Genomic DNA, 64,519 nt, shown 5'->3' with positions numbered 1-64,519 from the left:
GAGATGGAAGACGGTGACATGACCCGGGATGATTAAAATGCGCAGATCGGGATGATTAAAATGCGCAGATCGCGGAGGACTGCGGGGTGGCTGTGTCTGAGGGTAGCATCCCCAGCTCAGAGAGAGCAAAAACAAAACCTCCCTCCTCTGGGCGCGGCCTCAGGCCTCAGCTGCCGAGTCCCCAGCTCACACCTTCCCTGCCCCGGAAGGTAATCGAATACTCAAGTTTAAGAGGAAAGTGCGTCTTTTTAAGCCGGAACACACATGCTGGGTTGTAAGCAGCTTTTAGTGACATTATCATCTACTCTGAAGACCTAACAAAGGAGGTACTCGTGCAGTTGAAAGTAGAATTTGGCGCAAAAAAGTCGCAATTTGAATTCATTTTCACTCTTAAGCCCAGCCAACCTTTTCTGTCTTAAAAGAAAAAAAATTCGCCAGGGTCGTTGCTGGCTCTGACTTCAGGCACGTGAATTCCCGGTTGGCTGTGAGTTTTGGTTTAAGTGGAAGGTTGAGAATGAAGAAAAGGCATCTAGTTCTTTTGTCGTCGGGAGAAAACCCTGTTGGAAAATGCCTTCGTGGCCTTGGCTGGTGGCGGGTAACTGGCGTGTCTGTCCCTGCAGGATTGAGGTGAGGAGCACAGACGTGGAAACCCTGAAGACGGCGCACATCGAACGGATAGCCTCCTCCCTGGGTAAGAGTGCGTCTCTACTTCACAAGGAGACCCGGGGGGGGGGGGAAGACCCTGGTCCCAGGTTACCCTGAGCTGAAGGAGAGGAAGAAAAGGGGTCTCTGTTGTTAACCCTTCTAGAATTTGCCCCAGAGCCGGTCCTGTTCTTGAGTCCCGGCACAGCCAGCCACAAGCGCTGGGGTCCCCGGCCTCCAGGGTGCGTTTGCCTCCATGAGGGGATGGGGAGCCGGTTCCTTCCCCGCCACCCCACAACGGGTTTTGGAGCAGGGCTCATGGGTTTAAATTCTACAGCTGAGCCCTGGGGAAGGACCGTGTGACCAGTATCGATGTTGGTGCCTCCGGCCTGCGGGGGGGGCTCCGCCAGCCTATAAAGACGGGGTTTCTGCCGCCTCAGCCCGGGGTGCACACCCCCTGTCCCGAGCGCTGGGAGGGTCCTGGAGAGACGGACTGGGAGCCCTTCCGGTGGTGTGTATAACACGGTCCGTTTTCCTCTGCGTTCGGAAAGACCGCTTTTGTTCCAAGCAGCATCCGCCCGGCGCACCCCAGGCAGCCTCCGCCTCCGCCTCCAAGACACTCCTCTGGGTTCGCTCGGGTTGTGCGAGGGCTGGGGGCATGGGAGGGTCTGATCGAGAAGCCCGGCAGGAGGCTGTGGAGGGCGTGTGCCCAACATCTCGTCCCCATAAACTGTGCTGCACGTGCGGGGCGGGGGGCGTCGGTGCATCCGTAGCGGCCCTTGCCGCTCCAGGCCCTGGTGCTCCTCTCTGGCCTGGAAGCGCCCTCCCGCAGGAGTACGGACAGTCCACCAGCCCCCAGTGGGCCCCTTCCATCGGCCGGCCCCCATACGCTCTGCCCGCTCTGCCCGAGAACACGCTGCCAGGTCAGGTCATCACGGAGCCGGCAAGGGTTTGAGCCCGACTGAAGTTGGAACTGCGAGGCTGGGAGGACTTGGGAGGCGTCGGGTCCGTTGGCTGCCGTGTCTTCCTGTGACCTGGGGCAGTTTATCCTGGAACGCAGTCCGGTTGGGGTCCGTCGGTTTGTTTTTGGAAAGCAGGACCGGCGGCCTGAACAGAGAACAATAGCCGTGGTTCTGTGGCCTCGTCCCGCCCCGGGAGGACCGGGAGCCGAAAAGGGTCGGTCCTCCCTTCAGGTGTGATAGGCCGCGTCATCCCTAGGCGGCCACGGTGTGGCGGCCGTGCCAGCGCCCGCCTGTCCCCAGGCTCTGTGTGCTTTTCGTCCTGCAGCCTCCCAGGATGCGGTTCGTGCCGAGCCCCTGGAGGAGCTGGCCTACAGACGCTCGCTTCGAGTGGCTCTGGACGTCCTCAACCAGAGAGCCGCGTTGCCTCGAGAGAGCTCTTCGAGAGAAGGAAGAACGGCTCTGTCCTCCGGAGGGAAGTCTGCGGATCTGGCCTCTTCTCTCTGTGACCCCGGCTCTTCGGGTCTCCAGGAAGCCGTGCCGAGCAGTTCCGGACTTCAGAGGCGGGAACGCGCACATCCAAGGCTGGTGGCTGCACCCACTTGTAGGCAGGACTCCAGGCGCCAAGTGACCCACAAGGAGGAGCTCGGGAAAAGTGAGAGTCTGCGCGCAGCGGCTGCCCCATCGGCCAGAGCTGCCTCTCGGCAGGGCGGTGGATCGAGAACGCGCTGCAGAAGGCGGACAGCCCCGAGGCCACGGGGGAGGAAGTTAGCACCAGAGCCTCGCCTGGGTGAGGGAGCACGTGCGCTCTCGGAGGGAGATGGTGGGAAAGAGAGCAGCCCGCCGGCCGCCCGCTCACCTCCCGGCGTCAGGGAGGAGGGTCTTTGGGCCAAAGGGCGAGACCCGGGTTTGCCTTTGCACAGCCCTGATGGGCTCCCGACCCTGGAGCGCCCCGCCAAGCGGCTATGCCCAGATGGTAGCCAGAGGCTGCCCGCCCAGCAGCTGGAGCGGGGGGCAGTGCCCAGGCAGGGGCCCAGGGGCTGCACAAGTCTGCGCAGCGCTGGCGAACTCGGCCTGCCGGCCCCCCGTGCTGCTGCAGAGGAGCCGAGAGATCTTCGCATCCTGGTGGAGGAAGGTAAAGGTCTGCGGCCCGGATGTGCTTCTGCTGGCGGAGGGCGGATCTGGCTTCTCCCGGGGCTGGTGCGGGTCAGGCACTCGTGGGATATATTTTTTTAAGGTTTTACTTATTTATTTGACAGACACACAGCGAGAGGGAACACAAGCAGGGGGAGTGGGAGAGGGAGAAGCAGGCTTCCCGCTGAGCAGGGAGCCCGATGCGGGGCTCAGTCCCAGGACCCTGGGATCATGAGCTGAGCTGAAGGCAGAGCCTTAACGACTGAGCCCCCAGGAGTCCCCACTCGCGTGATTTTTCAGCTGATGTTCACGAGGTCGTGTCAAAATAGAGGCTGGGCGCAGGTTGCCCAGTCCCTTTCTGTCTCTCTGCCACGGGATTGTGATTAGGACTAGTCTCAAATCCTTGGGTTTTTTTGGTTCTGAATGGGCTGGGGCAGGGGGCACTGGAGGCTCTCCTGGGGGGCTGGGCTCTGGCCGCCTCGAGGTCCGCTCCCTCTGATGGGGCAGGAATCTCAGAAGTGACGGACTCGCTTGTGAGCGGACTTAGACGCAGAGCAGTCCGAGTCCCCGGCTGCGCCTGCAGAGGCGCTGGTGTGCGGCGGCCGGCGGCGCGCAGGGGTTCCCTCCGTCTGAGCGTGGCGGGGTCCCTCGTGTCTTCGCGCTGCTGAGAACCGCCCGTCTCTCGGCTTCCGTGCCTCCAGGCCCACTGGCTACACGTGCTCGGGTTTAAATGTGTGTTTACACTCATCCCCGCACGTCCGGAGGCGCAGGGAGATGAGCCACAGCCTGCCCCCCCCCCCCCGCCCCGCGTTGCCCCGGCCCTGCCCTCGCTCTGCCTCGACTGCCGCCTGTGCGCCCGCCCCTTACGGAGACGCGGCGGCCTCCCCCGGCCCTCTTCGACTCCGGTGTGTTTCTCCTGGAAGCGCAGCTGGGTCGGGGGCGGCCCGCTCGCATCGCGGTGCAGGAGTCTGTGACGTGCGATCTTTTCTGTTCGCGTGGATGGTCGCGTGTGGCGAAATGTGTTTCTTGGGCTGGGTCCCTGAGACGGGGACGGTGAAGGTTGCATCTGGCCCCGTTGGCAGACCGTCAGTCTTCGGGAGAGTCCGTGGAGTTGAATCCCGTTGGCTCCGTCCTGGAGGAAGATGAGGACGACGAGGAGCCGCCCAGGATCCTCCTTTACCACGGTAAGGGCGGAGCAGCCGTGCGCCGGCTCGGGGCTCCCCTGGGCCGAGCCTGTTCTGCCGCCACAGCCTCAGACGTGTGGCTTCTCCGGCCTCCGTCGTAAGGGGAAGCGCTGAGGGGGAAGAGAGTCTCCCCAGGAGGAGACCGACCAGCCCTCCCTGCCGGCTGCTCCCTGCACATGTCGTCGTGTCTCCTGGGGGGGGGACGGCCGAGCGGAGTGCGGGGTCCAGTTCGCATGTGGCCTGGCGCTGCCTCCAGACCTTTGGGGGTGTCAGGTGCGTGTCTGTCCAGAGACGCAGGGTCTCCGGCCTGAGGCAGCGGGGCCCCGGCACCCCCTCCCACACGCACGCGCTGTCCGCACCGGAGCCCACGTGCGCCAGTGCGCTCCCCCGGCCCTCTTTGTGGAAGGACCGGAGATGAAGACCCAAGATCCCGAACCAGCGACCGACCACAACTAGTGTCTTTCGTGGAGTGGATGAGTTGGAATGAGTTCGTTTTCAGACTCGCCCACCGTTTGTCTCGACACAGTCTGGAGTGTTTTAGCCTGTCGTTACGGGATGATTACGGACCTGTGAGGTGTTCCAAAATAACACGTGCGAGCTGGGGGACCTCTCCTCGAGGGGAGACCGGAGGGCAGGGCGCGCCCTTGTGCCTCGGCTCCCATGGCCCACACTGCGTCCGCCCCTGGTCCTGCGCTGACGCGCGTGCGTTTCCTTACCGTCCCTGAGGGTAACTTGACACGCGGCGCGCTGGCCTGTGGTCTTCTGATTACTCTTGGCGGCCAACGCTTGTCCCTCCCCGAGCACCCCCCCCAGTGTCGGGGGAGCTAGACGCTTCCACGCCTGCCGGGCTCTGCCGGCTCAGCTCCCCGGAGCGGGACTAACTCGGCCAGAGAAGGGACACGGCGCCTTCTTCCACGGTGAGAGGCCAGGTCACCACAGCCCCGAGAAACCCCCGCTTTCTGCTTCCATTTGATTTCGTCTTGTCCCCATGCCCCTGGCAGCCTGACCTCTGTCTGGGTGTTCCCATGACCTGTTTGTGTTCGTGGGGCCCTGACGCTTCTCTTAAAAACCAGACGTTTCTCACCAGACAGATGACAGCCCTTTGCACGTTAGCCGCGCGCTCACCCGTCTGCTGACCTTGCCGGCGGCTGGGGCACCGCGGGAACGGGGCTCAGCTGGTCTCCGCCTGGACAAGTAGCCTCGTGTCTGCTTTTGCTACCTCGTTGCTCAACATTCAGATTATCCGTTCCGGAGTTTTGCGTTTGGTTGGAAGTCTTGTTAAGTTTTGTTCGGTTGTAATTGGCTGGTCACTGGGTGATGATTTTGGGAATTCGCTTTTTTTTTCTCTTTTTGAAATAAGAGATAATTTTTGAAATAATTTTATCTCTGACGAGCTTCCTAGGAATTTGCCTCCCCCTCCCCCCGACTTTATTTATTTGACACAATGCACGGGCAGGGGAGGGTTCAGAGGGCGAGGAAGAAGCAGGCTCCCCACTGAGCAGGGACAGTCTCTCTCTCACACACACACACACACACACACACACACACGCAGGGACACGCACGCGCGCGCGCGCGCACACACATACACACCCACACCCCACCCGGTGCAGGCTCCATTCCAGGACCCTGGGATCACCGGAGCCAAAGGCAGCTGCTTCACTGACTGAGCCTCCAGGTGCCCTGGAATTTGCTTCTTTTGTTGGGGTTTATGTGCTTTGCTCCTTTTAAAAAAACGGACCTGGAACAATCTGCGATGGTAGAGTAGTGGCCAAGGCGGTGCAGAGTTGACCCTGGTTGTCCCCGCTCAGCCGCGCGCGTCCGCACACTCAGGCGCCAGCGTTGTCGTGAGACGGCCTTGCAACCGGGGACTCTGACCAGGCTTAGAGCGTCCGGTCTAAGCAGGCTCTTACTGTGTTCCTTATTTGTTGCACTCAGTGAGTGATCCGGATCTGACTGTTCATGTTTGTGTCCTTTTAAATCGCAGAGCCACGCTCCTTTGAAGTGGGAATGCTAGTCTGGCTTAAGCACCAGAAGTACCCCTTCTGGCCAGCAGTGGTAAGCTCCGGCGGCCTCGGGCACCCGCTCAGCTCCCCGTGCGCCCGCTCTCTCGCCCCCTTCATGTCAGCTGGACCCCGGGGGAGTTCTTTCTTGGGAGACACCGACAGCCTCGTGATTCTAAGCAGGGCCTTTGCAGACGGGGACCTGAGTAAGGGGAGTTCGATCGTTTGGGCACAGTTGAGCGTGAGGGTCCTAGAGCCGACCTAGACCGAGCAGCTCAGGAAACTGCCTAAAAACTGTCTGCTGCAACTTGCTGGTGTCTGACCGTGTGCCTGAGGCCGCGTCCCGTGCGGGCTTCTCCCGCGGGAGCTTGGAAGCTGCCCCGACTGCGGGCTGGGGATCGGTGGCGCGGCCGCAGGTGGGCCTCTGCGCGGTGGGCTTTTCCAGCTCTGCTTTCTCCGTGCGCCCGGCCAGGGCAGGCTGTCCGGACACCGAGCCAAGGCAGCGTGCCGGCTTCCCACCCTTCGTGTGGTGTCCGACCCCGACGGCTCCTGCTCTTGGGCTTTAATTTGCAGTGAGAGACGGGGACGTTGAACTTGGAGAGCTGTTTCCGGGAGCCCCTGCCGTTGCCGTGGGGCTGACCTCCGCTGGGCAGCGTGGCCCCCTCGGGTGGGGCCGACTGGCTGTAGTGACCCAGGCTTGGCGTCCGCGCCTCGTTCGCTGGGCAGAAGGGCAGCTTCAGCCGATGTGCAGATGCAGTGGGGGTCTGTGCAGCGTCTCTGCACCATGGTGGGGGTCATTGATCGGGGTCCCCCGGCCTCCCTTCAGCTTGCTTCATGGCCCATGCTCCTGGCCCCCCGCGGCTGGCACACTCTTCCTAGACCTCTCCTCCTCCGTTTCACCGGTTCCCTGGGGACCTGCTGGGGAACGGATCTCCAAAGTCCCAGGTTCCTGGGGCCCGCTCTCTCCCGCTAAGCTGGGGACGCGGGGGCCCTGGGCCGGAGGCTGGGCTGAGTCCGGCACGGCTGCCTCCGTGTCCTTGGTGGGTCCTACCTGCCTGAGCTCACTTGGCTCATCCCACAAACCGGACTGAGCCCGTTCTGCTGAGTCAGGAGACCGTCGCGTGGTCGAGTGCGAGACGGCAGGCGGCACGGGGTTGGGTCTTTCTGTTACCAGAGGGAGCAGAGCCTAGTGCCGCCTGGTTCTGCCGTGTGCGGCACTGAGTGTGCCTGTGGCAGGAGGGGCACCGTCTGAGCCTCCGACCCTGGGGGCTTGGCCTTGGGGTCGTCCCGTGTCGTTGCCCTCCCCACCCCCACCCCGGCCAGCCATGTGCCAGCCTGTGCAGTGGAGAAAGGTCAGGAAGATGGCTCACAGCCCTGGCCTCTTCTGGGTTCCTGATGCTTTGTTTTCTTGGGGTTCCCGACAGGTCAAGAGCGTCCGACGAAGAGAGAAGAAAGCCAGTGTGCTCTTCATCGAGGGGCACATGGACCCGAAAGGGAGAGGGTAATCCAGCTGTCTGCGCGCTCGGGAAACGCTTGGCGGGTGAAGTCCTGCCAGCTTGGGGGCGCCGGGGTGGTGGGGAGGGGCCTGGGCCCAGGGCCGGGATGGTCTCACGTGCCCCCTGCGATCCAGCTGTCCTGGAAGAGGAAGCCAGAGGCTGTGTTGAAGGGGACTGCTCAGTCCAGTTTCCCAAGCTTTATTTGCCTCGCTCGACGCTCGGCGGCCCGCACCCCTTCCCCGCAGACTGTGCTCCAGCCCGGTTGTGCCGGGTGCCGTGAGCCGCCGCCGGTTCTGTTTGCGTAGCTGTCTGCTCGCTCGCCGCCGGGCCGTAACGCTTGGGTGGAAATGCCCGTCTGCTCAGGCGGCACTTTGCAAACACGTTTTGGACCCTCTGCGCCCCGGGTGCCGCCTCCGTCTCCCACGGGCGGCCAGGGTGTGCGTGTCCCTTGTGGCGCCCCAGCCCGGTCCCGTGGGGCCTGTCTCCGGGCCTTCCTCGGGCTGCTGGCTGCCGGCAGAGGCCCCCACGGGTCCCACTGGTTCCGTCGGAGGAAACCTCCTGACTCACGAGATCGAGTCCCCGTTAACCTTCGCCTCCCTCTGCCCAGTATCACGGTGTCTCTCAGGAGGCTGAAGCACTTCGACTGCAAAGAGAAACAGGCTCTTCTGGTACGTGCGCTGCCCCGGGACGGGTCTGCTGGCCCGGCTCCGGGCGTTCCTGGTGGGGACCCCCCGGCCCTGACTAGGCGCAGAGGACGGGGTGCTTGGGGGCAAGGCTGGTGTCTTGATGTGGGTGATCGTTCAGAGGGTGTCCCTGCGCGGTGCCGGGGACACGGCGGGCCTGCACGGGGGGCGGAGTGCTTGGTGGACACCCCACAGGGCGCTTCCTGGGCTGGCCGGTCGCCGAGCCCCCTGAGGTGCTCTCGTCCGCTCTTGATCTTACGCCGAGCCCGTAAGCCATGAGGCGCTTGTCCGTTCCACACGCTGTCTGCAGCCTTGAGGTGCTGTGTGTGACGCCGGCTTTCCGGCACGGACCCAGCCGCGGGGAGGGGTCCGTTAGCCTCCCGCACCCCGCCATGCAGGTCTTGTCCCCGCCCAGTGAGTGGGTTCCTGGCTTCGCGTCACTGTCTTCTGTGTACGTGGGCTGCCCGGGAGCTCAAGGGCGGAGGCCCTCCGGGAAGCCTTCTGCCCAGCGGCCGTCTCCCTGAGCGCAGCAGGCACGGGCTGTGGCGTGGGCAGGGGCCGGGAAGGTTGGCGCCCACACCGGGCCCCAGCCTTGTCTTCCACTGATGTGCGTGCCCCGTGACGTGGTCCTGCGTCCGTCCGTCCGTGGTGAGAGCGTTCAGTGCCGCTTGTGAGCCGCAGCCTGCGCTGGGTGCCCAGTGTGCCCAGCGGCATGTTCTGGAAGACGGCCGGTTATGGCCTCCGGCGCTTGCGTGCTCCCTGAAGCGTAAGCCCACAAGCGTGGGGAGCTGGTCACCCAACCTTCCAGGCCGGGGCGTCCCCAACCCCACGGCCACTCGGGGATCTAGATAGCTTTCCCAAAGTGGGGGGGCTGTCAGAGGGGACAGCAGGAATCTGGCTTTAAGGTCTGTACGTCCCAAAGTCAGAGCTGTGAGCTGTGACAAAGATGACGTGTGGCCTCACGTAGTCCAGGTGCTGAGGTGGTGCCTGTCGCCTGTCCTGTTTCCTGAGAAAAGCCAGGCCCCCGGGAAGTGGGACGCACGGGCCCCCTGGGGGGCTGTGGCTGTGGCAGGAGCACTGCCTCCTGGAGCCACGGGGTCGTCCCAGGCTGTGTTGACGGACCGGCCCTGGTGTCACGGTCACGGATTTGAACCCTGCTTTCCCGAGCACAGAGCAGCACCCCCTGCTGTCCCCGTCCCACGCCTACCACGGAGGTGGCCACATCGGAAGGGGATCTCGGCTAGTGGGACGCTGTCCCAGCTCAGGGGTCCCCGCAGTGGGTGGGGAGGGGGCGTAGTCCTTGGTTTGCAGATGCGGACCTTGAGGTCTAGGTGGGCACCCCCACAGGGCACAGCTCAGCCAACACCGTTCTAATCCAGGGGCATAGGCACGACTCTTGGAAGAATCTGTTTTGTAGGACTTCCGGGTCTCGTTTGGGGATGTCAGCCGCACATGGGGTGCCGGGCTCCTTCCTCTGCTCCAGAGGCCCAGCTCTCCTGTTCCAGAGCTCTCTGTTCCCCAGGACCCAGTGTGTGAGCAGCCCTGGCCCCAGAGTCGGGCCTCCGCGCATTCCCCGTGTGTCCTCAGCAGCCCCGCACGGGGTCACCTGCCAGCGCTGTGGTCTGGACGCAGGGGCTGAGGTTGCCGGCAGGATGGGAGGAGCCCGTGGCCCCTTGCCGACAGCTGCTGTCTCGCTCTTGGTGCAGAACGAGGCCAAGGAGGACTTCGACCAGGCCATCGGCTGGTGTGTCTCCCTGATCACGGACTACAGGGTCCGGCTCGGTACGTGGCCCTGCGTGCCCTCGGACAAAGGGACCGGGCTGGGGGCGGAGCGCAGGCCTGTTTCCCTTGGCCTCCAGGCCTGGGCCCGTGGTGGTCTTGTCCCCGACGGGGCAGGTGGGCTGGCACCCGGGCACAGACGGAGGTACTGGGTGTGAATGGAGGCGGAGTTCGCTTTGAGTCAGGGCTGGCTTCCGTCTGCCCCAAGTCCAGCCGTCGGGAATCTTCCGACGGATTTTTGGGCGCCCTGGGGGTGGGTGGCACCCCGACGGCCGTGTTGGTGTCCCGTCGGCCCTCTCGGGAAGGGGTCCAGATGGGGCTGACGTGAGGCCGGCACGCCAGGCCCGCGTCCCTTGGGCCGTTCTCGAGCGCCGCCTCTGATGGTGGGACGCGGCTCTCCTCTCCTGCCTTCCCGCAGGCTGCGGTTCCTTCGCCGGCTCCTTCCTGGAGTACTACGCGGCCGACATAAGTAAGTCCGCGGGCTCCTTTGCGGTGTGCGGCGGCTGCTTTCTGAGTCGGAGGTTCGGAAGGGGAGGCGTAGGGGTGAGGCTGGGCCCTGTCCCGAGCCTGACTGCTGCCTGCCCCCCCGGCCCAGCGGGCACCCGGCCTCTTCTCCAAGACGTGTGTGCGGCGGCGGTCTGCGGCTGCCGTCCCTGCTGCCCGGGTTGTGGTCGAACGGATAGTCCGCCGCCCGCCGCCGTCCCCGGTCACCCGGGGTGGAGGTGGAGGGGCCTGTGCTTCCTCGGGGGGCTGCACTGGGGTGAGGCTGAGCTGGGGACCGACGTGGGCCCTCAGAGGAGGAGCCCTCAGGACCCTGGCGGTTGTGCGTGCGGGCGGGGGGCGGCCCTCCCACAGAGCCCCCAGGCGGCGCGGCGAAGGGAAGAGGGAGCCTCCCACACGGGCCCCGGGCTCACGGCCGTGTCGCTCGTCTGCAGGCTATCCTGTCCGCAAGTCCATCCAGCAGGACGTCTTGGGGACCAGGTTTCCACAGCTGAGCCAGGGGGACCCCGAGGAGCCTGTGGCGGGGAGCCCCCAGGGGAGGAGGCGGCCCTATAGGAAGGTCCTCCCCGACCGGTCCCGGGCCGCCCGGGACCGTGCCAACCAGAAGCTGGTGGAGTACATCGTGAAAGCCAGGGGCGCCGAGGGCCACCTGCGGGCCATCCTGAAGAACCGGAAGCCGTCCCGGTGGCTGAAGACGTTCCTGACGTCGGGTCAGTACGTGACGTGCGTGGAGACGTACCTGGAGGACGAGCAGCAGCTGGACGTGGTGGTGAAGTACCTGCAGGGCCTGTACCAGGAGGCGGGCGGCCGGGCGCCGGCGCGGGCCAGCGGCGACAGGATCCGCTTCATCCTGGACGTTCTTCTGCCGGAAGTGAGTGTGCGGCGGGGCTGTGGCGTGGGGCCGGCTGGGGGTTGGCGGCCGGGGCCCCGGGGGCTGGGATTGGCGCTGGGCTGGTGTCTTCCCGACGTTGGCCCAGGAAGCCGCGGCCGCGCCAAGCGCGGTGCCCGCCCGGGCCGCTCCGTGGGCAGGGGGACAGGGCCCGGCTGTGTAGACGCTGTGGCCAGTGCGGGGGGCGAGAGGTGCACGCGGACACGTTTCCGGCGGAGATGCTGCTGCGGAAAGGGAGCCGCGGTTCTCCCGCATGCGCCCGCCGGCGTTCGGCCGGGCAGCGGCACACACGGCACTCCCCTGGTGGTTTGGGGCCTTTTTTGTTTTCTTTTATCCCCCTGGTGGTTTTGAAGGTCAGAGGGGGCTCTGCTGGGCACTGTGAGCGTGTGGGGGGGAAGTTACCCGTCACCTTCATAACCGAAAGCTTTCGAAGACGTTCCGGCGGAAGCTGTGGCAGGAGCCTGCGTGCCACCCCCCGCTGGAAGAGCGGCCTCGCCCCGCTTGTCGCCCCGGCTGCCCCCCTCCCCGTCTTTCTTACGTCTGAGTCCTCCGGAGCGTGTCTTAAAGGAAGGGATGGTTCTGCCCCAGGGACACCGGGCCGTGTGTGGGGACGGCTGAGGTTCTCACTGGGTGGGGGGCAAGATGCCGCCGAGCCCCACAGTGCTTGGGACACCCCGCCTGGGAGTGACCTGCCCTGTGTCAGCAGTGCCCAGAGCAGACGGAGTGCCGTGTTCTAGACCAGAACGGCTCGGATTGATTTTTAAGATTTTATTCTTAAGTGATCTGTACGCTCCATGTGGGGCCAGAGCCGTCCACCCTGGGACCGAGAGTCGCAGGACCCCCCCCCCCCCGAGCCGCCACACGCCCCACACAGGCTCTTCAGAAACGCTGTGCGGAGGGCCTGGGGGCTCAGTCATGGGACGTCTGTCTCCGGCTCAGGTCAGGATCCCGGGGTCCTGGGGTGGAGCCCTGCGGCGGGCTCCCTGCTCGGTGGGAGCCTGCTTCTCCCTCTCCCGCTCCCCCTGGCTGTGCTCCCTCGCTCGCTGTGTTTCTCTGTCAGATAAATAAATAAAATCTTTTTTTAAAAAAATCACGTTTTTAGTAACCAGAGTTTTTCTATTTTTTCTGAGGACACGAGGATTTTCAGCGTCAGACTTGCCGTGTGCAGGGGTGACCGCTGTTCTGTTTTTCTTGCTGTTTGGGCAGTAAACTTCGAGACTGTCACAAATGGGCTTGTTGGTTTTGGTCCTGCCTCGTTCTCTGCTTTCAGTGACGTGAGCTCTCGTGTCTTGTCTCTGAGGGCGTCTTTCATGCCACACGGAGGTGTCCCTGCACACAGACACCTCCCGGACCCGCATCTGTGGAGGCCGCTCGGACGCTGCGCCGGGCCCCACACGCGTCCCTCGAGCGCCTCGGGCAGCACGGCCCCGCTGGCCGCCGCTGAGCGCCCTCTGCTCTCTTGCAGGCCATCATCTGCGCCATCGCGGCGGTGGACGCTGTGGATTACAAGACGGCTGAGGAGAAGTACCTCAGAGGACCGTCCCTCGGCTACCGGTAGGCTGCTCGGGGCGCCGCTGCCAAACCAGCGGCAATGTGTCCAGAAGGGCTCGCGATCCCTGTGCCGGGCGCCGGGGCGCGGGGACCCTGTGGCCGACACGCCGTCCAGGTGCCCCGGCCGGACGAACCGCCCACGGCTGAACATGCGCGGAAGCCCTCGGCCAGGAGCTGCCAGAGGGACCCAGGGAAGCCAGCGTTCAGGTGCGCCGTCCTCGGGCACATCCGCGAGCTGCTCAGAGCAGGCGGAGCTGGACCCCAGCCGGGCCCACGCCACGGCCCGCAGGCAGTCCTCCAGGGCCGCTCCCTGGGCGTGTGCCGGGCCTGCTGTGCCTAATCCCGTTTTGCAGGGGCTCCTGTTAGCATTCCGGGCTTTCTCCGCCTTGCCCAGGGTCCTGGCCATTTGAGCAAACACAGACCACACGGCCGCAGTCCCCCCAGGCCGCTCCTAGCTGGTCAGAAGAATGCCCTGATCAAGATGTTTCTCTTCCGCCGGAGGGGTTAGCCGCCCTGGGATTTTTGGCCCCCAGAGCCCCTAATCCCATCTCTGGGCTCGCTGCCAGGCCTCGCTGAGCGCAGGCGGAGGACTCAGCCGGAGTGACAGGCCAGGGCCTCTGTCCAAAGCCAACCGGGCCCACCGCCGCGGCTGGCGGGCAGCAAAGGCAGCTCCCGGGACGCCACGCTCTTTCCCGGGGAGGGCCCTGCTGCGTGCCGTGGGCCACAGCGCCCGGTGGGTGGGGAGGCTCGGGCGGGGCCGACCTGGAGGAACCCATGTGTGCGGGAATGATGACCTGGCAAGTCGGGAACACGAGGACCCCGGGCTGCAGGGAGACCCGGTGGTCTGGCACAGGCCATCGACTCCCAGATGCAGAACCGTGTTCTTGGGGGAGCAGGGTCGGAGCCCACACACGCTCCCTGGCGCAGTGCCCTCCTCCTCCTCGTCCGAGGGACTGGCTGTAGTGCCTGTGAGGAGGGCTGTCCATCTGCACGCCCCACCACTGCCCTTGACCTGCCGTGGGCCGTGCTGATGATGGCAAAGGCTCCCTTCTCCAGATTCCGGGGACGTGGCCTCCAGTTGCGGGTGGTCGGCCGCTCCCGCCCCACAGCCGTCCGGCTCCTTCCCCCTCAGCTTGTGGTGATGCACGGGGGGTGCCCCCCGGGCCTCGTGTTCTGCCCGAGCCGCACAGTCACGTGGACTTGCCCACTGTCAGAATCCATGTGCTTTGTGGTGGTCGCTGGTCCCGGCCTGGGGGTGCCCCAAACACCTGTTAGTGTCGTTCTTACCGGGGAGTTGACGAGGACTGTTGGATAGCTCACACTCCTTAAAAAGTTCTTTTTTTTTTTTTTACGATTTTATTTTTTTGACAGAGACACAGCGAGAGAGGGAGCACAAGCAGGGGGAGAGGGAAAGGGAGAAGCAGGGTCCCGCTGAGCAGGGAGCCCGACACGGGGGTCGCTCGCAGGACCCCGGGCTCATGACCCGAGCCACAGAGCCACCCAGGCGCCTCTAAAATATTCTTTTTTAAATTGTTAAACGCGGGGTGCCTGGGTGGCTCAGTGGGTTAAGCCGCTGCCTTCGGCTCAGGTCATGATCTCAGGGTCCTGGGATCGAGCCCCGCATCGGGCTCTCTGCTCAGCGGGGAGCCTGCTTCCTCCTCTCTCTGCCTGCCTCTCTGCCTGCTTGTGATCTCTGTCAAATAAATAAATAAAATCTTTAAAAAAAAAAAAAATTGCTAAACGCACGTGATGTCAAACGTCTCATCATAACCATTTCCAAGGGCACAGCGCAGCGGCCTGAAGCCTCCCCGCCATCATGCAAACACCCCCACCTCGGTCTCCAGAACGTGGCATCGCCCCCGACTGGAGACTCTGTCCCCCTGAAGCTCGGATTCATCTGCTTCATATTCGGAGACAAGATAAATTATTAAAATGAGGTTCTCTCCTTTTATTTTCTGAAGGGAAAAAGAAATATTTGATAACCAGCTTCTAGAAGAAAGGAGTCAGCGGTGCTGACGCTGGAGGGCGGCCGCAGGTCCCGTGGCCGGGGCGCGAGCGGAGTCTGCCGGCCGGGGGCCCGGGCTGTGCTCGCTGCTCGTCCGTGGGTGTGCTTTTCCTGGCTTTCTTGGAAGGTAGAGTTTTTTGAAAGGTGTTTAGAACAAAAATGTTTTATTTTACTGGATGCCAGTACTTCCGACTGTACTGTTTAACGTGAGGTGCACATCTGGTTTTTTTATGTTAAAAAGCACTGTATCCAATATTAAAGAGGAGTTTTAAGAAAGAGCCTGATAACGAATGATTCCTTGAGAACGCGTGCCTTTCCGAGTTTCCCTCCTCTCGAGGCAGGAGACGCGGCGGCCCCCCCCCCCGCCCCGTCCCGTGTGGGCCCTGAGCACAGTGCGAGCCCCCCCCACCGGCCCTGCCCCGTCCATGCGGATTTTCCCGTGTGGCCGCTTCTGGTCCAGCTCTCCCAGCCAGGCCCTGGCATCCACGTCCCGAGGCCTAGGACCTCCCGAGCGCAGCGGTCGCGGTCCATGTGTGTGTGGCCGGGGTCACGGTGCGGGAGGGTCTGTGCCCACGGCTCCTGCAGAAGCAAGGCCTTTGTCTGGAGGCCAGGCTCATGTTCCTGCCCAGGCCCCGAAAAGGGGGCAGCTGGTGGGTCACCCCGGTCCCCGAGGATCCCCAGCCCAGGCCCTGGCCTGCAGAGACCTGCGTGGCCTGTCCTCACACAGTCACAGAAGCTCTGTGACCTGTCGCTCAAATGAACTCTATTTGAAGCTGCTGGGAGACAGCACAGTCAGCACATGGTGCGGGGTTTCCTGGGGAGACCCCCGGCTGGCGGCAGCACCCCAGCCGGTGATGGGCTGCTGTGTCTGAACATGGCAGACTCCCCTCCTCTCTGCCCCCCAGGGCCCCTCTCCCCACAGCAGCCACTTAGAGCAGGGGCTTGCCCTCCGAGCCTGGGGGGGGTGCAGGTGTGCTTGGCCCGAGAAGGTGCCCTCTGAGCCCGCAAGCCGCGCAGAGAACCCCAGGCCAGCTGGGCAGGGGGAGAGGCTGCAGCTCAGGAACCCTCCCAGGTGTGGCAGGGAAGTCTGGCCTGGGAGGGCGGGGTTGGGGGGCACGTGTCCTCCAGGGTCCCTGGGCCACCCTGCCCCAATCTGGGAGTGGGGAGACCCACAGAGGCTGGATGGTTCCTATCTACCACGGAGCCCGAAGCCAGGCTGCTTGGTCGCTCCCTCTCTCCACAGGCGCTGCCCACCATTGTCTCCAAAGTGGGCCTCGCCCCTTTCCGGGAGAGCCTGGCGGCTCGGTCCCTGTGCTCTGTGCTGCGCTCCTGGACCCGGGGCTCCGTGGTGGTAGGGGCTGGCGGCTGTCGTGGGCCGTCGCCGCAGGTGCAGTCTGCCCATGGGCCCCCCGCGTTACATGCCTTCCGCAGCCCTGTTGGGGACCCTGAGGGTGCTCGTCCTAAGGCCGCTGGGGTCGGCACCGCCTAGCGGCTGGTGGCCTAATGGGGACCCCTGGAGAAGCAGGCACAGCTGGGACGGACTTCCTGCAGGCAGCCAACGCCTGGCCCCTGGCTCCTCCTGCTGCACCGTTCGCTCAGTGCCGGGAGCGAGCCTCACCACAAACCGGGTGGCCTTGCCTCCCTCCCCCCTCCCGCCCCGCCCCCTTCCCGCACCTGCCCCTTCCCCCTGCGCTCCCGCTTACTGGCCTCTGTGTGGCCCCCTGCCTCCCCCTCCTCCTGCCCATCCCTTCTCTGAACTGCTTCCCATCTGGACCCCAAGGCCCTGCAGAAGCTCCTGCTAAAGCCGTCACTGCAGCCGGCGGTCCCGGCCCGCGCACCCGTGGTCACTCCCGCTTCCTGAGACGGGAATTGTCATTGCACATACCTTGGCCCTTCTTCAAGTCTATTTATTGTTTTATCTAAAAACTGATTTTTAAAAGGTCACTGGGGTGCGGTGGGGGGGCGTGCCTGGCTGGCTCAGCTGGTGGAGTGTTTGACTCTTGATCTTGGGGTTGTAATTTAGAGCCCAGTGTTGGGCACAGAATTCCTTAAAATCTTTAGGGGCGCCTGGGTGGCTCAGTCAGTGAAGCATCTACCTTTGGCTTTGGTCATGATGCCAGGGTCCTGGGATCGAGTCCCGTGTCGGGTACTTGTGTGCCCTCGCTTGCTCTCTGTCAAATAAAATCTTTTTTTTTTTTTTTTAAATATGAACTCCCAACACCAGCCCCTGCCTGCCAGCTCAGAATGTCTGAGAGGAGGATCGGAACTCAGGGTTGTTGTTTCTTTTTTTTAAGATTTTATTTATTTGACAGAAGGAGATCACAGGCAGGCAGAAAGAGGAGGAAGCAGGCTCCCTGCTGAGCAGAGGGTCCGATGCGGAGCTCGATCCCAGGACCCTGAGATCATGACCTGAGCCAGAGGCAGAGGCAGAGGCAGAGGCTTTAACCCACTGAGCCACCCAGGCACCTCTGCCAAATAAAATCTTTAAAGAGTAAAGTCTTTAGGGGCGCCTGGGTGGCTCAGTGGGTTGAGCCTCTGCCTTTCGCTCAGGTCATGATCCTAGGGTCCTGGGATTGAGCCCCATATTGGGTTCTCTGCTCAGTGGGGAGCCTGCTTCCCCCTCTCTCTCTGCCTCTCTGCCTACTTGGGATCTCTGTCTGTCAAATAAATAAAGCCTTTAAATTAAAAAAAAAAAGAGCAACCGAAGGGGAAAAAGTAAGATCTTTAAAGAAAAAAACAACTAATTCACAGGATGCGTGGGTTACTCGGTTGGGCATCTGCCTTCGGCTCAGGTCATGATCTTGGGGTTTGGGGATGGAGTCCACACTCAGGCTCCCTGCTCAGTGTGGAATCTGCTTCTCCCTCTGCGGCCCCCACCCCTGCTCATACCCACACACGAGTGCTCTCTCTCTCTCAAATCTGAAAAAAAACTATTCACTATTCAGGGTAAGAATCCGAAACCTCAGGGAGGCACAGTGGCACAAGAAATAGTCTGTCCCTGATTCAGGGGCCCTCCTGCCCATGTTCCCGGCCCCTGGCCCCTGGTGTGTGCTGTCCCTTCTTGGGGTCTCTGCTCCCTTCCCCAGACCCTCGCCCTCTTGCCTGCTCACCCAGCTCACTCCCCAGCAGGCCTCCCATGTCAGGGCCCACCCCCCAAGCCTGGCTCTGACCTCCCTGTCCACCTCACTGCCTCCCTCAAGCAGCCTTGACCACCCCCACGGCCCCCAGCAGCTGGCAAAGACTCCACCTTGGTTCCTGTGGGATTGGCAACTCACCGAGGCGACTCTCAGGTCTCTTGAGGTGAAGTTCAGCTGGGGCTGGGGGCTCTGGCCCCAGGGCTCCTCCCTCATGGGGCAAGGATGTTGTGGGAAAACAAAACTTGCAGAAAGCTCGGACTTCAGTGACATGCACTTTGGTTCATGAATTGCAGCAAATGTGTCTGGCGGTGTCAGCGGCTAACAACGGGGGACTGGGTGTTGGGTGCACAGGAACCCCACTCCGGGGCAACTTTTCTGTGACTCGAAGGAGCCTAAAATGCAAAGTTTATGTAAGTTGGGAAGTCCAGCTCCATGGGCTAGCCGGGCACAGGAGGGAGAGGGGCGCAGGTCCCTCACCTCCCTCCTGGGACTTGGAGCTCCCCGGCAATCGAGACCAGGTGGGCTGTGCAGGGGTTCGTGGGCCTGGAAGGCTCCTGCCGCGAGGCCTGCCTGCCACTGGCCTGCGCTTGCCTGTGGGAGCCTCAGTTTCCCCCAAGTGTAAAATCCAGCAGGATCGCAAGAATTTCACCGATTTGGGTGTTCGCGAAAAGAAGCGCCTTTTATTCCTACCCTTTAAGGAGTATTGGGAATTGGGGTGGAGTCCACGTTTGGGCTGGAATCAAGGTCTTGAGGGCGGAGACAGGGGTTTGGCGGCCCTGTTCCGTCCCCCCGTGGGCCGGGGCCAGCGGCCCTGCCCCTCATCTGCAGAATGGGTTCCATTCTGGGGTAGGAAAGCCAAGAGCCGCGGCGCCAAAACAGCTGCCGAAACCCGGGATCGAACCAGGGACCTTTAGATCTTCAGTCTAACGCTCTCCCAACTGAGCTATTTCGGCTGAGCGGCAGGGGTCGCCGTGGCTCGGAGTCCGGCTCGCGCCGCGCCGCCCGCGCGCCGACCCCGCCCGCGCACGGCCTCCCGGGAGTGCGCGCCTCATAGACGTCCAGGGGGCGGCGGGCGGCAGCGCCGTCTCTGTGGCGCAATCGGTTAGCGCGTTCGGCTGTTAACCGAAAGGTTGGTGGTTCGAGCCCACCCAGGGACGCGGTCTTCGCCTTTTGTTCCCGACGGGAGGAGGAGGCGAGCGACCCGCCCGCTTTTGCCGCGACGTCCCCCGCGCCCCCGCGCCCCCGCCGGGCCCGCGCGTCCCGGGTGGGCTTCCGGGGCGCGCGGCGAGGGACCGTCCGCGGAGGCGGAACGTGCTGGCGCCCGGGCCCGGCTTCCGCGCAGCAGCCGAGCCGCTTTGGCAGGCGGCCCCGGGGACCCGGAGCGCCGGCGCGGACGGACCGCAGAGGTTGTTTGAAGGCCGCGGCGGACATGGCGGCTCTGGCGGGTGAGCGGGTCGGGGCCGCGGGGCCGCGGGGCCGCGGGGCTGCGGCGGCCGCGCGCTCGGGAGCTGCGGGAGCTGCGGCCTGGGGCGCCCGGCGCGGCCTGCACGGGCACAGGGGCCGGGGTTGCGCGGCCGGCGGTGGTCCGCGTCCCGGGGGCGCGATCCCGCGGGCCCCGAGGGGACGCCGCTGCCCGCGCCGCGAGCGCATCCCCGGCCCTGAGTCTGCGCCCGAGGCCGCTGGGGCCCCGGAGCGCCGCTGGGCGGCTCGGTCGTCAGGCCCGGCCGGAGGACCCAGCGGACCCCGGGGAGGCCCCGGCGTCCTGGCAGAGAGCCAGGCGCCCCACAACACACATGGGGGTAGAACAGGGCCCCGATCGACCCCGGGGGACGGTAGGGCCCGAAACCCGCCCGTTAGGAAGGGCCGGCGTGTGTCCGCCTGGGGCAGGGAGCTCCAAGCGGAGGGACCGGCCAGTGCAAAGGCCCTGAGGCAGGACCGACACTGACGTGCGGAGGAACGGGAGGCTGGCTGGCCCGGGTGTGAGGTGGCCTTTTTGTCCGGGCAGGGGAGGGTCACTGTGTGGGTCCCATGTGCAAAGGCCCCTCTTTACCGAGCGTGTGCTATGTGGAGTTTAGATAGACCAAGGGTAAGAGGAAGGGCGTGCCAGGCGTGGGGCTCCTGTGCAACCTCCTGGAGGCCGCGGGTGTTTGCTGCTGCCTCCCCCTCACTGCCTGCCCCGCGTGGTTCTTTCCGCAGCTCCCCGCCTGCTCCGCCCGATCCTGGCTCTGCGGTGAGTGTCTGCGTCTCTCCAGCCAGAAGGCCCTGCCGGGGCAGGCTCAGTGTGGGGGGCGTGGGCTGGGAGGGCCCTCCAGCAGCATCAGGCGGCCAGGGGGGCCGAGTGGTGCCCACCTCCTGAAGGTCCTGTGGTGAGTCAGGCAGCAACGGGGACCGGCAGTGGACTGGCAGTCTTCTCCAGCAGGTGGTGGTCAGGCCCCTCCATGGGGACAGTCCAGGTGGTGGCAAAGCCTGCATTCACACCCACATCCACTCACGGCGCACCTGTTTCCTATCGCAGGAAGGCGTTTGGTGCTTCTGCTCAGGTGGCAGCCTCCCCTAGGCCTCCTCAGGTCAGGGAGGCAGGCAGTCCCGGGCCCTTTCTCCATGGACAGAGCCCAGAAATGGAATCTCCGGCGCCCTGGGGCAGGGACATGGCAGATCTTGGGAGAGGCTCTCCTGATGGGGGGAGGTGGGAGGCTTCAAGGAGCATGTGGCTTTGGGCTGACTTTGCCTTGTTTCCATAAGAGCATTTTTCTAGGAATCACTTGCGTTCACTGTAAAATAAAGGAGAAAATGAGAGAAGTAGGAAATGGGAAACAGACCCCTTTTGGACAGGCTCAGCAGACTTTCCATGAAGGGCCAGATGGGCTCTGTGCAGACTGCTCCGCTCTGCCTTTGTGAAAACAGATCCGACAGGCAGAGATGGGTGGATGTGGTTGTGTGTCAATAAAACTTTATTGACAAAAACAGGCAGAGGCCAGATTTGGCCCCCTGGGAGAAGTGTCCCCATCCCTGCTCCAGCACAGCCCCTGTCATAGCGCTTCGGGGCACCCCAGGCTCCTCTTCATGTGCACCCCCTTTCCCTGCAGCTCCAGTGTGGGCGTGGCTACGCAGGTGCGTGGGGTCCACTCGAGTGTGGCCGCTGACAGCCCCAGCAGGTAAGGCCAGGCTTTCTGGGACCTGCACACACTAAAGCCCTCGCAGCAGCCCTTGCAGCAGGGCCCTCCCTCCACCATCAGGGTGAGGCAGCATGGAGCCCTGCCCTCTGAGCCCTGCCCGGCCCCGTCCTGCACATCCGAGACAATGGCTGTACGACCCCAGACCAGCAGGGCCCTTGATAGTGTGTCAGCAGAGCTCAGGGACACCAAGTTCCCCTGGGGACACAGGCCCACGGGGGCCATAGCTGGCAGCCGTCATTCATGCGGTCATTCAGCATGTGCGTCCTGCCCTGGGCCAGAGTGCCGGACCCTGGCGGACCCCTCCCGCTGGAGCCAGCCCAGACCAGGCCATGGTGCCGGCTTGCTGCTGCCCCCCGAGGATCTGCTCCAGGCCCGACCAAGGTGTGGGGTGTTGGGGTGCCTGCCTAGCTAATGTCCACCCCCGGCATGTGTTCCCATCCAGCACCCAGCCCGCTGCATCCACGGCTAGAGCTGTGCTCCCCAAATCTGCCGCCCTTCCCAGCAGCCGCGGCGAGTACGTGGTGGCCAAGCTCGATGACCTGGTCAACTGGGCCCGCCGGGTGAGCCCCGACCCCCCGTGCCCCCCGGCCTCCTGCCGCCTGCTCCCACATGCTCCCCCTGCACACTGCGCCTGTCCTCTGCGGGTCCTGCTGTCCCCTTTGTGCCCCTGCCCCGTGTGGTCTCTCGCTCCGCCCCAGGGAACACGACCGCCTCCCTTCTGCAGATTTCCTGTTTCTGTTTCTTCTTCCTTCTCTTTCAATGTAGACGATATTTTAACTGGGAAACCAGAGCGCGTCTAGAACAGGGGTTCCTTCCTGGGAAAAACCTGAGAACAGCCTGTCCCCAGGCCCCAGTACTCAGCCTGGACAGTCTGCGTGTTGTGTGCACATCTTTGTCTCCCTCTGACTCATAGGAGCGCCTCTCGCTCTGCTGGGGGTGCCTGGGGTCCGTTCCTGCGTGCGTGTGTCCCTGCGTCCTGCCAGGGTCTGTGGCTCCAGCATGGATGTGGCCGCTGCAGTGTTGTCCTAAGTGTGCACACCTGAGTGCTGTCCAGGGCGCCTTCTTGTGTAGCCCGGGCGCCCGCGTTAACAGAGTGAGGCGGGCAGGACCCCGTGCAGGTCCCCGACGAGGCAGGGACGGCAGGGAAGGCTCAAGCAGAGAAGTACAGCAGGAGAGAGGCAGGCACCGAATGGATGGAGGAAGTGGTCAGAGGGCAGCCAAGGGCAGCCAGGAGGCCTTCCTGGAGGAATAGGCATTTGGAGTCCTTGAACCCTAGGACGTGTTACAAATGAGTCAGTGGCAGGGGCTTAGCCCCAGGGTCTCGACTGTGCGAGGTACGGCTTTCCCGGCACTCAGAGCCCGGCGTGCTGTGCTGAAAGCGCGGATCGAGGACGTGCTGGGCCTGAACCACCGGTTACCACTCCTTTCACCTGGGCTCGGGTTCTGCTTCGGGAACGTGGCCGCCGGAAGGTGCCGGCCCACAGATGTGGCTTGTTTTCCCTTCCTGGTACCGCCCTGGGCCGGTGACCCTTCGGGGCCTGGCGGTGCCGTGGCGGTGCCGTGGCGGCCGTGGGCAGGCCTGGTGGCCGGGCCCCGAGCTGGGGCAGGCCGGCGGCACCGGGCCCCAGCTGAGCGCCCTGCCCCCGCAGAGCTCCCTGTGGCCCATGACCTTCGGCCTGGCCTGCTGTGCGGTGGAGATGATGCACATGGCCGCGCCGCGCTACGACATGGACCGCTTCGGCGTGGTCTTCCGCGCCAGCCCACGCCAGTCCGACGTGATGATTGTGGCCGGCACGCTCACCAACAAGATGGCCCCCGCGCTCCGCAAGGTAGGCCCGGCCCCGAGGCCCGCCGCCTGCGCCCCGGCCTCGAGCCGCGGCCAGACCCCGCCGTCTCTTCCAGGTGTACGACCAGATGCCCGAGCCGCGCTACGTCGTGTCCATGGGGAGGTGAGTGCCCGCCGCCGCCGCGCCCCTGCCTGTCTCCACTCCCTCTGCCGCGGCCTCTCCCCAGGGGCCCCTCCTGTGCTGCTCGGGGTCGCCCGTTCTGGCCTTGGCCCTGGCCCTGCGGCACGGCCGTAAATGGCGCCGCTCGGTGGGCCATCTGCGCGCCCCTGGCCCTGCTGCCCGCCGCCCTCCCCGGTCCCTTCCCCGCCCCGCCAGCGGCTCCTTCCTCACCTCACTGTTCCGGGAGGTCGAGCTAGGGCCGTGCAGTGCCCTGTCCAAGTGCACAGCTCCGACGGGCCATGGATTCACGGGGCTGTCCACTGTAGCCCCTGTTTCCAGAACATTCCATCATCCTTCAAGGAAATGTTCCCGTCATCCCCCCGACCCCTCTCCTGGACCCCAGCCCCCGCGAGTCCCCTCCCCATCTGTGGGCGTGTCACACGTGTGGACTCACACCCCGTGGGGCCTCCTGTGTCTGGTCCCCTCCCTGCGGCCGTCCATTTGCTTCAGTCTCCCTGGTTCCACCGAAGGCCTCGGGTGGCCGTTCCTCTCTTCAGGGACTGCGCGTCCCCGTCCTGCCCATTCCTGGTTCCTCTCTGCACCAGGAGGCAGGTGGGGGGCAGGGCCGGCGGCCAGCATGCCGCTCACCGTGCCGCTCCCTCCAGCTGTGCCAACGGAGGAGGCTACTACCACTACTCATACTCCGTGGTGAGGGGCTGTGACCGCATCGTGCCCGTGGACATCTACGTCCCAGGTGAGCCTGCCCCGTCCGTGTCCCCGGCTCGCCACACCCCTGCAGGGGCTGCGGGCTCCCGCCCTTCCCAGGCAAACCGCTGTAGGCCCAAGCAGAAGAGTGAAGCCCCAGCCGCCTCCTCCCTGTGCCCTGAAGGTCTCCCCAGCTGCAGAGTCTTGGTCTTACCCAGCCGGGGGCCCAGGCCGGTGCGGGAGGAAGCCTGCGCCTGCGCCGCGTGAGGACGGCTCCTCGGCCGTCTGCGGACCCACTTTGCGTGGTTCCACGTGGCGGACACAAGCCAGAGAGACGCAGTTAGAAAACAGAACGGTTGCCGACGTCAGGGCCGGGGCGCATGGGGTCTCGTTCTCATGAAGGAGGGCGCGGCTCCCTTGGAGCCCAGGTCGCCGGGGTGGCCGGACGGCACAGATGGAAACGCCCGACGCAGTCACGTGCGTCGGGAAAGCGAGGAGCGTCTGCGATCCGTGTCCCTGGAAAAGGACCGCGTGTCTGCGTGAAGCCTGTGTCTGGCCGCGCTTGGGCCCGGGGCCTCTGCCCTCCCTGTGTCAGAGGTCAGGGTTCAGCCGGTGGTGCTCAGCCTGCAGACGGAGACCCGTGTTCCTGGGTTCGCAGTGCCCCCACAGGAAGCCCAGCTTGAGCCCCGGCAAGGCGAGTGGAGTAGAGGCCACTGGAGGCCCCGACTCCAGGCTGCCCGGGAAGGTTTAGGTCACGACACTCTGGTGCCCTTCAGAGGGATGGTGGTTGGTGGTGATTAGCGTTCTGGAGACATTTGCTGAGGGCCTTGGCCACGCCAGCCCCCGGGGTGTTCCCCATTGTGGGGTGCTGGGGCCCGTCTGGGGGGGTGGGCACAGGAGAATCCATCCTGCGGATAGAGGCCAGGCCCTGCCCAGCTGCCCCGTTGCCTGTGTGACCGAGGGCAGGTCTCCCCTCGGAGCCCAGCCCCCTCCACCAGGTGGGCTCTGGGGACAGCACTGCCGGATTCTGGGCTGAGGACCAGCTGTGCCTGTGGTTGTCCTTCCGGGCCGCTCCCCCTGGGAGGTGACCTGTCCCTCTGCTTCTGGTGGGGTGGTGGGGATGGGGGCCCCAGGGCTTCCTCTCCTGTGGACCGTGTGGGCCTCCCTGCCCGGCCTGGCTGTCCTGCCCCCAGACTCCCCCATCCCTCCCTGCTTTCCAAGGGCGCACTACCACCAGGGGCTAGCGTGGCCCAGGGTCAGCGGGCTACCTGTGCTTGTCCTCCCAGAGGCCCCAGGCCAGGTCATCGGGCTAGTGGACAGGGCAGCTGGGCCCAGAACGGGCAGCCCAATCGTCCTCACTGCCCTTGGCTTGACTACCAGAGTCAGAAACTCAGTGGCTCCTTCCCTGTGATGGGTCGAATCCCCAGCCTGGACAGTACAGGCTAGAGGCGGTGCTGGAGACCGTGCCCTGGCCCCCTCAGACCCCTCCCTGCACATGGCTCTGCTGCCCCCTTCTGGTCCCAGGGCCCATGTGGCCTCCAGCTGCTGTGCCCAGCCTCCCCTTTGACCATCCCCATGGAGGCGCACTTTGCCAAGCAGCAGGGGTCTGTCAGTGCCCCGGCGGGCGGTGGCGGCCGCAGGGGGACACAGTTCCCAGCATGCCAGCACCGGTTGGGGCGGGGAAGGGGGCGCAGGGCGGGATCTGGCCACCCGCGGTGGGCAAGGAGACTGAGGCAGGGCCCATCCCGCAGGCTGCCCGCCCACGGCCGAGGCGCTGCTGTACGGCATCCTGCAGCTGCAGAGGAAGATCAAGCGAGAGAAGAAGCTGAGGATTTGGTACCGCAGGTAGCGCGGCCCGGCCCTGGCCCCGCTCCGGCTCCCGTGGCTCCTGCCGCCTATCCCCCCAACCCCGCTCTGGTCAATAAACAGACAGAACTCTGCGCGTCCCCCTCCCTGTGTGACAGGTGGCTGTGGGCGCGCTGGGAGTGGGAGAGGGGGGCGCTGTGCCAGGCAGGCCTAGTCCTGTGCACGGAGCCACTGAGGCCCTGCAAGAGGGCGGTGGACGGGCCGAGAGCCTGGGATGCAAGAGCAGGTAGCCCCGGGGGCAGCGGTAGGCACGCTCGGTGCCTGTGGAGGGGTGAGGCGAGGGCCCTGGGGTTAAAGGTTTTGCTTTGTTTAAGGCCCTCCCCCTGACCTGATGGGGTGGGACCGGGGACTCGGTGGCTGCGTAGCCCCGATGCTCGCCACCCGCTCTCTGCTTCGGTGGCCGGCTGGGGCACGGGCTGACAAGTGTCCATCCACTATGCCCCAGTGGTCCTATAGGTCTGTCGAGGGCACAGGGAAGCTCACGTGCTGGGGCAGAGTACCTCCCCCGCCCCCGTCTCCCCGGAGGTCGGTTCAACAGATGACGATGTTCTATACGTGTACTGTTTGGAGGGGCAGGAGAAGTCACCACAAGCACATGTTTGCGCCGTCCTGCCCGTCAGGGCTGGCGTTTATTGGGTCCTTGAGGACATGGACAGGGAAGGTCAGGGAAGCTTGTCCCACTGCTGGTGTGTCTGGACTCGAACCCAGGACTGAGAGCCCAGAGCCTGCACTCCTGGCTATGAAGGCACTGAGTGGGGGCACCGGGACAGGACTGAAGCCCCCCCGGAGGCCGAGCCCGAGGCCGGCAGGCTCAGTGCTTACGGACCAGGGGCGCGATCATCTGCGGGAAGGCGTAGTAGCGGCACTCGGCCGGTGGGGTCAGCTCCACCAGCTCCACGCCGATGTTCTCCCGCCTGAAGCCCGCCTCCAGTAAGGTGGGCACCTGCGTCTCCTGGTGGGGGGGTGGGGGGGTCACTTGCGGGGCCATGGGACCCACTCTTCCCAGGACGGCAGTACAGTTGCCGAGGCCCCTGGGAGTCGGGCTCGGCAGCCTGGCCACTGGCCCACAGAACCAGGAGAGCCCACGGCTGCGAGGGCCCCCTCCAGGCGTCTAAGCTCAGGGAGCAGTGCCCCACCGTGGAGCGTCAGCAGGCTGGCCTCCGCACGTCGCCCACACAGCAGGGACAGCCTGTAAGGTCCTGGTGGCTGGCTGGAGGGGGCCAGAGTGAGGGGCGGTGCAGGGACCCCTCCCCCGCAGCAGAGCTCCCAGGCTGCCGCACCTCAAACATGGTGACGATGTCGGAGTACCGGGACTTCATCAGCTCCCCCCAGGAGGTGAGGTTGCAGTAGGTCAGGAGGCCCCCGGGCTTCAGCAAGCGAAAGGCATGGTCCTGGGCAGGGGACAGGGGTCAGGAGGGAGGTCGGAGGTGTGGACAGAAGCCACTTCCCTGGGGGCCTCCCACCTCCCGGCCGGTCAGAGAAGCAGGGAGAAGGTGTGAATGCCCCACCCGCACTCGCCCCTGGGGTGACTGTCCCCCCCATGCAGGCCCTACCCTGATGAACTTGAACTGGTGTGTGTGCCAGGTCTCCTCAGACAGCGGGTAGGTGTCATACAGGATCCCTACACAGGCAGTGGGGGCCAGAGCTCAGGGCTGGGCAGTGGCCCCAGCAGGGGTGTGTGCACAGAGGGCCCGGCTGTGCCCCGAACTCTCGGTCTGCTGCCACCCCCGGGGACCTTGTCTCCTGCAGCAGTTCTGGCATCCGCCACGCACCCCCCCAGGCAACACTACCCTGCGCGGTCTTGACAAGGCCCGTCCTCGGGCCACGGAGGGGGACTGTGGGTGGAAATTCGGGCAGCACCCCCAGACCCCTCCCCCCTTACCATCAAAGTGGCCGTCGGGCAGGGCAGGGGCGACATCCTCCCACAGGCCTTTCAAGGGAACCACCTGGGGCCGGGGGGACAAAAAGAGAAGATGGAGGGTCTCTGGTGTCCGGCCTTCACCACCACCACCCCGCCCCCGGCCGTAAGGGCGAGGGCAGGGGAGTTCCCAGGTGAGAATGCCACTTCCTCCATCCACAGGGACCTGGGCCCCCACGCCCTCCGGGGCAGGCAGGCGTGGGCACCTTGTGTGGCTGCCGCTGGGCCCAGTCCTGGAGCCGTTGGAAGACGCCCTCGTTGCACTCGATGATCCAGTGCTCCTCAATGGGGGCCTCCTGCACCTTGGAAGCTGCGATGGCCATGCCGAAGCCAACCTCCAGCACCCGTCCCCCTGGTCACACAAAGAGCCCAGTATCACTTGCCAGGCGGGGGCTGGGCAGCTGCCTGGAGGAGGGGGCACAAGGCCAGGAGGGCACAAGTGGGCCGGAGGTTTGGAACACAGTAGCCCTGAGCGGGAACGGTGTGGCCTCTGGCCAGGGGCCAGGGAGGTGTGGGCAGCGGAGTTTAGGCATGGCCTGGGGGGTGGGGGCGGTGAGGGGGTCAGGCCCTGGACTTTGAGCCCCACTGGCCCTTATCTCTCCAGTTGGTTACTTTTCTCCACCTCCTACCCTTGCTTGCTACGATAAGGGGGTGCAGGTTTGAGGGCTCAGACCTGCAACAACTGGGGAGGAGATGGGTCCCCACTGGCCCAAAGACGGACCTGGGAACACCCCAGCTAGGCAGGGACGCTGGGTGTGCTCATTCTCCAGGCAGAAGCACAGGTGCCAGAGGACCCATGCCCTGCCCCTGGGGACCCCTCAGACCTCCCCCCGGGCACAGGGCCACCCCTGCAGCTGCTTTCCCGATCCCCACCCCCAGCCATTCTTAGCACGGGCGGGGCTTCTGGGGACTCCGGGGCGGCACATTCCCCGCGGATGCCTGGGCAGCACGCCCGCCCCGCCCGACCTCCACAGACCCCCCACCCCCACCACACGCGGGGAACACAACTGAGCTCCAGCCGAGGAGGTCGTTGTCGTCGGGCCATTCTCCCGACCCAGCCTGTCCCTGTCTGCGGGGTGGGGGCCCATCACCCCGGGATAGGAGGTTCCGGTACTTAGGAGGCGCCTGCTGTGTGCAAGCCCGTGCCCAGCACCCCCTTTACTTCCCCGTTGCCCCCCGCTAGTCTCATTTTGCGGGCGGGAAAACGGGGACACCGAGGGGCTCGATTGCACCTCAGCGGGAGAGCAGGCTGGACCCCGGATCTGGGCGGCCTTCGGCCTCAGTTTACCCCTGCGCGCCCGGCTACCTTTGGAGGTGGCGGCGGCCGCCAGCGCGTGCATGTAGGGGGTCTCCCAGCGCTCCATCACCGGCTTGCCGAGGATCTGCAGCTGCGTGTCCGCCGCGTCGTAGGCCGCGGGCGCCGCCTGCCACGCGGGGCTGCAGTTCTCGCCGGGGGCGAAGATGCGGGGCGCGGCGGGGGCGCTCATGCTGGCGGCGGGGCGCGCAGCCGGAGTCGGCTCGGGACGCGCGGGCCTGGTCGCGCCGAGGCCTTGCGGGGCGGGGAGGGGGCGGGGAAGGGGCGGGGCCGCACGCGGGGGCGGGGCCGGGCGCCTTCTGCGCGGTGGACACGCGGGCCTGGGGCGGCCACCGCGCGGAAGGCGCCCTGGGCCTGCCCCGTGACCAGGCGGCGCGCTCGCTAAGTGTCGCGGAGTTGAAGCGATGGCCCGGAACGCCCTGCCTGAGACAGAAGGCCGCTCGGACCGGCTAGCCGTGGCTGTGGAATAGGTTGCCCCGGACATGGCCGCTTCCAGCGGCGCCCGTTTATCATCCCTTAGCTGGGTCCCCTGTCCCTCACCCTGTCGGAATGCTGCGGGCAGGGGTCAGCCAGTTGTGGGGGCGCCCCCGAGGCCGCCTCTAGGGAAGGGCCCGCTTCCAAGCCTGGGCACTGGCTGTGGGTGGCGGGAGGGCCTCAGTCCACGGCTGCGTGGGCGCCCGCAGGCTGGCCACGTGCTTCATGAGAGCCAGCAGGAGAATCTGCAACGTCAGAGCTGCCCGGAGTCTAATCACAGAAGTGACCCCGTCCTCCTGGCCCGGCACAGGAGGGTAGGGATCACACAGGCCCCGGAAGAGCAGGAAGCCGGGGTCGCAGGGGAACTCTCAGAGGCTGCTGCCCTAACAGAGCCTGAGCGAAAGCGGGGAGGGGGCGGTCAGCTCAGAGCCTCCCTTGTGGCTTCATTGTCCCCTGAGATAAGGGACCTACCGGTGGTCATCTCCATGCAACTTGGACCCCATCCCAAAAAGCAGCGACTGCACATGACGGTCTGGCTGGCAACTTAGCCAAACGGTTTCTGTTCCAGCTTCCTCTTCCTCTCCTCTCCTTCCTGCTCATGTTGGCAAGGGAACGACACGAGGTCACTCCTTGTGAGAGACCCTAGTGTGTGCTGCGACCGTCTGCACTTCACAGCCTGGAGTCCAAGACGGCAAGTGATGTCCGTGGCGGGCCACAGCAAGGCTGGGCAGAGAGGATGCGAGGCGGGATGCGCCCGATCCAGTCTTACCAGATGACGTAGACCCATGTCACACATACACACACGTAACACGTACTGCTGATCACAAAGGGGACCAGTTCGGTTTGAGCGCTCATATGTTAGAGTTGCCATCAGCCTGCAGAGCCCATCCCCCGGCTGTCCTTTTGGTACGGCTTAGCATGGTTTTTACATTTTTAAATAGCTGGGGGGAACCCAAAAGACTATTTTGCAACACATGGAAGTTACATGACATTCACCTTTGTGCGTGGGCAAATCAAGTTGCATCGGCACGGAGCCTGCTCCGCTTGTCACCATCGGCACGCTGGTGTTTTCCAGCTGTAACGGTCCAGGTGAGTCACGGCCGTGAAACCTCATGCCCAACAAAACCAAAAATATTTACGACTTTGTTCTGCACCGAAAAAGTGTGCCAGCCCTGCTGTGCGGCAATGGGTCCTAGGAAGTGATGTTCATTCATTCATCAGACACATAAGGAGCACCTTAATTTGGGGGTTCCATGCAGACTCCCCTGGAGCTCAGAGCCTACTGGGGAGGGGAATGAACAAGAATAAGTGATAAGTGGGGCACCTGGCTGCTCCATCTGTGGAGTGTGCGGCTCTAGCTGTCAGGGCCGTGAGTTCAAGCCCCACGGCGGGTGTGGCGCCTACTTAAAAAAAATTAAAAATTAAAAAAAATAAAACAGTAAGTGAATGAGATAATTACAAGCCACAAGGCAACCATGACAGAACACAGTCCTGTGGTTGCTGTCCAGTGCCTCTCTGCTTTACCCGCCAATATCCATGTTACCATATGTATGTGTATGTATGTAGTATACAAAATTGTAACTTTTGATTTTTCTTTAAAGATTTATTTGACAGAGATCACAAGTAGGCAGACACGTGAGGGGGGGTGGGGGAAGCGGGCTCCCTGCTGAGCAGAGACACCCCCCGCCCCCCGCATGGGGTGGCTCCATCCCAGGACCCTGAGGTCATGATCTGAGCCAAAGGCAGAGGCTTAACCCACTGAACCACCCAGGCGTCCCCTCTTCTTACTTCAAAGACAAAACTTTTGAATTAAGAGGGATAGGGCAGATATTTGTACATTGTGTTCACAGCGGCCAGAAGGTGGAAACCACCCAAAATGTCTGTGAGTAGATGGAGGATAAACACAACCTGCCCATCCATCCACACACTGAAATATCATTCACCCCAAGAAAGGGAGGGACCCTGTCTCCTGCCACCACGCGGAGGGACCCGAGGACAGGGGGCTCGGGGAGAGGAGCCAGATCCAGAAGGACCCGTCCTGCAGGTCCCCACTCCCAGGAGGGCCCCAGAGGAGTCCCGTCCACACGGAGAGGAGAGGGTGGGAGCGGGGGCTGGGGCAGGGGTGGGGAATCCGTGCTTCGTGGGGACAAAGTCTCCGTGTGGGGGGATGGAGAGTTCTGGAGACAGAGGGTGGTGTGAGGGCTTCCCGCCACTGAGTGGTGCACTTAGAGATGGTTAGGATTGTGAATTTTATGTTTATTGTCCAGCATTTGAAAAGAGACCAAAGCTATATTTTGTGGATTGGGTATCCATGTCTCCATGTTAGAAGTAAACTCAGAAGTGTCCACATACCTGTCATTGTCACAGCATTCGCTCTGGGGCAGGAGGTAGCAAAGGAGTCAGGAAGGAGGGAGAAACAAACTGGCTAGTTTATCTTTTTTAAAAGATACGGAGTAGGGGTGCCTGGGGGGGCTCAGTGGGTTAAGCCACTGTCTTCCGCTCAGGTCATGATCCTGGAGTCCTGGGACCGAGTCCCGCATCAGGCTCCCTGCTTGGCTGGGAGACTGCTTCTCCCTCTGGCCGTCTCCCCGCTCATGCTCTCTCTCTCTCTCCCTCAAATAAATAAATGAAATTAAAAAAATATATACAGAGTAAACATACGAAGCCCTAACATGTTTGCCCCCGTGGCAGGTGCAGGACTCCGCTCTTCCACCCCGCACCCCCCCCCCCTGCACGGTCAGCGGACCTTCTAAGTAGATTGTACGCCCACCGCAGGGCTTGAACTCATGACCCCGACATCAAGAACCACATGATCTACTGGCTGAGCCAGCCAGGCACCCCAGCGTCCGTCTTTTCAAGAATATATTATTTTGAACAGTTTGTGTCTGGCCTCCGTCACTTGACCGCATCCTGTGTATTTCACCCGGGCCCTCAGTGGTTTACTTGCGCGGATGCCCGTGGAGGGACGTGTGGGTTCCGTCCCATTTCCGGCCCCTCTAACAGCCGGGAGCATCCCGGGACATCTCTGCGCTCACAGTGGGGCCAGCATGTGCGGGATACATGCCTGCAAGTGGGGCTGAGCTCCCTCCTGCTTGCTCCCCGCATCGGGGACGCGCCGCTAAGCCTGGCCCCAGCGCTTTCTTCTCCGCACGCCTTGGGCTTGTCCTTCCAGCGTCGCGGACCCCGCGGGGCACCAGTGCCTGCCACCCGCCCGGGCTCCTCGGACCTGCAGAGCGCCGGAGCCGTGCACGAGGGCGGTTCCCGGGGCGCGGACGGACCGCCTGCCGGCCGCGACCCGCCCCGGACCGCTCGCTGCCCGCCCGCCCTGCGGAGGGGCCGAAGGAGGTCCTGCGCCCCGGCGACCGCTCTAAGTGACACGAGGCCCGCGTGCTCGGCCAACTCTAAGCGCCCAGGGGCTCGCGCCGCCCGCCGGGGACCCGGCCCCTCCGCCGCTTCAGGCTGACCCCGACGAGTACAGGCACTTGCCGCCGGCGGAGAGCGACGCAGCTGCGCGGCGCCGCCGGACCGCAGGGCACCGGTCCCGGCGGGCTGCTCCGGGCTGCGGGGCCGTCTGCGGCGGGGCCTCCAGACCCGCGTCTGCGGGGGACGGGGGCACGCGGCGGGGACGCCTCTCCGGCCGCCGCCGCCCTCTCGTCGGGTCAGACGGGCTCCGCGGTCGCGGCCGAAACGCCGACCGGAAAAGGGGCACCGCCGCCTCGCGTGACCCCGCAGTGGGCGTGGCCTCTGCCCGCCGTTGACCCCGCGTGCCACTTCCGACCTGAGCGCAAACAAGGAAGCCCAGCCGCGCCTGCGCCCCGCGGTGCCTGGCTCGGAGGGCCCGCGCGCGCGCGCGCACGCACGCACGCACGCAAGCACGCACGGCGGCGCGCTCCCCTCCGCCGGGCGGGGCCGGCGCGCGGGACTCCACTTCCCAGCGTGCTCCGTGGCGACGCCGTTCGCCGCGCAGGAGCCAGGCCGCCGAGCGGCGGCACTGCACGCAGGCGCGCACGCAGGCACGCACTCCGGCGGGCGCACCCCCTGGCCCCGCCCCCGGAGGCCCCGTGCGGGAGCGCGCCCGGGCGTGCGCAGGGCGGCGGCGCGGGCGCGGAGGCGCGCGGTGACCGTTGGCGCTGAGGGGAGGAGGCAGCGCGGCCGCCGCCGTTGCGCAGATCCGGGCCGCAGCTGTGGGGAGGGCGCCGGGGCCGGTGACCTTCCGGAGGCGGGAGCGAGCCAGGGGGCCCGGGACGCCGAGCGCCGCCGCCATGAACAACTCGGGCGCCGACGAGATCGGGTGAGGACGCGCCGGCCTGCGCCGCCGCCGCCCAGACGCCGCCCCGGCCCCCGTCAAGGTCACGCCGGCGGGCCGCGCTGGGGCCGGCGGCTTGGGGGGCCGGGGGCCGCCGCCGGGACCGCCGGGGCCGGGGGGCGGCGAGCCGGAGGGAGCCCGGGAGTCCGGCGTCCCGCCGCTTCCTGGCCGGGGCGGCTCTGGGAGGGCCGGGGGGGGGCACCCGGCCCGGGAGCCGGACTATGGGGGGGCGGTCAGGGCGTCCCCGTCGCCGCCGCACCCGGCTCTCCCGTCGGGGCAGCGGGGAGCCTGGCGGCCCGGGCCGTGTTGTCCGCCCCCGCGCCCGGGTTTGTGGCGGGGGAACCCCGAGCGGAGCCTGGGAGGGTCCGGGGGGACCGCCGCCGCCTCCTGCGCGAGGAGGACCCGGAAAGGGAGCCGGGGGCTCTGGGACGCCGTGTGCCCTCGGCGAGTGGACTTCCCGCGGGGGGGTGGATCTGGAACGGCAGGCGGGGGTCGTGGCGCGCCGCGGCCGCCTGGGTGCCGGGCTTCACCGGGGCCCCCGGGACTCCCCCCCCCCCCCCCCGCCCCAGCCCGCGCACCAACTTGGCGGGGCGGCGCACGTGGCGGTCCCGGCCTCGGCCCTGCCGGCTGTGCCGCCGCGCAACTTCTTCCCCGCGGGCGGCGGCTCGCCCCGCGGCCGCTCCGAGCCCCTGTCGGGGGGCGAAGAACAAGGAAGGTGCGCGGACCCGGGGCCAGGGCCGCCGTCACGTGGGCCCGGCCCCGGGCCGCCGCCGAGCGCTGGGCGCCCCGACCATCTGCCGGGGGTCTGCAGCTGGAGCCCCTTCCGGCTCAGCGCCCGCCGGCCCCAGCAGGCGGATTGGAAAGAAAGGGGGAAGGTACCTGCTGGGCGGACCTGGCGAGGGCTCGCCCCTTGACCACAGCGCAGTTCTCGCTGCGTCGGGGCCGGAGGAGCCCGAGGTGTGAGCGGGGTCCCGGAGGGGCTCGGAAATCTGTTTCTGCCCCGGCTGAGGGGCGTGGTCTGGCTTTCTTCGCAGAGCGCGGCCCTGGGCCGTCTGCCGGGCTTTATGGTTCCGTTTTCCCGTGCAGTTCGGGGCTGGGGTTCTGTGGCCTTGTGTCTGCTTCTCCGTGGGCTCAGGTGCTTGATGGCTCATGGGGGATGACTGGCCTCCCAGGGCCCCCAGCTCCCGGTTGCGGCTGTGCACAGAACGTGCCTTCCGTCGGCTCCCCCTTCCCAAACGGCACACCGTAGGGCACGGGGAGCAGGACCCCGAACTCCTAGCCTGGCTTGCTTTAAAGAGCGTGTCCGTAGCCTGGGAGACGCGTTCTTTGTGTTACGTGGGTGAAAAGTTGCGGCACTTGTGACGGGAAACAGGGTATAGGGAGAAGGGGCTCCAGAAGTGGGGCAGAGCCTGTTGGTGGGTTCGCTGGCCTGCTGCATTCCTGTGGTGCTGGCCTTCCAGGGCACAGCCTCGCAGTGCCCAGGGTGGGGTCTTCCGGCGCTGCACTGCTCTCCTCTCAGCAGGGAGAGCAGACGAAGCTCAGGGAAGGGGGCCCGGAGACCCCCGAGGTGTGCTGCAGGGATCCAAGCCTGGGTCTGCAGAGGCAGCCTGGGGATGCCCTGGAGCTTGCGGGTCTCGTACCCTGGCTGGCCGCGTTCCCCTCCCCACACTTGCACATCCGCCCGGATCGCCGGACTTCTAAGGTCGTAAATGTCAGGTGGCCAGAAACTTTGAATTGCTTTGCAGGTAGAAAAGTCTGTTTCTAAAAGCCATTGACCAGTTTCTGTTTTGTACAGGATCCTTGTTTCTGGTCCGTTGATGTGGGAGTCCGGGGTCCACTCTGATCTCCGTGCTCTGCTTGGCTGTCCTCGGACAGTGCGGTGACCCCGCCGGGCTCCGTTTGCTGTGAGCAGAACACGGTTGCCGACTGTGGGTGGCTTCCACGTGGGAGCGAGTGTGGTGCCCAGATCCAGGTGATGGGAGATGGTAGCGGGCCGTGACAGGCCTGAGCGGTCTCTGACGACACACCCCTTCATCTCTGGTCCCCCTTGTTGGGTCTGTGGTCAGCCTCGTCCGAGTGGCTCCCGAGGGAGCGTTTCACAGGCGGGAAGGGCTGCTCCCCTTTCTCTAACGGGAACCGCGTGTGTGGGTGCGGGGGCAGAGCCTCAGGAAGCGCGTGGACACGTGGGGTACTGTCCAGTGGGGGGTTGTCCTCCTGCGTTTGAGTCTTCCAGGGAGGAGCGTCACCGAGTCTGGGCTGTACCTAAGCCGGCTCAGCGGTCCCCGGGAAGTCTGGCGGGAGAGAGGAAGTTGGCTGAGAACCGGTGGTTTCAGTTAGCGTTTCCATCGTTCCGATTGTCACAGATCCGCCAGAGCAGAGGGAGGGCTGGGTCTGGAGGGCAGAGGGCTGATAGGAGCAGCAGGGTCACGTGGGGCCCCATGTGGCAGCTGTGTGACATGCTGATAACCTCCCTTGGGGCCAGAGAGGAGGGGGAACAGGCGCTCACCTTGCTGGGGGGCGGGGAGGGCATTCTGTCTTTCCTGTGCCATGATCTTAGAAGGGCCACTTGGAAGGGTCTCTCAATTCCAGCTCAGGAGCTGGTGCCGGCACAAGCCCCGCAGAGGTCCAGACCCCTGGTCTCTGGGGGGGCCTCTTGCGGGTGTGCACAGTGCCGTGGGGGGGCGGGTCCCATTAGGACCGAGGCGTCCTGTGCCACCGGCCTTCAGGGCCCCTGGCGTGTGTTGAGCTGGGAGAGGTGTGTGCTGCTAGTAAGGCAGGGCCGGCCGGACGCCGTCCAGGGAAGAGTCCCGGGGGAAGGTGGGCTCCGTGGAGAGAAAGCGGCAGCACGCGCGTCCCTGTGAGAGCAGGTGCCAGGAGGTGGCGGGAGCCCACAGCGGCTGGAGCTGGAAGCTCGGAAAGCCGGCAGCCTGCCCCCGCCCCCGGTCCCAGCAGCCCGGCCAGCCCCGGCTGCAGTGCTAGCCGGGGGAGGCCAGAGGCCTGGCCCTGGAGGAGTGGGGACCGGGTCAATGTCCGTTTGTGGAAGGGGTCCTGATGGTTGGGTTCATAGAGGTCCTGACTGTGGAGGAGGTTGTCTTCTTGCCGCGGAGAGGCTGATGGAGACTTGGGGGTCGAAGGTAGAGATGCTGTTCTTCTGCAGTTTGCACAGTCCCCAGCGGTGCGGACATGTGGGGCGTCCTGGCCACTGTGGGGGCTGAGCAGCATCCCTGAGGCCCGCCCACTCGGTGCTGGAGCCCCCCCAGTTGTGTCCCCAGATGCTCCCCAGTATCCTGGCAGATGAGACACCTGTTGGTCACATCTGCTCTTTTCAGCCTGGGTCCCCAGGCGTCCCTGCCGCTTGCTCCCATGGTTTAGGTTTGTTTGCTCTAGTGGGAACGAGATTGGCGTCTGTAATGTTGACCACGACATTGGGAGGGCTCTGGGTCACTACTTGTGTCTCCAGTGCTGGCCGCGAGTCGAGCACTTTCACCGGCAGCCGCTCCTCCCTTGTTTGCCTGAGGCTTTTGCCCAGTACCAGGGAGTGCTGCTGGGGACCCTGGTCCTGCCTGGGAGAGGGCAGGTGGAGGGCCTCACGGGGGGAGTTCATGCCAGGCACCAGGACATCCTGGGGTTTTCTCTCGCAGGCGTCACTTGACCGGCCCCCCCCACAGTGGTCTGGGAGGGGGCGAGCTCCCCTTGCTGGCAGGGGGGCAGCCTGAGCTGCTGCGGGCAGGGTCTGAGCCCCAGGACTTGGCGTCTGCCGCTGTGGGGCGGCTGCCGGGCCTGTGCTGTGTCCTTCGCTCCAGAATTGCTGCCTTCCCTGCAGGCAGACAAGCACATACTTAGGGAGACCCCGTCCCGGGCGACCCCCCCGGAGGGGCAGGATGGTGCAGACTAGGCTCTGCGCTGTGCACTTCAGGCAGAAGAGCCGTTGGCGGAGCGGCCGCGCTCGGCCCAGGCCCTCGGCTTCTTGGCCTCTGGAGCCAAGCCGTGCCCTGCCTCTGCCTCGCAGGCGAGGGGGCACTTTCTGAAGCCTGCCTGCCCACTGGGAGGGGCGGAGCCGCAGCCCCTGGCCTGGGCCAGGGAGGCCGAGGAAGGTCTGCTTCCTGGCCTGGGCACCGCGGCGCTGCCTGAGGCGCTGCCTGAGGCACACGAGAGCGTCCTCCACGGGGGTTTCCGGCCTGGCGGGTGGGGGGCGGGAGGGTTAAGCAGAGCTGCTGCCGCCAGGGGCTTGTGCAGAGCCCCTTCCAAGAGGGAGTCACCAGCACCTGCTGTCGGCTGGGGCCCAGGGAGCCACCTCTCCTGGGCCCTCCTGGTAGTAGCATTACCCGTTGCCTGACTCGGGGTCATCTGGCAGGGCCTGATGGAGCCAGGAGGTCCCCTTGGTGGTTTGGGGGGGTTTGGGAACTGGGAGGGGGCCCATGACTTTCAGCTTCAGCTGAGTTATGACTCTTGTACCCTCAAGAGCAGGGAAGGGCTGGGGGTGGGGTGCACGCGGTCAGCTGGGCCCTTAGTCCGCAGAGTCTCGCCCAGGCCTGAGATGCGCGCGGTGCCCCGTGGGTCCGTCTGGGCCGCCGCAGGGCTGCTGGCTGGCCGTGCAGTCCCCCGCCCTGTGCCAGGCTTGCCCACGCGTCTGCAGTGACTGCGCGCGGTTTTGCTGCCTGGGTCGCAGTGGAGCTGCTCCCAGCTAGTCCTGCTGGAGGCCCCATAGTCTGTGGGGCTCGGAGTTGGGGCTCAGTGCTGGGGCTCAGAGGTGGCCTCCCAGGACCTCGGGAACCTTGTGGCTCTTGCGTGTTCCCCTGGGGGAAGTCCGCCCTTGGAGGGGGAGCAGAGGAGCTGGGAACAGGTATAGCAGCTAGTCGGGTGCCGCCTGGAGGCTTGGGGTGCTCACTTTCCCCGACAGACGGGGGAGCTGCTGTGAAGGTGCCCCGGGTGTGCAGCTCAGAGAGCCCAGGGCCAGGGGCCAGGGAGATCCTGTTGTTCCTCGGTCGTGAAGATCTCTCAAAGCCGAGGACTTTCTGTGAGTTCAGACTTGTGGGACGGAGCGAAATAGTGGCCGGAGAAGCCAGGTTCTCTTTGCCCGCCAGCTCAGCGCTGAGGTCCCCCTGCGGCGGGCGCCCCTCCCCTGCGCTGGGTGCCGCTGGCGGGATGGAACGGGGAGCCCGGGAGCCCCGGGAGCCTTCAGGCGGACGCGTGGGTGTGTGCTCTCTTCTGAGACCTGGAGCCTTCTCTGAAGTCAGTGCAGCACGGCGGAGAAACGAGGGCTCAGTGCTGCTGGCTTCTCACTGCCCAGTCCGTGGGGCAGAGTTCGGTGCTGTGTCTGGCCTGTGCTCCTTGGTGCCAGATTTTGGCATTTCCGTGAGGGGTGGAACCTGGACCGGTCCGACGAGTTCCTCCGTAGGTGAGCGGGGGCGGCAGGACTGGGTTGTGGGGAGGGCACCTGCGTGCGGCCTTCCGTTTGGTTGGGGCTCGCTAGGCGGGCGCTGGGGTTTGTCTCAGTGAATCAGGTTTCGGTGCTTGAGAAGCTGCGGGTGTCTTTTTCCTGCATGAATCTGCTTTTCCACGGCAAACCCGCCGTTTTCCTGCGGGCAAGGAGTGGGCAAACAGGCAGCCAGCTCCTCGCGGCCCCAGCCAGCCCTGGGGCCTTCAGTCATCTGCTGCCTGCGCCTCTGCTGGGTGCCCGGCCCTGCGAGGGCGGGCGGGGCCTGAGGCCCAGCGTGCTGGGGCAGCACCCTGGCTGGCCGCGGGGGGCCCCTCTCCCCTGGGGTTGTTTGCAGGCAGGAGGAAGCCTGGCCTGATTTTGAGGGGTGCGTAGGAGACACGAGTTTCAGCGAATGAGCCCCAAGCGTAAGCTTCCCTCTGCTGCTTGATCAGCACGTTCCGGGAGCCTGTCCTCACAGAGCGGCCTTGCGGCCCGCACAGCCCTTGAGCGTGGCCTCGACCAGGGGTACCTGTCCCCACCCCTCCTCGGCCCGGCGAACCGCGCCGTGGCCTGTCTGTGGCCCTTGTGAGGATGGCCGTGGCTGTCTCTGCGGTGGCGGGGCCGGTGTTTCTCACACACTGAATTCAGAGGCCCCGGCGGTCCTGCTGCCTGTGGGAGGCACCCTGCCAGGGGCTGGCACGCTGCAGCTCCAGTCCCCGGATGCAGCGGGGGTGGCAGGTGCGCCGGCTGCCTCGAAGGGGTCTGTCCCGGGGTGGAGGACAGGGCCCCCCTGTTCCTCGGCGGCTTGCGGGCGTCTTTTTGTCTTCAGGCGGAGTGTGGTGTGGTCGGCTCCAGACGAGGGGACCGCGGGACCCTAAGTCTCAGACGGGGACGGAGCCTTGGCCACGTGCTGGCTTCTGAAGCCCTTGCCGGTTAGCATCCGGGTCCCCCTCTGCGTGTGACAGTGCGCGTGACCCCTTCCCCCACCTCTGCTGTCACGGCCACCGCCCATGTTGTGGGTGGCCTGAGTGGTGTCTGAGGGGCCTGGGCCCATCGGAGATGCAGGGAGCTTGGCCGCAGTGAGGCCTGGAGTAGCCCCAGTACGTGGGCCGCCTCCTTCCCGCGCCGGTGCCTCCATTCACTTCAGGCCCAGCCAGTCCAGGCGCGGGGGGCAGGTGGATGCTGCCCTGTGGCCTGTGGGTGTGGAGCCCCTCCCCAGGGGCAGGGGGAAGTGGCAGGGCTCTGCGTGTCTGGGGCTGCCCGAGAGGTGTCCTGTGCAGAAGAGAGGCGGGCTGGCAGCTGGGGCAACAGTGGGGTTCTTCTGGAAAGTTCTCGTGTGTCCGCCCGAAAGGACAGCCCCAGCTGCCCTGGGGTGGGAGACGTGGGACGGGGCTCCGGTGCTGAGTCTGAGGCTCCAGGGACCGTCCAGTGATTCGTGGGTCCTTACTTGGGACCACAGGGAAGGGACGTGACGCTTGACCCTAGAGCATCCCGCTCTAGGCCAGTCGGTCTGCCGCGGGGGCCTTTAGACCTCGGTTCCTAAGTCCACGCTGTGCTTTGGGGGCTCCTGTGGGTCCATTTCACAAGGTCTCGTTTTCTCACCGGTTTGCCCAGCGGGCGCGTGTGGCTCTGACGTGTGTTTTTTGTTTGTTTAGAGATTTATTTATTTGAGAGAAAAGGAGTGCGAGAGAGCATGAGCGAGGAGAAGGTGGGAGGGAGAAGCCGACTCCCCAAGGAGCGGGGAGCCCGCGGCGGGACTCGATCCTGGCAGTCTGGGATCATGACCCGAGCCGAAGGCAGTCGCTCCACCAACGGAGCCCCCCGGGCGCCCTGACGCGTCCTTGCTTACGTGTTGTGACTCACTCGCAACCATCTTGGCCAATCTTGGTGTCGGGTTTTGTGTCTGCAGCTGACGAGGCTGAGCGATGGTTGAGGGGGGCATATGTCCTTGCCGTGACCTTGACACAAGGCAGCATCTCTGCCTCCCTTCCGCGGTCGGGGGCGGGGCAGGAGTCCCACCGCAGGATAGGGCAGATGGCTGGCATGGTGGAGGTGAGAAGGGTCTTGACCCTGAACGTTCTCTTGTTGAATTGCAGGAAGCTCTTCGTGGGCGGTCTGGACTGGAGCACCACCCAAGGTAGGTGGCGGGCGGCCGCGTGCCGGCCCGCAGACAGGCTGATGACCTTGGTCTTCAAGTCGTGGGAATGCACCTCGCTGTTACTTCGGGGTTTTGCTTGTTTTCTTTGATTCTTGACTTAGCGTTGTCTTGGATCCCGGGGTGGGGGGCACCTGACCCGGAGCCGTCCTCATGTGTCGGCAGAGTTGGGGGCGCTCTGGAGGGCGGAGGGGCTGCTGCTGTGTGGGGTGTGGAGGCTTGGGGGCTTGCTGGCGCCGTCCCTGAGCTCAGGCTCAGGAAGAAGCAGCTTGTGGGAACTGGCACTCCCGGTGGTCCCTGAGCAGTCCCTTACACTTCCCTTTTCCTGATGCCTTCGGCCGCTGCCGTGGTCAGTTGCACCCGTTCTGCTCCGTGGGAAGACATGATGTGTCCGTGTCCTGAACCCCGTCCTTTCCCATGGGTCTCCTGTCCTGGACTGTCTTCCCCTTGCCCCTCCCGCCAGTCGTCTGCTGAGCCAGTCGACAAGGGGCTGGTTCCACGCTTTCCAGGTCAGGCTGCAGAACTGGGAGCGTGTGTGCCTGTGTGCTTGGCGCGCCAGCGGGGGCCAGTGCTTAACACTCTGGTGTGTGTGTTTGTGTTTTTGTCCCGATCTCCGAGCAGAGACTCTACGCAGCTACTTTTCCCAATATGGAGAAGTTGTAGACTGTGTGATCATGAAAGATAAAACCACCAACCAGTCTCGAGGCTTTGGGTTTGTCAAATTTAAAGACCCAAACTGTGTGGGGACGGTGCTGGCCAGCAGACCACACACACTAGACGGCCGAAACGTAAGTGACCCTCCCTGGAGTCCACTTCCCCCGTCCCTCCGCCACTGCCGCGCGCTGCCCCGTCAGCCGGCCTCTGCGGCTGGGCCTGGCGGGTGTGCCCGTGAGGGAGCGGGTCAGCGGGGCGGGCTCAGAGGGCTGGAACTCTGGGCTGGGGCCGGAGGGGGCCAGAGGGCCTGGATTTGGGGTGGAGTGACTAGGAGCATGGGCTCGTTTGCCGTGCGGACGCCTCTTCTAGAGAAAGTGGCTTCGTAGTCACAGCTGACTCCTTTGAAACTTCTGCAGATCGACCCGAAGCCGTGCACGCCTCGAGGGATGCAGCCGGAGAGGACGCGGCCCAAGGAAGGATGGGTAAGGCCGGGCTGGGCAAGGCGGCGTCTCTGCCGGTGTCCTGGCCCCGTAAGAGGGGACGTGCGCCCCCCGCCTGGGGTTCTGCCCGTGGCCCTTGAGGGCAGTGGGGCGCTTTGCTGCTGGAGCGGCACACGGTCGCTTGACTCTATCCAGTGGGTGTGTGTTTTACTTTGTAGCCAAGAATATTCTTCCTAGTCTACCTTGGAAACAAGAAAAAGGCCTCCCACACCTGTTTGCGATCAGGAGTTCCATTTTCTCCTCCCTGGTGGCTCCCACCCTGCCCTGGGAGGGGGCTGTGTCAGTGCAGCCCCTGGTACCCCGCTCCTTTCTGCTTGCTGGCCATTCCCATCTGGGTGCTGCGGCTCGGGGCCAGGGCCCAGTCGGCCGTGTCTGAGAGCCTGCTGCCTGGAACAGCTGGTTCTGAAGCCGCCGGTGTGGGGGCTCCGCAGGGTTTCTCTGGGAGCTGTGTGGCCCCTGATGCTGGGCCTGTCGGAGCAAACCTTCCTCTGTCCGCCGTCCCGTCCCTCTCCTTCCCCAACCCAGTAGATCTCGGAGAAGACCGTCCTCTAGGACTCCGTTGTCCTGGCAGAGGGGCCTGGCCAGAGCTGGGCAGCAGGCAGGGCAGACGTCTGGTCGGCGTGTCCGGGCCAGGACCCGAGAACCTGCATTTCTAGCAAGGTCCATCCGCTGCTGGAAGACAGGGGCTTCAGACCCTTGAAATAGTTTTTATTTTCCCAATTTTCTGTTGGGAAACTTTTTGGGAAGTTTGGAGAAATCAGTAAAGTAGTGCATCAGACACCTAAACACATGGCCTAGACCCATCAGTTGTTAACATTTTCCTAGTCCTTCTCTGTTCTGTCCCATCTCCGTCTGGATCTGCCACTCCTGAGTGCAGCAGCGGGTATCTCCTGAAACCACGTGCTCTCGCGCAAGGCCTGTCCCCGCGGCGGGGGTGTCGGCCTCGGCTCCCGGCGCCTGCTGTGCCCACGGGGGCCCTTGCGGCTCTGGGGTCATTCTCGGCGGCTTCCGTGGCTCTGCTCTTCCGACTGGAATCGCGGCCGCGTTCAGATTCTCTTTGGTTCCTCGTGTCCTTGAGTCTCTCGGCAGCCTCGCCGAGACGACGCAGACACTTGACGGAGCTCGAGCCCTGAGTGCAGCTGGGAGACCGTCCCCCGCCCCAGCCTCCCGTGCCGTTGGTCCAGGGCCGTTGGGACTACGGTGCCCGGGCGCCCTGGACAGGAAAGACGGTGCGAGGGGTCGGGGGAGGCGGCGTCCTGCTAGCCGGAGCCGAGGTTCTGGGCCCCCTCTGTCTACAAGGGCCGAGCTCGGGCGAGTGTCTGCCTGCAAGGTGCGAGGCCCTCCCTGCAGAGGGTGGGGTCACCGGGGTCAGGCGAGGCGTGGGCAAGCACGCGTTGTCTTCTCCGGTTCGCCCCGGAAAACTGCTGGTCTCCGCGGAGCCGGCCACCCCGCTCAGCCCTTCCTCGGGGACGGTAGAGCTTCCGGCTCTCGCCCTAGTGACTCGGAACCCGCCACAGGACCCGCCACTCGCTCCGCGTGTGCGTTCGGGTGGCCGTGCCAGACCCCTGTCGCCGCGGGTCCCGGAGGAAGGCGGAAGAAGTGTTAGGACAGTTTGCTGATTCTCTTTGGCTGGTTTCTGGAGGGCTTCGGTCTGGCTGCGGGCGGCGGGCGTCACAGCCTGACCGTGGGGAGCGGCGTGAGGTCTCCCCACACCGACTAACCGTTGTTTCCTTCTTAAAACAGCAGAAAGGACCCAGGAGCGATAACAGTAAATCAAATAAAATATTTGTCGGTGGGATTCCTCACAATTGTGGTGAGACAGAGCTCAGGGAATACTTCAAGAAATTCGGAGTGGTGAGTTGTCCCTGCCCCAGAGCACGGCGGGTCCGGGCGGGAGCGGTGGAGCCCGGTGTCCCTGGAGGTGGAGCTGCGCAGCTCTGTCCTCTGGGCCTCTGTCTCCCCCAGAACAAGCCAGAGCCCCAGGGTGGGGGGCATTTGCTGCTTTTTCGGGCCAGTGGAAGCTTGCCAGGCCGATCTGGAAGGCCCTCCCCTGGGTTGTGAACGCCACGGTGGGGAGCGTTCCGTAGTGTCAGGGAGAAGCGGGGTTCGGCCCGACCGCGGGAACCGGGAACCAGCCTGCCGTGCCTTGTGGGGTGGGGGGCGCGGTGGGAAGGTGAGGAATATCCTAGCCCAGGTCTGGCGGCCTAACGGGAGCTGGCCTGGCACTCGCCGGCTAGGTGTCTGTCCCCTGCGCAGCGTTTCCTCAGTGACAGCAGACCTTCTCCCAAGGCTGGTTGTTTCTGGAAGAGGCTGAAATCTTTCAGAATCTTACGGGGCTTTCGAGTTACCTGGGCTCCTCCAGGAGACTGAGTTCTAGTAGGGCAGGCAGAAGACGGGGCTAGCAAGCGGGCTCGTGTGGGGGCCGTCCAGTCAGCTGAGGCAAAGGCACAGGGTCTCCCCAGGCTCCCACCGGGCCACACCCCCAACGGTGGGACAGCCCTCTTGCATCACTGCCACCTGCTTGTCGGGGGTGGGGGGTGGGGTGGGGTGGGGGTGGTTCCCGAGTATGCAGAGGACCTGGGCCGGAGCCCGTGCCGAAGGGCGCTCGGTGAGCCAGGGACCCCAGGGAGAGGGTTGCTGCCTGGGCGGGCGCCTGTCGGGGAGTGTCCAGCCGAGTGCTGGGCAGTGGGGTGGGCTCGGAGTGTGCGGCCGGGCACCAGAGCTCTGGGTCTTGTCCCGCCCTCCAGGCCTTGCTTTCTGTCTGAGAATGGAAGGGCGCCCTGCGGTCGTGTGGCTGGAGCCTCGGGTGTCCACGTGCCTCCCCGTGAGCACTCGGGGCACAAGCAGCCTCCTGCAGGTCCCCTGGCCTCCCCTTGGCCCCTTGGCCTCCTGCGGGTCCCCCGAGTCTCAGGCATCAAACCCCAGGAGTCCGGCCTCTTGCCTCGGGGCCTCCCTGGGGAACATCTGGAGACGTCCCCGGCGGTCCTTTGCCTCGGGAGTCTTTAGCAGCCGGACACGCTCGTGCCTGCCCGTGGCGCCCGGGTTCTTGAACACCCGTCTCTCTTGCAGGTCACAGAAGTGGTTATGATCTACGACGCAGAGAAGCAGAGGCCTCGAGGTAAAAGAGATGGAGTTTGTCCTTGACCTTCCCCTTCAGATGGCAAACTATTTCACAATTAGGTGGTGGTGGTAGCGAGCTTGCCGCAGAGAAGGGTGATTCGGAGACACGACTCAAACGTAGGCCCTTCCTGTGCAGCCCCAGCCTGTGTGCTTCCCAAGGTCAGACGTCCCCGGGTTTTTTTGGCTCGTTCTTTTGAAGTTTTTGCAACCTGACATGAATTTCAATATGGTTTCTGTTTTTAAACGTGTACGGAGAGCTTGCTGCTTTTCTCAAACGGTGCCCTTGACACTCCGGGCCGCGTCCCGCTTGGAGCCCCTGCCCAGGCAGGTCTCATTCCGTGGCGTCAGGCTAGGTCTGCCCCAGCTCGGCTTGAACGTGGACTTTCTTATCCATCCCATGCTTTTTTCCTGTTTTTCTTGTTTCTTGTTCCCCTAAGACCGTGGGGCAGCGGGAGGAGAGTAAGGAGCCGCCTCAGGCGTCCCTGGGAGCTTCCGGGAGCTGCCCGCGCCCGCACGTCCCAGCTGGTTTGTGGGGCTGGGACAGCAGGCACCCGATTTCTGTGCCCTTTTTTATTATTATTGTTCATTATTACTATTTTTGCCATTTTCTTTCCGTGGCTGCTGCTGCTTGTGCCCGCCCGTCTGTTTGGGTTCGTCCGCCGCTTGGGGACCGGCTGCGCGAGCCGGCCTGGCGTCCGGGCGCCGCGCAGCCCCTGCCCCAGCCCCGTTCGGAGGCCCCCGCGCAGAGCCGGCGCCGCGTGCGCCCGCCATGCTGGAGAATAGTTTGCCATTTGAACTTCATCCTTCTCTCCCTCCATGATAAGTGACGTATCCGCACTCCATGTCGATTAAGCTGTTAAGTCTTAGCTTGACTTTAACATAGACATACATGCTTAGTGACGTACTTAAGTGTTTCGTAGTCAAGTACAGTAACGTTAAGTAAGTTGTTTTTCCTTTTCTCTCTGTGAATTGTTTGTGATTAACGATATCTCTTTAGATTTCTCTTCTCCAGGTGCTAAATTATGTCACACAGGTACAGGCCAGTCCCGCAGTCAGAGGACGGAGCGGGCTTCGCTCCAGTGGGGTGTAAACGAAGTTTCAGTGTGTTTCTGGCCGCTCCCTCAGTGGTGATGTCGCCTTTTGACAGACAGATGCGTCCCTAGACGCCCCGCCCCGGGGCTCCCCACCCGAGACTCACCGCCTCTCGCGCTGTAACGGACCGCGCGAGCCCTGTGGCTACAGACACAAACTCCTGCACTTGGAGAAAATGTTAACTTTCTAACGTGCTGTTCATTACCCATGTCGTGTTCCACCATTCGCCTCCGGTCTCGTGAAACTTCAGGGCGTGGGGGTCCTGAGGGCCGCTCTTAGACTCACACCCCCCCAGTCGGTGCCCTGAGGCCTCGCCCTGGGCCCGGGGAGCACGCTGAGCCGCCGTGGGCCGGGGGTGCAGACAGGAGGAGCTGGCGGGGAGAGCGCTTGGGGCTTGACCTTGGGGCCCACGTTCCCGTGGGAGCTCACAATGTCCTCCACATCGGGCTCTGAGGGTCCCTGCGAGCACGAGGCCAGCGGGGGGGGGAGTGATGGCAGGAACCCCCCGTGGGCTAGAGGGGCGTCCCAGAGAGGTCCTCCTGCTTTCTCCCCTTCCAGGTCTTTCCAGGCCTCCGCCTCCCTCCTCCCTCCTCCCTCTCGGCTGACCTGAGACAGTGTCCCGGTCCTTGTCCCGAGGGTTCTGCGTGTGTCTTGCTAGGGACAGTGAAGCCCTGGTCTCGCCCCTCACCCTGGCCACTGCCTTTGCTCACCTCCCACCTTCTCTTTGCCCCCCCCCCCAGTCCCCGCTCCCGCTACTGTCTCCTTCTGTGTGTCTTGCTGTCATTGGTCCGCAGCCGTGACCCCACCCCTGCCCTCACGCCGTGTGCAGATTCTCGTGTGAGCGTGTGCGTAGTCACGCTCAGACACGTGCGTGCAGGGACACGGCAAGCCTCCAGAGTCCCGGGTGTCCCTCCCTGCTAGTCTGGCATCCCCTGGTTTCTGAGCTATCCCTCCCCCGCCCCACGTCATGCCTGCAGTCCCCCACCCCCCACGTCGGCACGGCCCGGTGGCTGCAGCCCCAGCGTCCCTGTCCCGCAGCTGAGAGGCCTCGGGCTCGGCCGTCCCTTCCCGATCGATGCCCCCTCCCTGCCCGCTCTGGCCCCGCGGTCCTCGGAGGCCCTGGCAGGCGCAGGCCTGACCCAGGCTCTGGCCGTCGGCCGGGGAGGGTCCGCTGCGCCGCCCCCGCCAGCACCCCGTGCCCCCTTCGGCCCTTCCCGCAGCCGCCCTCGTCCCCCGGCTCTGCCGGCAGCTGCCTGCCGCTCGCCGCCTCTCACGCTTAGTCGGGCCCCAGGGAGACAGTGCAGCCGACTGAGGACCAGACACGCCACGGTAGCCGGGCGGCCACTCTCACCCGGACCGACCAAACTTCGTTTATACTGCCACTTCCTTGTGTTTGGGAAACGCTAAATTTTTTTCCCTTGAAAATTCTCTTTCTGACGACATAGTGCCTCTTGCTCTCGCTGCTGCCAGCAGAGTTTGACCTGCTGGAACCCGTTGTGGCCTGTATCTCTGTGTACCTTGTGCGTAGGTCCGTGAGGTAGACACCTGTATGCATACGTGTGTGACTCGGACGGGACTCCTTGGGCTTATCCAACGGCGTTGGCTAAGCTTAGCGAGGCACGAACTGTAGACACCGCAGTCTGGTCGGCTAGAACCACGAATACGGCTGCCGTCAGACCTAGTCGCAAAGCGAATTGCAAGCCGAGGGGGAGACTCGGGTTTCAGAAAAGCAGCCGCGCACCCACGGCACATACCCCGTCTCGGAGGCGGAGCTCCCGGCTGCTGCCCCTGCTCGCAGGGGTGCGCCGCGGCCCCCTCCAGAGCGCTCTGGCGTGCTCCACGCCCCGGGCCTCTCTCCTGCCCAGGCTGCGCCTCCCTCAGAGGCCAGGCCCCCCCCCCCCCCGGGGGGATACCCGGCGTGTCTCCACGGGGAGCCCGGGCTCCACCACCGGCTCGGGCCCCGCCCTACGGCCGCACACACTCGCTTCCCTGAAACCCTTGGGCACCCCCTCGGCCCGGCCCTGATACTGTTCATCACCCTGTTTTGTGTCACAACGCCCTGCTACCTTGATTCACTCTTCGTCGTTGGCTAGGTTTTGGATTTATTACTTTCGAGGACGAACAATCAGTGGACCAGGCTGTCAACATGCATTTTCACGACATCATGGGCAAAAAAGTGTGTAGTTGTAGTTTTATTTTACCTTAAGACCAAACCAAGTTTTAGGCAACTTAGGGATTTCACTGGAAAATACAATTTCTGAGCAGAAAAAGGGGCTGGGACATAGGGCTAGGTGGGCTCCGGCCCTGCTCCTGCAGAAGCCCGGGGCCCCGTCCTGCCCGAGGGCTCCTGCCTGCAGCGCAGCGTCTCCCGTCTCGCCGGCGCTGCTCCCAGAGCCCCTCACTCTGGATCCACCGGGACCGGTTTGGGGGGGTGGCGGTGGCCCCCCGGCCGAGGGGCACGGTCTGCGGGGGCCCCCTGGGCTGGCCTCCAGTGAAATTGCAGGTTGCCTCAGGCTTGGTTTCAGTGACCACTCCTTCAGATGTCTGTCCCGCATTCCAATTGCCTCCTGCCACCCCGTGCCGCGCGGTGGGCAGTGGACCTGTGACAACAGGGTCCGTATCAAACTGAAAGAGACGTAAACATCCTGAAGGATTGGTTTTCCTTTACTTGGGTCACTTACTGTGGAACTCCGGCCGCAGCCACATGCTCTCGGTAGTAGTTAACTCCGTGCGGTCAAGTGACCTCTGGTTTCATCTTCATACTGTGTTGCCGCCGCGGCGGCGGGCAGGCTCAGCCCGCGCCCACTCCTCCTCTCCCGGGGCCCCCGGGGCTCGGGGGGAGTCCCCCCTAAAACAGATCGCTGGGAGAGGGTGTGTAGTGTGGGGTCTCTGAGAGTTAGCGAGAGGCTTTGGGCCCCTGTTTGTGCAGGATTCCTGTCTCTGCCCTTGTACAGCCCCCCGGCCCCAGCGGTCCCCACGGTCGCCTCACCGGCAGCAGGCATTGCCTTGTTGCCGCTGCCCGGCCCTGCCCTGCCCCGGGACGCGAGCAGGCCCATTTTTGTCGGGTACGGTCCTGTGGAGGGACTGAGGCACCACGAGCTTTCCTGCCTCTCCCGGCCCAGCCCCACAGCCCGCTCCCTGCACGCGGTCAACACGGCCGCGTGGAGCGATTTTTACGTAGAGGTGCCTGAGGTCTGGTTGCTTAATTAATTCCGTTTGAACGTGATTAAGCAGCACACGCAAATCTCGCTCCGACGTTCACTGAAGCTTTTAGTTTAAAATTAGCGAGCAGATTTCAGGGCCGCTTGCCAGTTACGAGCACCAGTTCGGAGGAGTCCACGTTCCATACCTGAAGGTACTGTGACACTGAAAACGTGGAGGAGGCCCGGTCCAGCTCCAGGGGCAGAAAGGCCGATAAGCACTCGGACCTGCTTCCATCCGCAGGTGGCCGGCCCCACCCCGGTTTTGTGGGATGCATCGGTGTCCGAGTCTGGTCCACACAGAGCACAGAGTGGGACTGAGGTGGCTGCTCGGTGTGGGACGCAGCTTCTGAAGTAAGGTGCACATGCGAGAGAGCCCAGCCCCCGGCAGCAGCCCCCAGCCTCGCCCACTTCCCCGTGCCTGACCTTCACTGGCGGGCGAGGCACGGCAGCCCCTCGGGTTCTCGGTGGGGGTTCACCTCCCTAAGGGGCCTGGGTCGCACTTCTCATTAAAACCAGAGTGCCGGTGGCTGTCCCCACGTTCTGACAGGAAGAGGGTAAAAGTTAGGGGGGAATGTGCAAGGGCTGCCTTGCTTTGCTCTGTAAGCGGAAACCAGATTCCCTTAAGGAGAGTATGTGGACTCGTTCCTTTGAGTTCTTTGAGGGCTCCTTGGTCCTGCTGCCACATGGCCTTGAGCTAAGGGGGATCTTGTTCCTGTCCATGGGTGTCCTTGGGGCATCGGGAAGGTGGGGTCTTTGTGCCTCTGTCCCACCTCCTGTTTGTTCTCCAGCAGGAAGGGGCCCCTGCGGAACTGTTGGAATTTGGAATACGTAATGCTTAGTGCACCAGCCTGTGAGACCCCAAGGATGACTCTGAGTGGATTTTTTGTCTCTTCCTTCTCGTTAAAATTTATCGCTAAAGAAAAAAATTGGAGATGCAGATGCTGAGGCAGCCCTGTAATTGGGGGACCTCGGACTGTCAGTCTGGCCGCATCTAAACCCTGCAGTGGGGGGGCTGCTGCTGGTGGCCACAGCGCTCAGGGCCAGGGGGGCGCGCACGCTCGCCCCCGCTGCGCCTGTCCTCGGGGCTGCGGCTCCTGACAGCGTCCAAAAGAGGAAGGGTCCGGGGCTGCCGACCTAACACAGTATGAAGATTGCTTACTGATTCAAATGTCCATTTTATTGCATGTTTGTTTACTTTTTCGTTAGATGTAATGTAAGATTCTCTTTATCACATCCATTCCCTCTGACATTATTTTGAGTTAATTGAGATTCTTTAAGCGTTAGCCTGGGGAAGGTAAGTCTTTATCTTCCATTAGACATTTTAAATAAAAAACCTAAGTAAGCCAACTGTGTTTCTCAGGTATGAGTTTAAAGCCCAGGCGGGGGGGGGGGGCTCTGGAGGGCCCGTGAGTCCGTCGGCCCGGCTCCTCCCAGCGAGGTTCGCCCTCCCCGCGGAGCTCGGATAGCGCCCGGCTCCGGCCACGCTGGGCCCCTGGAGAGGCCTTGGAAGAGGCTGTGATGGTTCGGTCCGTCCTGGCCTCTGTGTCCCTGGGGTGATGAGGCCATCAAAGGAGAAAGTTGTCTTTCCACCTTGACTGAAAGACCCTTGTCCCGCAAAGCTCTTGAGGGTCCTTGGCCTGAGCCCGTGCTCTGCAGCGGGCTGGGCTTACGTGGCTTACGGTTGTACCTGTTGTACCTGAGAAACATGTTTTAAGCAAAAAAGAAAAGAGAAAAAAAACTATAAATTTTTAAAGAAAAAAATACTGGCCTAAATAAGGTTTATAGTTAAGTATTTAGTTTTAAGTCATAATAAGATGCTAAGTGTAGTCATAAGTTATCTGAGGGTGTGTCTGAAGGGAAGGGGGTCCAGGACCCTTGGCATCTCCCTAAACCAGAGCTTCATTTGTCTAGGTGGAAGTTAAACGGGCTGAGCCACGGGACAGCAAAAGCCAAGCGCCGGGACAGCCAGGTGCCAGCCAGTGGGGCAGTCGGGTCGTGCCCAGTGCTGCCAATGGCTGGGCAGGCCAGCCCCCACCCACGTGGCAGCAAGGATACGGCCCGCAAGGTAAGGCTCCAGCACCAAGACCGGGTCCTGCCCCCAGGCGGCCCCTTCAGGGAGACCTGCGTGCAGGCCCGGGTCCTGAGCCGGAGGCGTCGCAGACTCCGCGCAGAGGGGGGACGTGCCGACTGGACAGGCGCGCAAGCCTCTGAGGGACGGATGAAGGCAGAGGCGGGGCCCCTCCGCGTCCAGCCCCTGGGCCAGTGCACAGAGCTCCGTGCTTGTCCCGGGGGCCACACACGGGCTCCATGCTGGGTACTTGGTAGCAGCCAGACCTTCCGGCAGGCCCCAGAGGGGCACTGTCCAGCCTGCTCGCAGATGAGGAAGGGGCCGGTTTCCGTGTCCTCACCTGGTCCACCTTGAGCGTGCTGTGACCCTCGGCGGTGTGCTTGGGTCACAGCCCGGTTCCCCACCTGTGGTTTGGGCAGATGGCTTTCTCTTCCTGTGCCCCGCTGGGCTGTGTGAGTGTCTTTGCCTCACAGGCCACGCTGTGGAGGAGGGCCACACGGTTCTGAGGGGGCAGTGAGAGGCTCTGGTGGCTCAGGGGACCCGTCCCTGCCGCCTTCGCCCCTAGCAGTGGCCGCACCCCGGCGGCCGTCTCTGCCGCTGACAGCGAGCCGATGGCGGACGGTTCTCAGTGAGGATGGAGTGGGGGGAGGCTCAGAAGATGCTTTGAGGGAGACTGAGGCTTTGGCCTGGCTGGAAGCAGGCACAGGGTCCCACCTCTTGGACCCTCTGAATCTGCTCCTGTTCGCTGGGCTCCGGGCGGAAGCTCGCTGGGACGTCGGGGCCTCTGTGAAGGGTCAGCAGGATGGTTTAAGGTCAGCCTGGCAAAAGGGTTGAGGTTCCCAGAGCCCCCAGGACAGGATCTGATAGCCTCCGCCTCCTTTAGAAACAGTGTCCAGGGAGGGGCCAAAGAAGGCCAGGTGGGCCTGTGTGCACCCAGAGGCACCTGGGCCGCCCCCTAACCCCGCAACCAGCCGAAGTTGGCAGATTGTCTTTTTAAAAATGTTTTTGCCCCCAAAATAAAACACAGCCGGGGCGCCTGGGTGGCTCAGTCGGTTAAGTGTCTGCCTTCAGCTCAGGTCATGATCTGGGGCCCTGGAAGCGAGTTCCACGTTGGGCTCCCTGCTCGGCGGGAAGCCTGCTTCTCCCTCTGCCTCTGACGCTCCCCCTGCTTGTGCTCGCTTGCTATCAAACAACGTCGTTGTTGGCGGGGGAGACCCAGATCGAGCCACAGGAGACCAGTCACTGAGACCAGAAGCTCTTGCCCACTAGCACTTGGCTGGTAGCCGGCCCGGGGCTCCCAACCCCCAGCGTGATGTCCCAGCCGTGCTTCTGGGCCCCTCGTCTGTGGGTGTCCCCTTCACCCTTTCTGACGGGCTGTTGAGAAGCTGGGGCCGCCTGACCGACAGACCAGGGCCGTCCGGGAGAGCCTTCCCTCGGAGCAGCAGGATGCGAGTGGCAGCCCTTTGCCCAGGTGTGTCCTCGGACACCTTCCTTGAGGCCGGGACGTCCCCCTGTGCCCGCAGTAGGGCAGGATGCCAGGCCCCTGGAGGGTGTTTCCGGACGGGCTTTGCCAGCAGGGCCAGTGCCGCTGGGGGTGGGTCAGCTGCTCGGCTGGGCTGTGCACAGGACACCCACCACCCTCTTTGTTTTCCTGTTTAGGAATGTGGGTTCCAGCAGGACAGGCAATCGGTAAGTCCTTATCTGTGGGCCCCGCAGAGAATGGAATCTGCAGCGGGTGGGCCCCCGGGAGGCCTGGGCGGCAGGAGCTGTGCGCCGCGCCCTTCCCCTCACCCCCTCTGCGCCGCTGTTCCAGGTGGCTACGGACCGCCGCCTGCCGGGAGAGGCGCGCCCCCGCCGCCCCCACCGTTCACCTCGTACATCGTGTCCACGCCTCCTGGAGGGTTCCCCCCTCCTCAGGGCTTCCCACAGGGCTACGGTGCCCCTCCACAGTTCAGTAAGTTCTGCGGGCCCCTGGAGCCGGGCTGGGGGCCCCCCAAGAGATGCACCCTTTCAGCCTGTGCCTGGCACTTGCGTGGGGCACGTGGCTGGGCTGCTGCCTGTCCTGGTCCCTTAGCTTGGAGAGTCGTGGGGGGGGCGCAGCTGTCGCGAGAGGGAAGTGTGCCCCCTTGCTGGGGCGTCTGGACCTGATGTTGTGACTCCGCGGAGAGGGGCTTGAGCGTCAGGAGCTCTGGTCTGTGCTCAGCTCCGTGCTGGGGCACCCGCCTGGCGGCTGGGTCCTCGGCAGTGACGGGAAGCCCTCGCCTGGGCACCGTGGCTGATGGCTGTCGTTGCCGGGCGTCACGCGGCCGGCCTTGCCGGTCCCACAGTCTTGCTGGGGAGGGCTTAGGAGTGCGGGTTCTGGCAGAGTGTGCCCTGCCCTGGCTTGAGTCAGGCCACAGGACGGCCGTGTGGCCCCTCTTGGCAGAGGAGTGTCTCTCGCTGCCCTGGGCCGCGTCTGGTTCTAACCAGAAGGTGGGTGGATAGAAACGGGCTGTCGAGCCGCGGGACAGCGGGGGAGGCTGTGGGAGCCGGCGCTGTGTCCGGCAGGCAGGTTTTGTCCTTCTCACACCACTGCCCGTGGGGTCCCTGCCTAACACTGGCTGTTGGGGGGTCGACAGGCCGCCCCAGGCCCACCCTAGGGACATCCTCAAGGCCCGGCCGCTCCGTGGGTCTCGGCAGGAAGCAGTGTGGGCAGCTGCGGTAGGCTGGGCCGTGTCTGTGTCTGTCTCTCCTGTTCACAGGCTTCGGCTACGGGCCTCCACCTCCCCCCCCGGATCAGTTCGCCCCCCCAGGGGTTCCTCCTCCACCTGCTACTCCAGGGGCAGCACCTCTGGCTTTCCCTCCGCCTCCGTCTCAGGCCGCCCCAGACATGAGCAAGCCTCCGGCGGCCCAGCCGGACTTCCCCTATAGTCAGTACGGTGAGTCGGAGACCTGCAGGCGAGGCCTGCGGCCCTCGGGCCTGGCCCCCCTCCCCCGGCCTTCCTGCCCCCACCCCCGCTCCCCCCACCTCCGGCCTTCCTCCCCGCCAGCGCGAATGTGGCGTGGCGGGGGACCCCGCTCGGCAGGGGCTTGTCATGCAGGGTCAAGCAGAGTGAACACGAGCAGCTTTTGGTTTCTCGGGTTTTGGCTAGGGAACTAGTCTTAGAAAAACACTGATCCTGCAGCCAGTGTTCCAGGGCCCGTGGCTTTGGGAACCCGAAGCTGTGACAGGGCCCCTAGGAGGATGGCACGGGGCCTCTCGGGGCACCCCCTGTTCCTTGGTTGTCTTGTTTTCTTCTGAGTGCAGAGTGCGGGGCGGGCACCTGTTGGGCCCCCTGGGTTCGTGGCTCTGGTGGGCGGCAGGCACTGCCTGGGCTGTTACTGTGGGCCTCACTGGAGCGAGCGGCTGGTCACAGAGGAGGTGCTTCTGAGCCCGGGGTCTACGGGGTGGCGACCTATGGCTTGTGTGGGAGGAGCTCCCGTGAGGACAAGGTTGGGCCAGGTGTCCGGGGATCTCTTGCTGCCTCTGCTGGGCCACATGGGTGGGACTGCCTGTCGCCAGGGCTCCTACAGGAGCCACAGCCTTAGCCCACGGTTCCCCGTCTGGGGGTCTGCCCGAGCCCCGTCATTGCTCAGACCGTTTGGCCCCAGGCTGCAGCGTCTGCAGGTTGGATGTAGTCCCAGCTGCTCAAGACTCCGTGCAGTCTTGTCCCCGGCACTGTGGCTGGCCACGGTCCCCAAGCACCTTGGTTGTCTCCTATCCCCCGTGCCCCACCCCCGCCCCCCACCCCCAGAGCAGGATGTGTCGGGCTTGAGCAGCCCTGGGTGGGGGTGTGCCGCCCGCCAGCGTGGCCCCGCCCCTCTGCTGAGGCTGCCCTGGGGTAGTCACCCTGGTCTCGTCTCTTGCCAGGCCTGGGTACCTATTCTCCAGACCCGTCGGGCTTCGGGCCCATACTTTGTTTACACTCTTATGGTCAGGCTGAGCAGTGATGTGGCCTAGGTAGGTGGCACCTCCTCCTCCACGGCCCCCACTCGGCCTGCGCCCAGGCAGCGGCCGCCCCGGGTGGGGGTGGACCCGGCGGTGCCCTCGGGATGGGGCCCTTGCCGGGGCGAGGCTCTTGACTGGCCACAGCCCCACGGCCCCAGGCACCCCGTGCCTTCGCACACCCTCTGCTGGGCCACTGGGACCCCGGGGCCCCAGGACACTCCTGCATCCCGGTGTGCGGTCTGGTGCCGGCCCCCTTTCTGGAAGCGCCTCCCGTGCCGTTTGAGGTCAGCAGTGCAGGGTCTAGGTCCTGTTTGGGGGGGGTGGGGGTGACCTGCCCGGCCCTGGCAGTCTCCGCCCGCATGTTCCCCGCGGGGCACTCCTGCCCGGCGTCAGGCACTGTGCCCGCCCCTGCCGGTTCTGCCGGCGCTGCCGGCTCGGGTCAGCTCTGCAGGGAGGACGGTCTCGGGTCTGGCGGGGGACAGGGGAGGCCTGGCGCTAGTCTGACATTTTCTTAGATTCTGGGGGCTGTGTCCGTTTCCCGTGCATTCCACTCAAAAATAAACTTCCTGCAAGCCCTCCGGCCCCCGAGCCAGGCCAGGCGCTCTTCTGTCTCCAAGCTCAGGTTTGCAGGGCCTCAGATGGGCCGCCAGGGCCCAGCCCGCGGGTCCTTGGGAACAGGTGGGGAGGCGAGGCCGGAGACGGATGGGACAGACCAGGGGGTCCTCGGGTTCTCTGAGCTGCTTTTCCTTCTGTGCGGAGACGGTCGGGGTCCTGTGGGGGAGCAGGCTGGGCTATGCAGGTGCGGACCCCTCCTCAGCCACGGGCTCGGAGCTGCCGTCCAGCCCCGGCTCACCAGGCTTTTTCCCTGCAGGTTACGGACAGGACTTGGCTGGCTTCGGACAGGGCTTCTCAGACCCCAGCCAGCAGCCCCCCTCCTACGGGGGCCCCTCGGTGCCAGGCTCGGGGGGCCCCCCCGCCGGCGGCAGTGGCTTTGGACGAGGTCAGAACCACAACGTGCAAGGGTTCCACCCGTACCGACGCTAGCTGGCCGGCACCTTGCGGACGTCAGGGCGGCTGAGACCCAGGATTTAGAACTTGTGAACTCGTGACAATCACAAACTCGGCAGAAAAATAGCGACTCGACGGTGGGGGGAGGGGGGCGAGAGGCTTTTGGAGGCGGCGGTGGGTATCTGGACTGAAGTTTTTAAAACATATTTCTTTCTCTAACCCATCAGCACAATAAAAAAAAGTCACTGGTTCAACAACAGGGTTTAAAAAAAAAAGTCTTCAGCTTTAATTCAAAACTTCAGGTTTCTTTTTCTTCCTTTTTTTTTTGAAATTATTTTCCTGAGCCTTTTGTTTTACCGTATATTGTAAACTTTTATGTTAAAGAAAAAAATATACATTTACAAATTGTGAGATTTTTAAGAGAAATTTTCTACGATGTATACTGGCTTATTTTTTAATTTAAAAAGCAGGGTTTCCGTCGGCACTGGTGGCGGTGAGGGGCGTTCTCAGCCCCTCCCTCCGGGCTTTGAGGGTTGGGGCTCGTTGGTCCAGAAACTGGGAGCTTACCGAAGTCTACTGAGCGTGTTTTGTTTTTTTGTTTATTCCTTGCTTTCGTCGACTGACCTGCCGGCGCCATGGGCCGGTGCGCTGTGGGGGCCGCGCCCGCCCAGCCTCTGCAGGCGCCCGCCCCGCGCCCGCCCCTGCACCAGGGACAGGGAGGCCTCGTCAGCCGCTCTCGTGCGCACGTGGTGTCAGGGCGTCCCCACTGACCAGTTGGACCCTGGTTTGAATAAAGACAAGTGCGTTTGGATTAGAAACCCACGTTGTGTCCTTTTGTTCCCTCCCTGCTCTCAGCTGCGCGTCCCCCAGGAGGACCTGCGCGGGCCCTCGGCCTCGGCCGTGGTCACGGGCGTGTGCGGCCCGCTCGAGTGGGCAGCCCAGGGCCCGATCTCGGGCGCCCAGGGTCTCGGTCTCGTGGCCAGTGTGGATTTAGGATGGCCTAGGGCTGCAGATCGGTGTGAAGGGGGCCTGGGTTCCCGGGCTCGGTGGCCGCTTGCTGGGTGCCAGGAGAAGGGTGCCCGGACAGATCTGGGTGGGGACTGGCCAGGCCTCCCCTGTCCCATGGAAGTGACACCTGGATTGTGGCCTTGAGTAGGCCACTCGCCTTTCCATAAACCGGGCTTTGACGTGGACGGCTTTGGGGGTCGGGACACCCAGTTGAGGGACGTCAGGAGGAACAAGGGCCTGAGCCCCTAGAGCTGAAGGTGGACGCCTGGGGGCACCCGGGCGGCCTGGCCATCCTAGCTAGAACCTGCAGCTGGGCGCAGGAGGTGGGTGGGACAAGCTCCAGCATCCCACAGCGGCCACCCCCTGCTTATACAAGGGCCTGGCCAGCAGTGCCCGCTAACCCAGCCATGTTCTGGATGTTCTGTTCCCGTCCAATCTCCCGACTGCCCTTCTCCCCAGACAGAAGGGGCTGTGACTGCCAGCGACCAGGGAGGGGAGTCAGAGTTCACCTGCACACAGGACTTTGGCTCCGGGCCGGCCTCTGTGAGAGTGGGAGGGACCCTGGCGTTTTGGGGAGGCTGCTCTGGGAATCAGCCAGGAGCAAAATGGGTGAAGCTTCCCTTCCAGTGTGTGGGGGCCTGAGGGCCACTGCTACAGCCCGCCACCAGCTTAGGGTTTAAACCACTTACTGATTCTCCGATGGTTTGGGGCTAGAATTTCTAAAAGGCCGGTGCTGGCGTGGCTGGTCCCCCAGGCCCCAGGGAGACCCGGCTCCTGCCTTTTCCCGGCCCGCAGCCCCCCCCATCCTCCCCGCCGGCAGCGCGGGGTCTGCCCGTCTCCCGGACCCCCGCCCTCTGCCTCCCTCTCATGAGGACCTGGTGAGGACGCCGGGCGCCCCGGAAACCCAGGGTCACCCCCGGCTCGCGGCCCTGACGAGGTCCCCTCTGCCGCGGGAGGGGACACGTCCCAGATCCCAGCCTTTAGAGGTCATCATTATTCTAAAGACCACTGTCAATTTAAAAAAAAAAAAAAAATTTTTTTTTTTTAAATTTTATTTATTTGCTAGAGAGAGACCGTGACCGAAAAAGCAACAGAACACAAGCAGGGGAAGAGGGAGAGGGAGAAGCAGGCTCCCTGCTTAGTAGGGAGCCCAACGTGGGGTTCGATCCCAGGGTCCTGGGATCATGACCTGAGCTGAAGGCAGATGCTGAAAGACTTGAGCCCCCCAGGCGCCCCCCTTAGCTCTTTTCTTTTGTGAAATGAATCCTCTGCAAAGGGAAGTTTCCCTGGCAAAAGGGAGTCATGCAAACCATGCAGGGATTTCCAGCTCCGGGAACACACCTTGCTCTGGTGAGCGTGGCACGCCCCCTCCTGTCCCAAAGGGCACACCCTCAGGTCCCCAAACCTGTGCATTTGGTAGTTGAAGGGGCTCTACCCACAGGGTTGTGGAAATGGCTGAGGAGGCCCAGCTTCCTTCCAGGCTTCCTGTTCCCGCCAGGCCAGCCAGCCGCCTCCCCACAAAGCCACCCGACTCAGCCAGATCCTACCCAGCAGTGTGGCCTGAGGCTAGGAAGGGTCCCAGGCTCCGTGGCTGCCGGTCACACAGGGAAACAGGCCTCGGGGTCCGCTGGGCGGGGCTGAGGCACCTGGCCTGTCTCCCAGGGTCTCCGCTGGCTCCTTCTGATGGGGCTCGCCCAGCCCGGTTCCTCTCCCATCCCAGTTGCACAATCGGCGCCTTACGCTCGGGCTTCCCAGTGCCCTTCCACCTGTTTTCTGTCCGCTCTGTGTCCGCTTCCTGGTTCTGTATGCTTCTGTGCATGTTTTTGGATTAAATGAGTATTTCCTAGTGTACCATTGTGATTCTTTTAATGATTTTTTTTCACATTTTTTGAGTTATTTTCTTAGAGGCTGCTCTAGCGACAACCGTATCTTTGCTTGTTTTGTTGTTTATTCCGACAAAACATTAAGATTCGCCATCATAACCGTCTCTAAGCACACAGCTCAGCGGCATGAAGCACACTCACACCCCCACCCTCCGACTCCAGAACCTTCCATCCCCTCACACAGAGGGAGTCTCTGTCCCCATCCCCACCCCAGCCCCGGCCCCCACCCTCCCCTCTCTGTGCAGACGGGACTTCTCTGGGGCCCTCCTGGGAGGGCCCTGCGGGATGTGTCCTTCTGGGTCTGGCTGCTCTCACTGAGCCCCGTGTCCTTGGGGTCCCTCTCCTTGGTGGCAGGGATGAGGGTCCCTCCCTTCCTGAGGCTGGACCGTGTTCCCGAGTGGGGACGGACCAAGCCGTGTGGGCCCTTCCCCTTCTGGCCGCGGTGCACAGTGCGTCTGAGGTCCTCTGGGTGATCGCTCTACCCCCTTGTCCCCTGCATGCTGGCCCTGTTAGACCTGCACAGAAACCTAGACGGGCACAGTGGTTACGTGACTTCTTGGGCTGAAGGCTGGCTGGTCCCCATCAAGGGCGCCGTCTGGGGCACCCCGCAGAGCCCGCATCCCATTCCCCAGCCTCCCTGGGCTTTCCTCCTCACCCCCGACTGACCGCCGCCCCATTGGAGCGCTAGCTCCCGCGCGGTGCTGGGGCTGAACCCCACACCTAAGCTGCAATAGCGTTGCAGGAATATGAGGTTTGGAAAGGGGCAACGATGTGCCTCACGTGTCCCAAACACGGGGCGGCCGGCCCAGCCCTGGCCCCCGTGGTGAGAGCCCCAAAGAACCACGGCGGTCCCTTCAGCCTGCGCAGCCTGCGTTCGACCCTCCGGCCAGCAGAGGACGCACTCCTCCAACCAGAAAGCGGAAGTGCTTGCGCGCGGACGGCCGGGGGCGGGGCGCGCGGGCGCCCTCGTGATAACCGCGCAGGCGTCGAAGGGGCGGTCCTTTCCGGAGAGCTGACAAGATGGTGAGTGCTTTGGGTCCGCGCGACCGTTCCCGGCCCATCTGACGCCATCCGCGGCCGGCTGGAGTTAGGCCGCTCGGCTGCGGCAGCCTCCGGGGCCGGCGGATATGGGGGTGCGGGGTGGGCCCGGTGGGTGCAGGGATGGCGCGGGAAGGCCGGGCCGGGTGAGCCCCGCGGCGGCTGGGGGACCGGCCCTCGGGCCCAGCTCTGACCCGCGCCCCGGCCCGCGCAGGCGGAAGTGGAGCAGAAGAAGAAGCGCACGTTCCGCAAGTTCACTTACCGCGGCGTGGACCTGGACCAGCTGCTGGACATGTCCTAGTAAGGGGCGGCCCGGGGCGGGGGGTGGTCTGGCCGGGGGCCGGGGGTCGGGGGTCTGAGCCGGGCGCGGGGGGCTGGTCTGGGCGGGGGCCGGGGGGGGCGGGCGCGGGGCCGGGCGCGAGGCGGGGGGCTGGTCTGGCCGGGGGCCGGGCGCGGGGCGGGCGCGGGGGGCTGGTCTGGCCGGGGGCCGGGGAGGGCGGGCGCGGGGCCGGGCGTCCCCCCGCGCTCAGCCCGCCCCGCCCCGCCCCGCAGCGAGCAGCTGATGCAGCTGTACAGCGCGCGGCAGCGGCGCCGGCTGAACCGCGGCCTGCGGAGGAAGCAGCACTCGCTGCTCAAGCGGCTGCGCAAGGCCAAGAAGGAGGCGCCGCCGATGGAGAAGCCGGAGGTGGTGAAGACGCACCTGCGGGACATGATCATCCTGCCCGAGATGGTGGGCAGCATGGTGGGCGTCTACAACGGCAAGACCTTCAACCAGGTGGAAATCAAGGTTTGTGCGGGCCGGCGGGCGGGGTTCGGGGTGCGGGTGGGCGGCCGCGGGCGGGCGGGGTGCCGAGGGCGGGCGGGCGGGCAGGCGCGGTCCCTGGCCGCTGACGCCCTGCCCCGCCCGCCCCCCGCAGCCCGAGATGATCGGCCACTACCTGGGCGAGTTCTCCATCACCTACAAGCCGGTGAAGCACGGCCGGCCGGGCATCGGGGCCACGCACTCGTCGCGCTTCATCCCTCTCAAGTAGCCGCCGCACAATAAAGCCGCGGACCCGCCGCCTCTGCCGTCCAGCGTCCGTCCTTCCTTCCCCCCTGGCGTGCGGGACCCGCTTCCTGCTGTGGGCGTGGGCGCGGGCGCCCTGAGCCACCCCGGGGCCCGGCGGGGTCTCCGCCGGCCGCGGACCCTCCCGCACACCTCGGGCCTCTCCCGTCCCTGCGGCTGCACCCGCCTGCGCCCGGCGTCTCTCCAGCCCCCTGGGTCTCCCGTGACGCCCCGTGGCTCCGCTCGCCCGGCACCCCCGTAGGATCTGATGAAGGGTCTCAGCCCTGCTCCCTCGCACGTTCCTGCACCAATTTGTCTCCTTCACGACGGGAGAGACACGCAGACCCCGTAGGCGGGTGTCCCAGGAGACTGGGTGTCACTGGGCAGCGGGTCCTGTGACTCACGGATAGGGACCCTATGGGGAGAGGCGAGGCGGTATCCTGGCTTTGGCCCGAGGATGCGGCCTTGGGGACAGCAGGGATGGGTGCTTACCGGGCGTCCAGCCGTGGTAAGGGGTCCGTCTGCAGAGGGGAGGCTGGCTGGGCGCAGAGCCGGCCTCCAGAGCGAGGAGGGGAAAGGAGCGGAGGCCACGGAATGAAGCGGAGCCTCCTGCCCCCGTAAGACTGCATCCCGTGGGGCTGCCGCGTCTCCGGAGGACAGCATGACTGGCTCGTGCTGTTAATGCTCCCGTTGCGGTCGGCTGGGTTGTGAGGAAGCCGGGGCTGAAGTGCGCGGCGCTCGTAGGAGGCGGGAAAGCCGCCGGGGGGCGGGGTAGGGCAGGATGGCCCAGGGCCCTCCGGTTAGGCAGAGGAACCACAGTGCGGAGACCCGACAGCCTAGACGTGGGCCTCCTGCCCGTCCAGCACTTTCCCTGGGACCCACTCTTTGACAGCCCGGGCAGAAATGGGGCTGCGAGTGGGATCAGGCAAGCTTGTGACACTTGGGCTCAACTTCCCTTTCTAAAGCCCCCAGAGGTGCCAGACAGAAGTGGTTGGTTCCACACCCGGTGGGAAGGGAGACCGGGGAGGGCTGGGCCAGCCGGTAGGAGAGGCCTGGAGTGCCCAGGGGGACCCCTCCGAATGGCAAAGGTGAGGAGCTGGGGGCCTTGGGGACAGTCCCTTGATCTTGGTTAGGGTGAGATTGCGGAGAGGCTGGCTGGAAACTGGGAGTCCGTGCCGCGGATTCTGGCCGCGGGAGCTGGGACGAGCCCTGGAGCACGGGGCGGCAAAGACTTGGTCTGACCTGCTGGCTGCGGGGAGAGGTCCCCGCCGTCTGTACTCCCACCTCCGGGAACCACAGAAGCCTTTATGTGGCCTCAGACTCGTGCCATGCCAAGAGGAAGATGAGGGCTCACGGTGGGTATGCTTGTTCCACGCTAGAATTGCGTGACTCGCCATTATATGTGACCCCTTCTGCCCACCCCCCCACCCCGGCAACCCTGTTCCTAGAGCTAAGTGTTTCTGCTTCCCTGTTTTCATCTTCCCTTACTTTTCCTTACTGGAAATTTTCTTTTTTTTTTTTAACTTAGGGGTTTGGTTTTCTTTTTCTTTCAAGATTTTGTTGGGGAGAGGCAGGCAGAGGGGGAAGCAGGCTCCCCGCTGAGCTGAGAGCCCCATGTGGGGCTCTATCCCAGGACCCCAAGATCATGACCTGAGCTTAAGGCAGAGGCTCAACCTGCTGAGCTACCCAGGCGCCCCACCTTTTTGGAATTTTCATAATTAAATGAACTTCAGTAGAAGCGGAGTTCTCAGGATAAGACTGGCTGCCCAGGGCGAACGTGCGCCTTCACTGGAAAGGGATTCTGGACTCTGAACATGAAAACGTACAAGTGGGCAGTTCTTTTTTTTTTAAAGATTTTATTTATTTGACAGAGATCACAAGCAGGCAGAGAGAGAGGAGGAAGCAGGCTCCCCGCTGAGGAAAGAGCCTGATGCGGGGCTCGATCCCAGGACCTTGAGATCATGACCCAAGCCAAAGGCAGCAGCTTAACCACTGAGCCACCCAGGCGCCCCACAAGTGGGTAGTTCTTACGCTGTCCAGTCCGTGTTGCAGGACAAAAGGCGTGTGCAGACTGATGCCTGAGGCCTCAGCTTGTGAGGCGTGGGAATGGCCGTGAGCACTAGCCTGGGGTGTGCCTGCTCAGCTCGAGGCGGTGGGCAGGCCAGCCCTGAGACTACGGGGCCTGCTGCCTGTGCTTTCACAGCCCTGGACCTTGTTTCTCAGTCTCCTGTGTTCTATAAAAATAAGGAGGACCCTCCCCATGACAGCAGTGTTGGTGTCACCTGTGCCCCCTTTAGGGCCTTTAACCCTCACTGGAAGCTTCCAGCATGGCCACCACAGTCCGCCTGAGTGGGTTAGGGTGAGGGGGTCAGTGGTCACATGGTTAATCCTTCTGCAGTTTGATTTTCTATCAGCTAGTTAGGTATGACGGGGGACAGTGCTTGCTAGTGTTACAAGGGAAAGGAATTGTGATCTACGGAGATGGCCTGGCCAGCATGTGGTAGTCCAGGCCAGGAAGTACCTAACTAAGTCCGGCTCTGGAGCGGGACCCTGTGGCATCAGGGTTTTCCCACTCCCCGGCCCCTCTGTTGGCCTGCAGCCCCCTTCCTGCCGCTGGGCCCTTCTGAATCTGAGCCTCTGGTCCAGGTCCACCGGGCTGCACCCCCACGTCCGGACGTAGTGCTCACTCCCTG

The 64,519-nt window shown here is 64.2% G+C and overlaps 5 protein-coding genes and 2 non-coding genes across 12 annotated transcripts in view; 5 read left to right on the top strand and 2 right to left on the bottom strand.

The window, feature by feature from the left end:
* PWWP3A (PWWP domain containing 3A, DNA repair factor) overlaps window positions 1-15,099 on the top strand; it is a 16,773-nt gene extending 1,674 nt beyond the window's left edge. For 3 of the 4 annotated variants that reach the window (XM_044254706.1, XM_044254705.1, XM_044254704.1), the window contains 11 exons: window positions 621-691; window positions 1,930-2,736; window positions 3,818-3,919; window positions 5,904-5,974; window positions 7,344-7,420; window positions 8,023-8,083; window positions 9,805-9,880; window positions 10,296-10,346; window positions 10,813-11,249; window positions 12,733-12,821; window positions 14,780-15,099. In XM_044254706.1, coding sequence (XP_044110641.1) covers window positions 621-691; window positions 1,930-2,736; window positions 3,818-3,919; window positions 5,904-5,974; window positions 7,344-7,420; window positions 8,023-8,083; window positions 9,805-9,880; window positions 10,296-10,346; window positions 10,813-11,249; window positions 12,733-12,821; window positions 14,780-14,834 — 1,897 coding nt within the window. In that variant the 3' untranslated portion in view covers window positions 14,835-15,099. The other variant, XM_044254707.1, reaches the window with a different exon arrangement.
* A 3,741-nt stretch (window positions 15,100-18,840) lies between these two features.
* TRNAF-GAA lies at window positions 18,841-18,913 on the bottom strand. The gene has a single exon. It is a non-coding gene; the product is annotated as a tRNA-Phe (tRNA).
* A 130-nt stretch (window positions 18,914-19,043) lies between these two features.
* Window positions 19,044-19,117, top strand: TRNAN-GUU. The gene has a single exon. It is a non-coding gene; the product is annotated as a tRNA-Asn (tRNA).
* A 132-nt stretch (window positions 19,118-19,249) lies between these two features.
* NDUFS7 (NADH:ubiquinone oxidoreductase core subunit S7) lies at window positions 19,250-25,725 on the top strand. The gene is made up of 8 exons (XM_044254698.1): window positions 19,250-19,405; window positions 20,157-20,190; window positions 21,047-21,115; window positions 21,579-21,696; window positions 22,786-22,965; window positions 23,039-23,085; window positions 23,748-23,836; window positions 25,539-25,725. Exons 1-8 carry the CDS (start codon window positions 19,390-19,392, stop codon window positions 25,634-25,636), a joined length of 651 nt encoding a protein of 216 aa, XP_044110633.1. The 5' UTR covers window positions 19,250-19,389; the 3' UTR covers window positions 25,637-25,725.
* Window positions 25,726-26,251: 526 nt separating this feature from the next.
* GAMT (guanidinoacetate N-methyltransferase) lies at window positions 26,252-29,075 on the bottom strand. Its single transcript, XM_044255467.1, has 6 exons — window positions 28,878-29,075; window positions 27,778-27,923; window positions 27,536-27,599; window positions 27,207-27,274; window positions 26,934-27,044; window positions 26,252-26,605 (listed from the first exon to the last, which is right to left on the bottom strand). Exons 1-6 carry the CDS (start codon window positions 29,056-29,058, stop codon window positions 26,465-26,467), a joined length of 711 nt encoding a protein of 236 aa, XP_044111402.1. The 5' UTR covers window positions 29,059-29,075; the 3' UTR covers window positions 26,252-26,464.
* Window positions 29,076-33,476: 4,401 nt separating this feature from the next.
* DAZAP1 (DAZ associated protein 1) lies at window positions 33,477-57,117 on the top strand. 3 transcript variants are annotated; one of them, XM_044254697.1, is made up of 13 exons: window positions 33,477-33,651; window positions 41,182-41,222; window positions 41,862-42,028; window positions 42,311-42,376; window positions 44,138-44,248; window positions 45,464-45,512; window positions 48,700-48,782; window positions 51,721-51,874; window positions 53,537-53,566; window positions 53,691-53,831; window positions 54,619-54,795; window positions 55,767-55,856; window positions 56,716-56,782. In XM_044254697.1, exons 1-12 carry the CDS (start codon window positions 33,623-33,625, stop codon window positions 55,844-55,846), a joined length of 1,128 nt encoding a protein of 375 aa, XP_044110632.1. In that variant the 5' UTR covers window positions 33,477-33,622; the 3' UTR covers window positions 55,847-55,856; window positions 56,716-56,782. The 3 variants fall into 3 exon arrangements, with proteins under 3 accessions (XP_044110632.1, XP_044110631.1, XP_044110630.1); XM_044254696.1 differs by lacking the exon at window positions 55,767-55,856 and having other exon boundaries at window positions 44,141-44,248; window positions 56,716-57,117; XM_044254695.1 differs by lacking the exon at window positions 55,767-55,856 and having other exon boundaries at window positions 33,479-33,651; window positions 56,716-57,117.
* Window positions 57,118-60,718: 3,601 nt separating this feature from the next.
* Window positions 60,719-61,841, top strand: RPS15 (ribosomal protein S15). The gene is made up of 4 exons (XM_044254694.1): window positions 60,719-60,766; window positions 60,996-61,081; window positions 61,334-61,568; window positions 61,699-61,841. Exons 1-4 carry the CDS (start codon window positions 60,764-60,766, stop codon window positions 61,810-61,812), a joined length of 438 nt encoding a protein of 145 aa, XP_044110629.1. The 5' UTR covers window positions 60,719-60,763; the 3' UTR covers window positions 61,813-61,841.
* The last annotated feature ends 2,678 nt before the right edge of the window (window positions 61,842-64,519 follow it).

The sequence above is a fragment of the Neovison vison genome, chromosome 6, assembly GCF_020171115.1.
Source record: "Neovison vison isolate M4711 chromosome 6, ASM_NN_V1, whole genome shotgun sequence".
NCBI classification, from domain to species: Eukaryota; Metazoa; Chordata; class Mammalia; order Carnivora; family Mustelidae; genus Neogale; species Neogale vison.
This window is presented reverse-complemented; position numbering and strand designations above follow the sequence as displayed.

Excerpts from the sequence above, each read along its gene's own strand:
- NDUFS7 (XM_044254698.1), top strand. Across the intron at positions 22,966-23,038 it reads TGGCCCCCGCGCTCCGCAAG|GTGTACGACCAGATGCCCGA; the intron begins GTAGGCCCGGCC and ends CGTCTCTTCCAG. Across the intron at positions 23,086-23,747 it reads TACGTCGTGTCCATGGGGAG|CTGTGCCAACGGAGGAGGCT; the intron begins GTGAGTGCCCGC and ends CGCTCCCTCCAG.
- GAMT (XM_044255467.1), bottom strand. The coding sequence starts at position 29,058 with ATGAGCGCCCCCGCCGCGCCCCGCATCTTCGCCCCCGGCGAGAACTGC. Across the intron at positions 27,924-28,877 it reads GGCCGCCGCCACCTCCAAAG|GGGGACGGGTGCTGGAGGTT; the intron begins GTAGCCGGGCGC and ends TTGTGTGACCAG. Across the intron at positions 27,600-27,777 it reads CCCAGCGGCAGCCACACAAG|GTGGTTCCCTTGAAAGGCCT; the intron begins GTGCCCACGCCT and ends CCCCGGCCCCAG.
- DAZAP1 (XM_044254695.1), top strand. The coding sequence starts at position 33,623 with ATGAACAACTCGGGCGCCGACGAGATCGG. Across the intron at positions 42,029-42,310 it reads ACACACTAGACGGCCGAAAC|ATCGACCCGAAGCCGTGCAC; the intron begins GTAAGTGACCCT and ends AAACTTCTGCAG. Across the intron at positions 48,783-51,720 it reads ACGACATCATGGGCAAAAAA|GTGGAAGTTAAACGGGCTGA; the intron begins GTGTGTAGTTGT and ends TCATTTGTCTAG.
- RPS15 (XM_044254694.1), top strand. Across the intron at positions 61,082-61,333 it reads CAGCTGCTGGACATGTCCTA|CGAGCAGCTGATGCAGCTGT; the intron begins GTAAGGGGCGGC and ends CCCGCCCCGCAG. Across the intron at positions 61,569-61,698 it reads TCAACCAGGTGGAAATCAAG|CCCGAGATGATCGGCCACTA; the intron begins GTTTGTGCGGGC and ends CGCCCCCCGCAG.